This window comes from Malus domestica, chromosome 15, assembly GCF_042453785.1.
Source record: "Malus domestica chromosome 15, GDT2T_hap1".
In the NCBI taxonomy this organism is placed as follows: Eukaryota; Viridiplantae; Streptophyta; class Magnoliopsida; order Rosales; family Rosaceae; genus Malus; species Malus domestica.
This window is the reverse complement of record NC_091675.1, coordinates 32,471,366-32,543,454: the sequence shown is the minus strand read 5'-3', so window position 1 is coordinate 32,543,454 and position 72,089 is coordinate 32,471,366. Positions and strand designations below refer to the sequence as shown.

At 36.6% G+C, this 72,089-nt stretch overlaps 2 protein-coding genes and 2 long non-coding RNA genes across 5 annotated transcripts; 1 reads left to right on the top strand and 3 right to left on the bottom strand.

The window, feature by feature from the left end:
- Nucleotides 1-41,311: 41,311 nt before the first annotated feature.
- LOC139192369 (uncharacterized) lies at nt 41,312-44,724 on the bottom strand. Its single transcript, XR_011576505.1, has 3 exons — nt 44,275-44,724; nt 42,404-42,470; nt 41,312-41,542 (listed from the first exon to the last, which is right to left on the bottom strand). It is a non-coding gene; the product is annotated as an uncharacterized lncRNA (long non-coding RNA).
- Nucleotides 44,725-45,809: 1,085 nt separating this feature from the next.
- LOC103419630 (uncharacterized) lies at nt 45,810-48,183 on the bottom strand. The gene is made up of 2 exons (XM_070812895.1): nt 46,501-48,183; nt 45,810-45,893 (listed from the first exon to the last, which is right to left on the bottom strand). The coding sequence occupies exons 1-2, from the start codon at nt 48,181-48,183 to the stop codon at nt 45,810-45,812; spliced, it is 1,767 nt and encodes a 588-aa protein (XP_070668996.1).
- Nucleotides 48,184-60,398: 12,215 nt separating this feature from the next.
- Nucleotides 60,399-64,070, top strand: LOC139191731 (uncharacterized). Its single transcript, XR_011575770.1, has 2 exons — nt 60,399-60,547; nt 60,648-64,070. It is a non-coding gene; the product is annotated as an uncharacterized lncRNA (long non-coding RNA).
- LOC103401624 (homeobox-leucine zipper protein ATHB-6-like) lies at nt 62,909-69,316 on the bottom strand. 2 transcript variants are annotated; one of them, NM_001328722.1, is given in 3 exon segments: nt 62,909-63,024; nt 66,471-67,200; nt 67,504-67,875. In NM_001328722.1, coding segments are annotated over 2 exon segments (879 nt in total). In that variant the 5' UTR covers nt 67,828-67,875; the 3' UTR covers nt 62,909-63,024; nt 66,471-66,645.
- Nucleotides 69,317-72,089: the final 2,773 nt, after the last annotated feature.

Here is a 72,089-nt window from a genome sequence, read left to right as displayed (position 1 = left end):
TTCTACGAAACTAGTTTCAACGATCCAACCGTCAAACTTGTTTGTATATACTTCAAGATCGCATACGCCAAAAATTGCAAAAAACAAACATTCAGAGATAGAGTAACATAACAAACTTTTTTACGGTTATAAACGAAAAATCACGATTTAACTGTTATTTTAACTCCGATTTTGATAATTTTTTACAGCTACACTCCTTGACCCTATATGAATACAATGAATGAATTCGATCTTCAATTTAAAATATTTACACTAGTGGATACCACAAAATCTTATGTTATACTTAATGAAAATATTAATAAACTCTTAAGTGTTAGTGAATATATTGTTTTGATGAGATACACATTTTGCGAAACTATTTTCAACGATCCAACCGTTAAACATGTTTGTATATGCTTCGAGATCGCATATGCCAAAAATTGCAAAAAACAAACATTAAGGGATCAAGTAACCGGACAAAACGTTTCGACGGTTATAAATGAAAAATCATGATTTAACGGTTATTTTAACTCCCATTTTGATGATTTTTAACAGCTACACTCCTTGACCCTATATAAATACAGTGAATGAATTCGATCTTCAATTTAAAATATTTACACTAGTGGATACCACAAAATCTTATGTTATACTTGATGAAAGTATGAATAAAATCTTGGGAACTTTAACGAAAAGCACCCGGTACTGTTCACTTTAACGAAAAACCATATTTTTACACTAAAAAGTCAATCCTGGTACTATTCAATTTACCCTTTATTTTGTCCTTATCATTAAAACTCAAAGTTTTCAAGCCATTTTCATTAGTTTTCCTTAAAATCTTTAAGTGTTAGTGAATCTATTGTTTTGATGGGATACGCATTCTACGAAACTAGTTTCAACGATCTAACCATCAAACATGTTTGTATATACTTCGAGATTGTATATGCCAAAAATTGCAAAAAACAAACATTCAGAGATCAAGTAACGAGACAAAACGTTTTGACGGTTATAAACGAAAAATCACGATTTAACGGTTATTTTAACTCCGATTTTGATGATTTTTTACAGCTACACTCCTTGACCCTATATGAATACAATGAATGAATTCGATCTTCAATTTAAAATATTTACACTAGTGGATACCACAAAATCTTATGTTATACTTGAAGAAAGTATGAATAAAATCTTTAAATGTTAGTGAATCTATTGTTTTGATGGGATACGCATTCTACGAAACTAGTTTCAACGATCTAACCATCAAACATGTTTGTATATACTTCGAGATTGTATATGCCAAAAATTGCAAAAAACAAACATTCAGAGATCAAGTAACGAGACAAAACGTTTTGACGGTTATAAACGAAAAATCATGATTTAACGGTTATTTTAACTCCGATTTTGATGATTTTTTACAACTACACTCCTTGACCCTATATGAATACAATGAATGAATTCGATCTTCAATTTAAAATATTTACACTAATGGATACCATAAAATCTTATGTTATACTTAATGAAAATATTAATAAACTCTTAAGTGTTAGTGAATCTATTGTTTTGATGGGATACACATTCTACGAAACTAGTTACAACGATCCAACCATCAAACATGTTTGTATATACTTCGAGATCGTATACGCCAAAAATTGCAAAAAACAAACATTCAGAGATAGAGTAACATAACAAAACTTTTTGACGGTTATAAACGAAAAATCACGATTTAACGGTTATTTTAACTCCGATTTTGATAATTTTTTACAGCTACACTCCTTGACCCAATATGAATACAATTAATGAATTCGATCTTCAATTTAAAATATTTACACTAGTGGATACCACAAATTCTTATGTTATACTTGAAGAAAGTATGAATAAAATCTTTAAATGTTAGTGAATCTATTGTTTTGATGGGATACACATTCTACGAAACTAGTTTCAACGATCCAACCGTTAAACATGTTTGTATATACTTCGAGATCGTATACGCCAAAAATTGCAAAAAACAAACATTCAGAGATAGAGTAACATAACAAAACTTTTCGACGGTTATAAACGAAAAATCACGATTTAACGATTATTTTAACTCCGATTTTGATGATTTTTTACAGCTACACTCCTTGACCCTATATGAATACAATGAATGAATTCGATCTTCAATTTAAAATATTTACAATAGTGGATACCACAAAATCTTATGTTATACTTAATGAAAATATTAATAAACTCTTAAGTGTTAGTGAATATATTGTTTTGATGAGATACACATTTTGCGAAACTATTTTCAACGATCCAACCGTTAAACATGTTTGTATATGCTTCGAGATCGCATATGCCAAAAATTGCAAAAAACAAACATTCAGAGATCAAGTAACCGGACAAAACGTTTCGACGGTTATAAATGAAAAATCATGATTTAACGGTTATTTTAACTCCGATTTTGATGATTTTTAACAGCTACACTCATTGACCCTATATAAATACAGTGAATGAATTCGATCTTCAATTTAAAATATTTACACTAGTGGATACCACAAAATCTTATGTTATACTTGATGAAAGTATGAATAAAATCTTGGGAACTTTAATGAAAAGCACCCGGTACTGTTCACTTTAACGAAAAACCATATTTTTACACTAAAAAGTCAATCCTGGTACTATTCAATTTACCCTTTATTTTGTCCTTATCATTAAAACTCAAAGTTTTCAAGCCATTTTCATTAGTTTTCCTTAAAATCTTTAAGTGTTAGTGAATCTATTGTTTTGATGGGATACGCATTCTACGAAACTAGTTTCAACGATCCAACCGTCAAACATGTTTGTATATACTTTGAGATTGCATATGCCAAAAATTGCAAAAAGCAAACATTCAGAGATCAAGTAACGAGACAAAACTTTTCGACGGTTATAAATGAAAAATCACGATTTAACGGTTATTTTAACTCCGATTTTGATGATTTTTTACAGCTACACTCCTTGACCCTATATGAATACAATGAATGAATTCGATCTTCAATTTAAAATATTTACACTAGTAAATGGGGGTAAGGCTAGCCGACATTCACCTCTCCCAGACCCTGCGTAAAGCGGGAGCCTTGTGCACTGGGTACGACCTTTTAGTGGATACCACAAAATCTTATGCTAAAGTTAATGAAAGTAAGAATAAACTCTTAAGTGTTAGTGAATCTGTTGTTTTGATGAGATACGCATTCTACGAAACTAGTTTCAACGATCTAACCGTCATACTTGTTTGTATATGCTTCGAGATCGTATACGCCAAAAATTGGAAAAAACAAACATTTAAAGATTAAGTAACGGGGACAAAACTTTTCGACGGTTATAAACGAAAAATCACAATTTAACGGTTATTTTAACTCCGATTTTGATGATTTTTTACAACTACACTCCTTGACCCTATATGAATACAATGAATGAATTCGATCTTCAATTTAAAATATTTACAGTAGTGGATACCACAAAATCTTATGTTATACTTAATGAAAATATTAATAAACTCTTAAGTGTTAGTGAATATATTGTTTTGATGAGATACGCATTGTGCGAAACTAGTTTCAACGATCCAACCATCAAACTTGTTTGTATATGCTTCGAGATCGCATATGCCAAAAATTGCAAAAAACAAACACTCAGAGATCAAGTAACGGGACAAAACTTTTCGACGGTTATAAACGAAAAATCAAGATTTAACGGTTATTTTAACTCCGATTTTGATGATTTTTTACAGCTACACTCCTTGACCCTATATGAATACAATGAATAAATTCGATCTTCAATTTAAAATATTTACACTAGTGGATACCACAAAATCTTATGTTATTTTTAATGAAAGTAAGAATAAACTCTTAAGTGTTAGTGAATCTATCGTTTTGCATATCCTTGCACATTTAATATCTGTAATAGATTAGTAGTGTACGAATGTATTTTTTATGAGGCTCTTATTTTCGAGTGTAGATGTAATACTTAAACGACAAATGTGTTTTAATGTTTTGAAGTATTATTTATGTGACAATGTGTGGTATGTGCAAATTTAAGAAAAAAAAATATTTTTCTTAATGGGTCATAACGGGTCGAGTCACTTTACCCGTTGGGTAAAGTGACCCGACCTGTTAAGGACCCGTTAAGATAACAGGTATTACACGAAAACGACACGAATACGACTGACACGACCCGTTTGCCAGGCCTAGTGCGGTGGTTTCTGGCAAACAAAAATCCAATTTTAATACTAACACTATATTTCACCAAATTTTACAGGCATGTAGAGCTCAACACAAGGAACAAAGTTTATACCTATTATGAAGTCCAAAAGTGGATGGAAGACAGTCAATTCCGCATGTACGGTTAGGAACCCTAGAACTTCCCATCCTCCCACCATCGTATGTGGTAGTTCATTAAGTTGGTTTTTGGGTCGGGTTTCTAGAGGGAACTGAGAGCTTCAAAATGGTGGTGGTGGTACGGTCTAATTTCGTTAGAGACGCCCGAAATTTGCGTTGCAAAATCGCTAAACAAATGGTCTGTGGGTCGCACTAGGTTTTTGGGTTTGGGTTTCTATATTTGGAATCTTTCCAAATTTGGAAACTCTTAAGCTAAAACTGCTATTTATAGTAAGTGCAAAAGACAAAAAATGCCCCTCATTTTTTAGGCTCGTAACTTCTTCGTTTCATTCCACAAATGGTTTTCGCCCACATGCTTGTAGGATTAAGCTTTATCCATCTATTCTAAACCACTTCCAAACACTAAAGTAAAATTTAGAATGACTAAAATGCCATTAAAATTGTTTTTTCCAAAACTGTAAAATAAATAATAAATTTTGGGATGGGATACAAAAGAAATGAATATAGACACTTGCATATTTACTTGTGTGACCATGACATTGTATTTGAGCAACACAAGTAACTTAGAATCAACGTAACTCAAGTTCATAAAAAGTAAAAAATTGACATCAATTAATTTCGACCCATACTTTACTTAAGGAGGTAAATATTTATTATTACTTGTACCAAAGGCGTAATTAATTGTTATCCCGCCATGTGTCCTGACTCAGGAATTCCTAACCGTAGATGAAATTCTCTAGTCCGACAAGCGTTGTCCTTTATGGGCTACAACCAATACAAGATTTTGTTAAGAATTTTTTTCTAAAGTTTAGCCCAAAACCTATTGAATATATGGGCAAGTTTCGGAAAACCTAATAATAGAAGGGGAAACTTTGTTTATACCCAAAAATTGTCTCTGGACACCCAATAATTTTTTTTAATAAACGATATTATCTACAGTAAGAGGGTGAGGAAGTGGGCTAAACCTTACAATGAGCTAGTAATAATTTGGTTCAAATTCGCTTTTGGCAAAAATCAGACTTAAGACCTCTCATTTACAAGTGAAGAGGAATACCACTAGATCATAGTACTATGTGGCAATGCTATTTTTGAGGTTATTTAGTCAAAAGTCAATAAAATCTTTATTGATTAGCCATGTAACAATGGTCAAATTTTTTTTTTGGGCATAATCAATGAAATATTTATAATAATTATAAATCGGTTAATCAAGCATGTCACATGGGTTTAGGGTAATTAGAAAATAAGTATTCTACCATTCTCTCACTTCAATTTATTGATTTCCTTCTCTCCTCCCCTCTCTTGTTCCTATCTACTCCAATCTTCCCTGGCTTTCATTCATGTCTCTCTCTCCCCTTCTCTTTCTTCACTCTTTCTCGTCTTTCTCTCTTCCCCTCTTATCCCATATTTCTCTCTGATGAAGAGGTTACTGATGATGATGAACAACACTAGATCCCAACAGCTTAGTCGATCAACGACTACGATATTGTGATTGACACGACTCTTTTTGGAACCATGAACGACCTCTAGAGATTGTGAAGTAGATGGTGGCGGTGGGGTTCGGGAAGGAGTGATCTCACATCAATTGAACATGACTATTAATGAGGTTTAGAAGACGCCATTGACGGAGCTCGAGGATGAAATGGAGCGGTAGATCAAATCTGGGAAATCGATGCTTCATATTTTAGGCCATTTCTTTATATCTAATTTTGTAATTGAATTTGTATTTAGAATGGTGGAATGCAATGCTTGCATCTCTTGGAAACTTGAAGACAATCCATAGCAAAAATGGAACTTCAAAAGTAGACATTGTAATGCATAGTTTGAATCCAAATGTAAAAGAAGAACAAAAAACAAAGACTGCAATGCAGAGTCTAAATCCAAATATAGAAGATAAGCCAGAAACGGACATTTCAACGTAGGGTCTGAATCCAACTGTAAAAAATAGATTCAGGAGACATACATTGTAACACAGTGTTAGAATCCACAGAGCATTGCAAGGTGTGAAGCGTTGAAGATGTGTGAGTGATTAATGGCATTGACTTGATTCAAAAATGCACAAAATAAGTTAGACTTTGGAACAACGTAAAGTGTTAGGTTGTGACCTTCACAAGGTTGCTCCGGTTACCAAGTGTAGGTGAACATGTAGAGGGATAGAAATATGGAAGCAAACACAAGATATATATGGTTCACCCTAAGTTGGGTTTGTCCACGAGGGTAGAGGAGTTCTCATTAATTATGGAAGAGTTTACACAATACATAGGTTCAAGCATAATCATCATTAGTGAGTTCTAATGACGAGTTTAAGTAAAATAATGGCATCCAGAATTAGTTGTAGTAGACGATCTCCTATTAAATTTGAGGAGAGTCTTTGGCTCTCCTCTGTGGTCGATGTGAGACTCTAGCAGCTTTACCTTGACGTTAACACGTGTCGTGTTGTAATTGGTCTCTTGATTGGAGAAGAACTCGTGTGCTTCAGCATGGGTGCCTCCGCACTAACTATTAAGTAATATAAAACTATTTAAGTTTTCAACTATTTGGAAAGAAATAACACCAAGATGAGATGTGTCGCAGAATTAATATCTCATGTTATTCATTAGTCAAGACTATTTAATACAATGATTTATTTACATGAACTTGTCATTCATGAAATTTAAATGTAAAACCTCTTACTTACAAGTCAATACTTAATTAAGTACTCTTCCAAATCAGTAAATTGCATGCCCTTTCCTCTAAAAAAAAAATCTTACATAGAAAGAGTTCATCCTCATGTAACGTCTCATTTCAATAATGCAGTGTCATTTGAAAATAATTTTACACATATTATATTATTAAATTGAGACACCACGTTTATAATGAATCCAGTTCATATAAGTCATTCTCTTTCTTCTCGACAAAGAATCATAATATACATCTAGTTCTATTCGACTACTCTCCACACTTGTCGATGTGGAAAAAGAAAATGTCAGGGTGTATATAGTAGGGCTAGGCATATGCCTGGTCAGGCCCAAATTTGAAGGAACCAGACTGGAACCGGTTAAAAATGAAACGGGACGGGCTGAGTCAGGTTTTGAGATTTTTGAATTTGGAACCGGACCTTACCCGACCCGTTTGAAACGGGCCAATTCGGGTCAGGTCCACGAGTCCAATTATAATTTTTTTTTTGTCAGCACAAGTAGGACAACCTCGTTGAGGTCATCTTCCTCATCAAAGCTTTGTTTGCAGGAATGATCTGCTTTTCCATATATGAGCTCATTCGTTGACCAGCATATGCTACTAGATCTCCAACTTGCCTGCCTATTTATGTAATACCCCGTATTAAAAAAAAATGGTTATATATATATGGGTGTATGTTGGGTAATTATTTTTACGTAATGATTTTATTTGATTTATTTTTATGCAAGAACCTATTTTCGGTATGTAAAATAGTTTCAATGTAAAATCCTTTTTCCTACAAATTATTTCAAAAACTAGCTATTTCATGTTCATATGTAATAGAGATATTTTTAGTTTGAATTGGAGAAGGGAGATTAAATGAGTTTGGTTTGATTTTCCTCACAAAGGGCTGAGAGTTTGAGGTTGGACTAAATGAGTAGTTTTGTTTTGTTATTTTCTCTCAAAGATGAGGTGGAGAGTTTGTAACATTAGGAGTTAATGATTTGGTGATTACTCACCACTCTAAATGTGGAGTGGAAGTCTATATAGCATACATGCATGTGTCTAAGTGCATGAGTTTGGCTTTATTTTCTCACAAAGGCTAAGTAAAGTTTTGCCAACCATTAGAGAATAAAGAGGAGGGGTTAGTCATCACTCTAGATAGGTTAAGGTGGAAGTTGGTAATTAATAGAAGCTAGGAATTAGGGTATGGAGGTGGGAAGCCTTTGGCTTATACATGTGGCTAAGTGTTGAGGGTTTGATATTTTTACCAAGTAGGAGTGAGTTGGCAAGTTGAGTTAATGTAGAGAGATTACTCACCCCTAAACATTGGAGAGGTGTGAGTCTATATAGAGCCATAGACTAGGTATGTGTATGTATTGGCATGCATGTGGCAATATGTTGTTGTTTTAGAGTGCTTACTCACTAGCCTAGGGGAATTTCAATTAACTTCAATGCTTCAATCTATCATTCCAAATTTTCCAATAAGGTGAGAACATGTGAAATTCATATCCCGTAGACGTGGCTTTTGAGTGTTTGTTCACCTTGCATGATATTGATTAACTTCACATTTGTTGTTTTGCTATTGAACCACATATCATGGTTGATAATTGGTGAGGATTCATTGCCCAAATTGTTTGGACGTGGCCTTTGGGTGCAAGGAACACCTTGCATGATATTCATTAATTCATGATTAATCTAACACTTGTTGTTTTTCCATTGGAACACATTTCATTGCTATTGATTAGGACAACAATTGTTGCTTTGTGATTGGAACACATTTCATGGTAATGATTAGCACAACACTTGCTTTCTTTCCATTGGCACACTTGTGGAGATTCTTTGGAGAAGAAGATGTCATGCAATCTACATAAAGGAAGGAGAAGAGAAATAACGGGGGGACATAGAGAAAGAAGGGAGATAAAGGAGAGAAGAGAGAGGAAGAAGAAGAAAAAGAAAAAGAACAACTCCAAAGCTATTCTCCTTTTTCATATTACCCCTTATCTTTCATATACATATTGTTAAGGCTTTAAGCCATCTTTCTTTGTATTTGTAAGTCCCTTATATATATAGTGAAATACAGTGAAAGCAAACCTCAGTGGATGTAGTCGAATTGGCGAACTACTTAAATCTTGTGTTGTTTATGTGTTTACATTTTGAGATCATTGACATGAGAAGCACTTCCACCAAACCATCAAAAATCTCCATTTATTTTTCCTTGAGAATGATGTACAAAAAGTGTGAGACAAATCCCAGAAAAATAGATGAAGCCTTACCCAACAAATCTCCACCAAACTCCATCTATCAAAAGAAAGATATCCAAAAACTAGAAATTCGTCCAGCCTATTTAACAGACCAAAACACCATCATCCATAGATTATATCATAATACTTTTTCACAAGAGTTGTTTGTCTATCTCTCTACCATGACATATTAAAATTTCAGGAAATTCCAACGGTACGATCTTCCAATATGTTTAAAATACCAACTCAGTCTCTAATCCCGCAGAAAACTGGACCGCCATGTTATGAGCACCAAAACCCCATTTTTCGTAGCTCGGATCGAAACACTTCCTTCACAAAAGTTTTTCCTTATCATCTCCTCTATAACATATCCAAAAAAACACGATAATCTAATCTACGTACTGACTTATATCCCAGTTCGAACATAGTTTCAGCTATATTAAAGAAGAACAAGTAGAAGTGGTGGGCTAAAATAAAAATAAAAGATGATGTTTGGAAAGGGAAAAGCTAGAAACATGAATCCATGCGTTGTGGCCTTTGAGACATATCTTGCACTCTAAAAATTATTTTCTCTAACATGGATGTCTATTATTTTCTAATAAAAATAGGTTGCCCGACCAAGATAGACGAGACGTTGGAAAAACATATATGGAGTGGTCAGCGAGCAACACTCTATATGATGGATTATATATCATTACTTTGTTATTAATATTATGATTATATTACTCTTGTTACCAATCAATTTGTTTTATGTTGAAGCTTGCAGGCTTGTGAGATAAAGTGTGAGTATTGATATCTATGTGCACATGACATATACGTATGCATTGCAAAGCAAGAAAAAGAGTTGTTGAGTTTGTAAAGTGTTTGCGTTGTGAGGATATTCAAGGGCTGAAGTTTGCCTTGAATAATAATGAACCGTGTATATGCCAAGCGTAGGGTGCAGTGCTTGTGTAACATCCCACATCGCCCAGGTGAGTGGATCCTGTAAGCTTTATATGTATATTCCCATCTCTACCTAGCATGAGGCCTTTTGGGAGCTCACTGGTTTTGGGTTCCATCGGAACTTTGAAGTTAAGCGAGTTCGTGTGAGAGCAATCCTAGTATGGGTGACCTACTGGGAAGTTCTCGTGTGAGTTCCCAGAAACAAAATCGTGAGGGCGTGGTCGGGGCCCAAAGCGGACAATATCGTGCTACGGCGGAGTTGAGCTCGGGATGTGGTGGGGGCTAGGGCCGAGATGTGACAATTTGGTATCAGAGCCAATCCTTGACCGGAAGTGTGCCGACGAGGACGTCGGGTCCCTAAGGGGGTTGATTGTAACATCCCACATCTCCCAGGGGAGTGGATCCTATAAGCCTTATATGTATATTTCCATCTCTACCTAGCACGAGGTCTTTTGGGAGCTCATTGGTTTCGGGTTCCATCGGAACTTCGAAGTTAAGCGAGTTCGTGCGAGAGCAATCCTAGGATGGGTGACCCACTGGGAAGTTCTCGTGTGAGTTCCCAGAAACAAAACCGTGAGGGCGTGGTCGGGGTCTAAAGTGGACAATATCGTGCTACAGCGGAGTTGAGTCTGGGATGTAGTGGGTGCCTGGGCTGGGATGTGACAGCTTGAGTATACAAATTGGTTGATTATAAAATAATGACATCTTGTATATGTCAGGCATAGGGTGCATGGCTTGAATATACAATTGGGTATCGGGGGAAGTGCCTGTATAATAAAGTGGAAACTGAGAGTTTAATTACAAAAATTGGGTTATGGGATGAATGAGAGTTAACTCATAATCTAACGTACTCGGAGCCAAATGGTATAAGCATGGTATGGGACGTGCAAGTTTGGGTACCTTAGGTATGTGTTGACGGGATTAGACGGGAGTGAGTATATTCATGCATCTCATTGCATACATTTTATGTATTTTCAAGAGCTACTCATATCAATTATTATTTTAGTTGGTACTTTTGTTATGAATTAATTTTGTATACTAATATTTTATTTCCGTTGCGTATTTGATAAATTTTATGTAAGATTTGGTTATCTAATGTAAGTATAATCGTTATAATTTTATTTTATTTTCCACCATATCTTGGTTGTAGAATTTATTTCAATAACTAAGATATGGCTCACACCCTAACTCGGGGATAGTCTTTATTTACGGGTCAGGGCGAGACAGTTTAGTCTTATTCGGAATAGCTGTCACGAGTCCACAAGCCTTCTTGCAATCAGTTTTGATTTCATTTAAAAATAAATAGGGAAAATCCATTTGTTTGTACCATACTTGACCAATCCTGAAACTACTGAGCATCGGTCAACATTATACCGTCAAGGACCCAGAAGAGTTTCCCTCCAACCAGGAGGCCAATCACAATGCGACACATGTCGACATCAGAAGCCAATCATAGTGCGACACGTGTCAACATCAGAAGCCAATCACAACACGACACGTGTCAATGTCAGAATGAAACTAGAAACTCTCTTCTATAAATAGAGATCATTCTCTCACAATATTTCCTAATGTCATTTGTACTAAATCATTTACTAGTACTCACTAAAGGAGAGCTTGAACCTATGTACTTGTGTAAACCTTTCACAATTAATAAGAACTCATCTATTCCGTGGACGTAGCCAATTTGGGTGAACCACGTACATCTTGTGTTTGCTTCCCTATCTCTATTCATTTACGTATTTATCCACACTAATGACCAAAGCAATCTAGCGAAGGTCACAAACTTAACACTTTCTGTTGTACCAAGGTCCTTACTGATTTTGTGCATCAACATTTGGCGCCGTCTATGGGAACGACACTTATTCCCTCTCTCTTCAGCTTTGTTAAGATGGTTTCCACCATTCGTACACTCTCTTTTGACCAGGCATCCCTCTCTAACATAGGGAGCGAAGGAAGCCACAACACACAAAATAACACCCATCTTGCACCTAGTGCGAAGCAACGAAAGAAGGAAGGAAAAAGGGTTGCTCTTCAAGCTAAAGTCGATGAGCTAGAAGCTCAGAACAACAAGATAGCAAGGAAGAATGAGGTCCTCCATGAGCAGTATGAGAAGCTCTTTGAGACGCTCCACAAAACTAGGTGTACTCAAAGACACGAGCTCGTTGCCCCTGTGGACATCAACCATCATCTGGGTGCCCCCCAACAAGGAGGGTCACCTTCCTTCGACATGGGTATCCCTGATGAGGAGCGAGCTAATCATCAAAATATTGATCAACATGAGACTTCCATCAACCCAGCTGCTTCGACCCGAAGTAGGAGAAGTGGAGGAAGACACCTCATTGCAGAAGGGTTGGAAGGATTGAAAGCAGTTTATCGTGACTGCCGAGACTTCCTAAAACAACGTCGAGAGAATCCTCTCCACATATGCTCGAAGATCAATGACCCAAGGGTTTCTGAAAAACTCGGTCCCCTCCCACGACCCAGGCCAACTGCCAATCTAGGGAAGAAACGACAGGTCCCAGAGGAACATGAAGGTACATGGGACTTTGAGGTATTTCGACAGACTCGCCCTAGAAGTCAGTACGGCGAGTCAAAGGAAAAATCACACACCTTTGCTCAAACTTTCCTTCTTCTAAGAGGCGATGGAGACTTACGAAAGAAAATTCCAGTGGTACATGACTCCACTCAGGACCCATTTGTCCTACAGCTCATTGAGGAAATAAACAAGTTGAAGGCCGAACGTCAGGCCGAGATACCTGACTAGAACCAACCTAGGCCTAGCCCTCTCACAAGGAGGATCCTCGACACCCCTTCAAGCGAAGACAAAACAAAAGCTTAGTTTACAACTCTATACTGGAACGGAGGACTCAATTGAACACCTTAACCATTTTAAGTCGACCATGGCATATCAGATGCACACCGACGAAGAGCGATGTCTTCTCTTCCCATCCACCCTCTCTGACAGAGCTCTAAACTGGTATTGCCGTCTTCCAGCTGAGACAGCAAACTCATTTGAGGAACTGAGGAAACTGTTTGTCTCTCAACACATCTTTTAGACCGATCGCTTGCATTATGCAGATGACTTGTACACTATTTACCAGAAGCCGGACGAGTCACTACGAGAGTATGTCGGTCGTTTCAGCCATGAGTATTCTCGCTGCGCTGAGGCAGATGACAAGATCGTCATCCAGGCCTTCACGGCAGGCCTACGTGATTGTTTCTTCAAGTACATGATCAATGCCAACACATGGAAGACTTACTCTGAGGTGATGGCACATGCTTATAACCACGCCTCCGTCGAGGCAAGGAAATATCAAGGGAAACCCCCTACAGCCACCTCTTATCAGCAAGTAGGGAGTGGAAGCCAGATCCAACCAAATGAGAAGACCTTGACCTTCCAAACGGCAGCGGTGCCTCCCCCTGCCTTACTTAATACTTTGCCTAGTTAACAGACATATCAATCTCAAGGCAAAAGGAAAGATTTTCAGCCTCATCATTCTTATTTTAGTAAAAGGAGTAAGAGACACTGCTGCGATAACCAAGGGTATCGCCATGATAATCCCCGACCCCAGGCAGTCAAGCACGTGTCAGGATAGCCCCTACTCCGAGGTATAAGGCATATATACCTTTGAATGCCACATGCGTGTCTATTTACCCCAGCATAACACACCTGATACCGAAGCCAAAGCCGAGGCACCCGGATTACAAGCCCACGAAGAACACGAGCACGTTTTACTGCTACCACGAGCATAACGGCCATGACGGCGAGAAGTGTATCACCCTTCGTGATCATATTGAAGCTTTGGCACGTGAAGGAAAAATTGATCAATTCCTCATTCACCCTCCAAAGGGTAACCGTAACCAACGCCAGGTGAATGTGATATATTCCATAAGTGGTGGCACACCCATATCTAATCTTCCAACAGGGCCATGAAAAATAGTGAACGAGTTTTAAAGTCTGGCCACCACGTGTTTGATGTGGAAGACATCGGGGGAGGTAAGTATCAAAAGCCTAACTGGGATCCAATATGTTTCTACCTTGAGGAAGAAAGAGGTATCATTTACCCTCACAATGACCTACTGATCGTGGAAGCTCACATAGCCAACTTTGAAGTAGGACGAATCCTGGTAGACACGGGGGCTTCGGTCAATATCATGTTTGCTAAAGCTTTCAGGGCACTTAATGTAGCTGAACATTTGCTCGATCGCTCGATTTCCCCTTTAATAAGCTTCTCCGGTGATATCGTACAACCTTTGGGGAGCATACATTTACCTTTCACCATTGGTACATGCCCTTACACAGCTACCATTACCACTAACTTCCTAGTGGTTGATTGCCCAACGACATACAATGTCATCTTTGAACGCACAGGCATCAATGATCTTAAGGCCATGGTATCCACATATATGTTATTGATGAAATTTCCAACCCCCTATGGCAATGGTTAAATCATAGGAGATCAACTTAGTGCATGATCATGTTACAACACTTGGTCTACGCTGACTTACCCTTATACTCCAACTCAGAGCTTCAACATGCGTACTTTGACATAAAGTATGTGATACTAAGTGTTACAACCAACATGGTTCACGTATCAAAAGCATGGATCCCTTCATGCATAGTAAAACATTCATAAACATCACTCATATCAATCAACATAAACATTATACATTCCAACACTGATAGAAGCATATTTTTGCGACTTAGTTAGCTTGTTTTCTTGCATTTTCATAGTTTGTTTGTGTTTATTATAGTGTTTTAAGCTATTTTCGTGTGTTTGTAGGTCCATATGACAAAGTTGGCAAGAAAGTGCAATTTTGAGCATTTTGAGGCAGTTTTGGGCACCAAATGGATATCTTATGAATGGAGCAAGATGGATGGACGAATTTGAAGTTCAAGAGGCTAGGAATGAGCTGAAAAGAGTGAAGAAATAAATCCAAGTCAAGGAAGATAAGAAATCAGCACAAAAGAAGGAACATTATCCAAAACCTTATCCAACCTTATCTTATCTTATCCTTGCCTAACCTAACCTTATCTTATCCTATCTTTTCCAAATCAATTTGTGCCTTGATTCCAGCTATTTCTAAGGGATAATTATGTATTTAAACTATATATTTCAAATTCTAGAACCCTTATCCTTTTAAAACCCCTAAATTGGTACTAAAACATCTTTTCTAGAAGCATCTAAAAATCTGGCGATTTTCCCCTTTTCTAGAAGCTCTAGAACCTGAAATCTCAATCCTTTTCCCTCTTGATTTAGGCCAAATGTATCCCTTTCCTTGTAGGAATTAGTGCCGCACCTTATTGACCTAATCCCCTTTGGTTTTCTGATTGATTTAACCCATTCCACTTAGGTTTTGGTTTCACAATCCTCATCCCATTTTAATTTCAGAAACCTATCTAAATCCTTAGGGATTTTGACATGAATTCCAGCGTATAAATACCAACCTTTGCCGTACAAATCATTCACCATCCTCTACCATATTTTTCTACACCATTCACCATACACACCTTATTGTGCCGTGAGTATTGCAAGGAAGGAAGGAGAAGGAGCTACCTGGAGCCGTGCTTGCCATTCAAGATGTTGGATCGTTGGAGTGTTTCTAGGTGTATTTTATCTTTGTTTTCAATGTTCAATTTAAGTTATCTTTGTTTATTTGCGAACATGAGGAACTAATTTCTTTATAGTTAGAGGTGAATTCGAAGCCATGATTATATGTTTTATATGAATTTATTTCATCCAGTTATTGTTTCATGAATTGTGGATGTGGTTTACTTATCGGTTTTATTAAGAACTTGTTCTTGTGTGTTAATTAAGGATGCATATTTAGTTTGCATGCATGAATTTGATGCTAGAGTATAAGGGAATTTCACCTAATCGTTATGAACTTATATTCATGAGTAGTAAAAGTCGTTAGTCACGATTGTGTTAAGTAAATCCTAGGTAAGAGTAACATGCTTTTCATAGTTATGAATGCCTTGTCAATGCTTATGGTTTCCATTGAACTTAATAATCTTTGTTAAGTGTTTCTATCATGCGTATTCCATAGTTAGGGAACTTGATAAAGAATAACTTGGTTGTGATGCGTTATCCATTCAATTCAATGAATCTAGGGAAATCTGAGAATTAATTAGTTCCATACAATTAATTTAGGGCATTGTCATTCATGGTTTGTCGAAAGAATAATTGGAAATCGATTCGTATGCATATGTTCATGTGTGGAGAAGGATCCCTCTAACTAGCCTTTCACCATTCTTTTTCATCCAAATTCGTTTTTCTTAAGTTTGTTTTCAAAGTTTCTGTATTAAATTTCAATTTCGTCAAAACAAAATCCCCATTCATTAAGTCTTGTTTTTAGAGTCAAAATCTATTTTCTTTTAGTTGTTTGAGTCTTTTGAGTTCTATTTTTGTCCAAATCACTTGTTAGGTCTAGAATTGAGTCTTTTTGGATTGTTTCTTGTTGTTTTGAGTGTTTTGAGTTAGTTTTGAGTCTATAGAGTCTAGTTTAGTGTTTTTGAGTCTTATTTTTGTTGATTAGCATCCCTAGTTAATCCCCGGTCTAGAACGATCCATACTTGTTTAATACTACAATTGTCATCAATAGGGTTTAATTTGTGTGTCAAGTTAATTTTCACATCAAACACATTCATACATAAACATCATACATTCCAACACATCCGTACATAAGCCAACTGTGCTTCGAAAGGGTTCAACATACTTTGTGTCTTCAACACTTGTTACAATATGTCTCGACACTTTGCCCTTATTCTCACCAACCAAGTGATGAAATCAACCCCTACTCTCTTTCATGCCACCAACCAGGTGATGAAATGTACAACCCGTACTCTAATATCATTTGGCAACTTGCCACTCATGCCGTCAACCAAGTGAAGAAGGAACTCATTTTCGTGCCACCAACCAGGTGATGAAATGTACAACCCGTACTCTCCTTCATGCCACCAACCAGGTGATGAAATGTACAACCTGTATTCTAATATCATTTGGCAACTTGCCACTCATGCCACCAACCAGGTGAAGAAGGAACTCATCTTCATGCCACAAACCAGGTGATGAAATGTACAACCCGTACTCTACTTCATGCCATCAACCAGGTGATGAAATGTACAACCAATACTCTAATATCATTTGGCAACTTGCCACTCATGCCACCAAGCAAGTGAAGAAGGAACTCATCTTCATGTCACCAACCAGGTGATGAAATGTACAACCCGTACTCTCCTTCATGCCACCAACCAGGTGATGAAATGTAAACCTGTACTCTAGTATCATTTGGCAACTTGCCATTCATGCCACCAACCAGATGAAGAAGGAACTCATCCTCGTGCCACCAACCAGGTGATGAAATGTGATGAAAGGTGATGAAGGAACTTACCTTCGTACCACCAGCCAAGTGATGAAAGCAACTCACCATTCATTCCACATACCAGAAGACGAGTGGTACAACTTTTACATGTGAACTCTTAGCATTCACAAATAATCAAAAACCCTCAAGCTTGACAACTCAACTAGGGGAACACTTATGCCCAACAAGAGTTATAGTCACTAACAGAGTCTTATTGCAAGCCAACAATAACTTCAGTGCATGGCATACGAAGATCAAGCTATTTAGCCCTCTTGCATATGCTTCAGACATTTCCCCTCTGTAACAATGCAAACATTACAACTCGTAGAAAGCTTCACATTCTTGATCAAGACAGTGTGAAGCAAAACCAATTTATGGTGCCAACAAGAGCTTCATCAAAGGAGTTCAACCACAATTCTCAAAAGCTTCACACACTCTTGATCAAGACAGTGTAAGGCAAAACCAATTTATAGTGCCAACAAAAGCTTCATCAATGGAGGGCAACCACAATTCTGAAAAGCTTCACACACTCTTGATCAAGACAGTGTGAAGCAAAACCAATTTATGGTGCCAACAAAAGCTTCATCAAATGAGTTCAACCACAATTCTCAAAAGCTTCACACACTCTTGATCAAGACAGTGTGAAGCAAAACCAATTTATGGTGTCAACAAGAGCTTCATCAATAGAGGGCAACCACAATTCTCAAAAGCTTCACACACTCTTGATCAAGACAGTGTGAAGCAAAACCAATTTATGGTGCCAACAAAAGCTTCATCAAAGGAGTTCAACCACAATTCTCAAAAGCTTCACACTCTTGATCAAGACAGTGTGAAGCAAAACCAATTTATGGTGCCAACAAGAGCTTCATCAATGAAGGGCAACCATAATTCTCAAAAGCTTCACACACTCTTGATCAAGATAGTGTGAAGCAAAACCAATTTATGGTGCCAAGAAAAGCTTCATCAATGGAGGGCAACTAGAATTCTCAAACCTTCGAGGCAAATTCAAGACTGTTCGAAGCAAATTCAATTTATATGATTCATCCAAACCTTCGACTACTACAAGGTGTGGCTTGCATCACAATCTCTTGCTCAACAGTGTGGAAGCAAAATTTGTATATGTTATCTCTCCTACATTTTCAAATTTGTATTTTCCCCAAAAAAAAAGAAGGGAAATTCAACAAAGCTTCATCAATGGAGGACAACTACAAATTCTCAAAAGCTTCACACTATCTTGATCAAGATAGTGTGAAGCAAAATCAATTCGTGGTACCCAACAAAGCTTCTTCCCATATCATGCTTTTTCCCTGTCTTTTCCTTTGCCCTTGTTCTTACCTGCAAGACAAGGAGAAAGAGAGCAATTAGTCAGCATTTGGAATCAAGCTTCAAGTCAGGAACTGACTGCCTAAAACCCCTTGCCTGATTACTTACCTGGCATTGCTCTCGAGTATTCATCTTCAACATCTTATGCTTCCAGAAAAGATACCACATCTGCCTGAGGAACATATAGGGCAAGTGAGAAGGATACAAGGAAGCATGTGGAGATAAGCGCAACAGAACACATGCCGATTCATCTATTACTTTGTCAACAGCAAAAGTATCTCATATTATCAAGGTCGAACGCACTCTTGACTTGATGGACTTATTTTGACCCTCAAATTCTTGAGTCGGCCTTATACTTTGAAGGAAACCAGAAAACCGTCCAACCCAGTTCAAGAATAAGCCTGTGGAAAGTTACTTCTTCAAAAGCAAAAGTATCTCATATCATCTCTTCTCCATTTGCTTCTCCTTATCCTTGTTGTTGTTTACGACACAAGGAGAAGGAGAACAATCAACCGAAAGCCGAAGTCGAACCTCCGATCCAAGTTGCTTGCTTGGAAGTCTGATTGCTTACCTTGTCTGTTACCTCTTTTGGCAAATCTCCTAGCTCGGCGACTTGAGGGACTCCTACTATAGGGCTTTGTATAGCACTTGACCAAGCATGAAACTACAAGTAAGCTTCAAGTGAAATTGATACATTACCTTGTCCATCTTCATCAGTTAAAGATACCACCCTTGGATGGAGGAAAAGTATTTCCAAAGAAGATGCCACATCTACGTATGAGACAGATAAGGCAAGTGAAAATGATACCACACTTCGATACTTAGAAGTTTCGTGATTACTCAATGGCTTGGATCTTGCAAGTCCCCAACCGAGGAGCTTTCCTCACTCGGGAACTTAGGGGAGCACTGTTTGTACCATACTTGACCAATCCCGAAACTACTGAGCACCGATCAACGTTATACCGTCAAGGACCCAGAAGAGTTTCCCTACAACTAGGAGGCCAATCACAGTGCGACACGTGTCGATATTAAAAGCCAATCATAGCGCGACATATGTCAAAATCAGAAGCCAATCACAACACGACACGTGTCAATGTTAGAATGAAACTAGAAACTCTCTTCTATAAATAGAGATCATTCTCTCACAATATTTCCTAATGTCGTTTGTACTAAATCATTCACTAGTAATGACTAAATGAGAGCTTGAACCTATGTACTTACGCTTCACAATTAATGAGAACTTCTCTACTCCGTGGACGTAGCCAATCTGGGTGAACCACGTACATCTTGTGTTTGCTTCCCTGTCTCTATCATTTACATACTTATCCACACTAGTGACCGGAGCAATCTAGTGAAGGCCACAAACTTAACATTTTCTGTTGTACCAAAGTCCTCACTGATTTTGTGCATCGACATAATATATCTAAAATTAGATATATGTAATTGTATATATGTTTATGATAGGGTCCTTGTGAATGTAAAAACAAAAATGTTTATGTTTATATGTTTGTTGTACAGATTGCAAAAAATAAAAATAAAAAAAATCTTGGGTTTTGTGAATTTCCTATTTTTATTTATATTTGTAGCAAAGGTTTGTGCTTGAAAAATAGTTTAATAGGTAAAGGTTTATGGTTATGGTTTAATGGGTGTAGGTTTATTGATTCTAGATTTTTGGTTGTTGGTTTTTTGTTTGGACACGTAACTTGAATAGTTGAAGCTATTTGTAGGACACCATAAATTGATTTTGCTTCACACTATCTTGATCAAGAGTATGTGAAGCTTTCTACATGTTGTAGTGTAGAAACTTTTGGGTTAAAGCTTTGTGGGTGAAACTTTTAGTTGAAGATTTGTAGGTGAAGCTTTTAGGTTAAAGGGTTAAGCTTTGTAGGTGAAGTTTTTAGGTTGAAGTTTTGTAGGTGAAGCTTTGTAGGCAAAGCTTTTATGTTGAAGCTTTGTAGGGGAAACTTTTGGGTTGAACGTTTGTAGGTGAAGCTTGTGGGTTGAAGCTTTGTAGGCAAAGCTTTTGGGTTAGAAGCTTTGTAGGCGAAGCATTTTGGTTAGGCAAATAGACATAGCTTGAATAGTTGAAGTTATTCCTAGAAGACCATAAATTGATTTTGCTTCACGTTATCTTGATCAAGAGTGTATGAAGCTTTTGACATTTGTAGTTGCCTCCTAAGTGTTGAAGCTTTGTTGGCCTTCTCCATATGTCGTAATTAATAACTACTTAATTTCTTAATTAAAAATTAATTTATTTTGGATTTTTTTTTGGAAGAATTTTTTTTTTTTTTTTTATAGAAAAAACCAGGAACAAGAAAATATGGGAGAGACCATATATATAGATTTTGCTTCCATACTATTGAGCAAGAGTGCATATTGTAGTAGTTGAAGGTTCGAATGAGCCATATAAATTGATTTTGCTTCGCACGGTCTTGATCAAGAGTGTGTGAAGCTTTCTATGAGTTGTAGTGTTTGTAATGCTATAGAGGGGAAATGTCTGGAGCAGATGCAAGAAGGTTGAAGAGCTTGATCTTTGTATACCATGTGCTGAAGCCTTTGTTGGCTTGTAATAAGACTTTATTGGTGACTATAACCCATAACCCTTGTTGGGCATAAGTGTTCCCCAGTTGGGTTGAGTTAAGCTTGCTTATCCTCATTTTAAGTTGTAAGGCTTGAAGGTTTTTGATTATTTGTGAATGTTAATAGTTCACATGTACAATTTGTAGCACTCCTCACCTAGTTGGTGGGAATAATGGTGAGTTGCCGAGGCAAAAATGTTTATTAATAATACCAGTTGTACTCTTCATCGCCTGGTTGGTGATACGAAGATGAGTTCTTTCATCACGTAGTTGGTGATAAGAGTGGCAAGTTGCCGAATGATATTAGAGTACGGGTTGTACTAAGGGTGGGCAAACGGGGCTTTGTACCCGTGGGTTGAGGTGGGTCCAAATATTGTAAACTCAAAACGGGGCGGGGTGGATCCCAATATGTGAGAAAATGGGCCCCCGGCATGGACACTGAACACTGAGAGCCAGAGAATCCTTAACAGCCGACTCATCAGACCATTTGGAAAGTAGTCTGTTATCTTTGGGAGTGAGAAGGTTCCTGGCCACCATCGCAGCAGTCATATCATTCTTCGTCACAGAGTCCCCAATGGTAAAAGGACCAGTAGGAGATAAGAATGATGGGCGCCATATGTTGTCTTGAGAAGGCATGGCTGCCTCTTCACCAAAGTTCAAGTCAAAACAATGGTCGGATGGGCCAGATATTCTCAGAAATGATGGAGGAGAAATGAGGTGCAATAAATCTCTGAAGTAAGGGAAAATTCATACAAGCAATAACTCTCTGAATGTACTTCTTGCACAGAATTGGTGCCCTTATAAAAGAAAGGGCAACATGACCATTGGTTCAAAAATCGAAGAGGCACTACTATCCGAATTTCGAAGAGGCACCGCTTTCCACATGCAACATCAACTCCTCGGGTACCACAGATAACTTTGTCAAAGATCTCTGACAAAGTTTAGACACATAAATTTTGAAGGTCCAGCTACCCTACTATTACCCACAAAGGTAAAAGAATAGCACCATTGCTTGATAACTAGAAAGTCTCAATGTGTGTCAACCTCCGTGCTCCGTGGCAAAGAGGACTGGCAAAAATGCCCAACCTTTACTCATATTCGAGAAAACACTCCCAACAAGATTGCTTGCTCAAAAATCGAAGAGGCACCGCACTCCGAATCTCGAAAGCCAGACTCCCAACAGGATTACGTGCTCAAAAATCGAAGAGGCACCGCCCTTCGAATCTCGAGAGCCAGACTCTCAACAGGATTACTTTCTCAAAAATCGAAGAAACACTGCTCTCCGAATCTTAAGAGTCAGACTCCTAACATGATTGATTTCTCAAAAATTGAAGAGGCACCGTTTTTCGAATCTCGAGAGCCAGACTCCCAACAAGATTACGTGCTCAAAAATCGAAGAGGCACCGCCCTCCAAATCTCGAGAATAGGATTACTTTCTCAAAAATCGAAGAGACACTGCTCTTCGAATCTCAAGAGTCAGACTCCCAACAGGATTTCTTTCTCAAAAATCGAGGAGGCACCATTATCTGAATGTCGAGAGCCAGATCCTTGACAGGATTGCTTGTTCAAAAACCGAAGAGGCACCGCTCTTCGAATTTTGAGAGCCAGATTTCCTTGGATAAAGCTTGTCTGCAATCTTCACACGCAACATCAGCTTTCCAGATACCACAGACCATTTTTTCAAAGTGCTTTGACAAAGTTAAAACACGTGAAGCTTGCAGCTCCCACTACATTACTATGACCAAGAAGGGTAAAGGAATAACACTACTACTTGTTGTTAGGGAGACTCCTATATATGTCGACCTTCATTCTCCACAGCTAGGCAGACTTGCAAATAAAAAAAAATGCTCAACTTTTCTTCACATCCGAATGGGCATTCTCAGCAGAGTCTCTCGAAATGCTCAGCTTCTTTTCTTCCCGATAATACCTTTGCAAATAAGCCACACTAGAGCAAGAGTATCTCATATCATCAGGGTTAAAAGCAAGAGTATCCCATATCATGCTTTTTCCCTGTCTTTTCCTCTGGCCTTGTTCTTACCTGCAAGACAAGGAGAAAGAGAGCAATCAGTCAGCACTTGGAATCAAGCTTCCAATCAGGAACTGACTGCCTATAACCCCTTGCCTGATTACTTACCTGACATTGCTCTCGAGTGCTCATCTTCAACATCTTATGCTTCCAGAGAAGATATCACATCTGCCTGAGGAACAGATAGGGCAAGTGAGAAGGATACAAGGAAGCATGTGGAGACAAGCGAAACACAACACGTGCCGATACATCCACTACTTTGTCAACAGCAAAAGTATCTCATATCATCATGGTCGAATGTACTCTAAATTTGATGGACTTGTTTTGACCCTCAAATTCTTGAGTCGGCCTTATACTTTGGAGGAAACCAGAAAACCCTTCAGCCCAGTTCAAGAATAAGCCTGTGGAAAGTTACTTCTTCAAAAGCAAAAGTATCTCATATCATCTCTTCTCCACTTGCTTCTCCTTATCCTTGTTGCTGTTTACGACACAACAAGAAGAAGAACAATCAACTGGAAGCCGAAGTCAAACCTCCGATCTAGGTTGCTTGCTTGGAAGTCTGATTGCTTACCTTGTCTGTTACCTCCTTCGGCAAATCTCCTAGCTCGGCAACTTTGAGGACTCCTACTATAGGGTTTGTATCGCACTTGACCAAACCCAAAACTACAAGTAAGCTTCAAGTGAAATTGATACATTACCTTGTGCATCTTCATCGGTTAAAGATACCACCCCTGGATGGAGGAAAAGTATTTCCAGAGAAGATGCCACATCTACATATGAGACAGATAATGCAAGTGAAAATGATACCACACTTCGGTGATTAAAAGTTTCGTGATTACTCAATGGCTTGGATCTTGCAAGTCTCCAACCGATGAGCTTTCCTTACTCGGGAACCTAAGGGAGCATTGTTTGTACCATACTTAACCAATCCTAAAACTACTGAGCACCGGTTAACGTTATACCGTCAAGGACCCAAAAGAGTTTCCCTCCAACCAGGAGGCCAGTCACAGCGCGACACATGTCGACATCAAAAGCGAATCATAGCGCGACATGTGTCAACATCAGAAGCCAATCACAACACGACATGTGTCAATGTTAGAATGAAACTAGAAACTCTCTTCTATAAATAGAGATCATTCTCTCACAATATTTCCTAATATCATTTGTACTAAATCATTTACTAGTACTCATTAAAGGAGAGCTTGAACCTATGTACTTGTGTAAACTCTTCACAATTAACGAGAACTCATCTACTCCGTGGACGTAGCCAATCTGGGTGAATCACGTACATCTTCTGTTTGCTTCCCTATCTCTATTCATTTACATATTTATCCACACTAATGACCGGAGTAATCTAGTGAAGGTCACAAACTTAACACTTTCTGTTATACCAAAGTCCTCATTGATTTTGTGCATCAACATCATTTCTAGTATTCAAGAAAGTGATGGGGTGATGTTGGTAGCAATGACGGTGCTGTCATCGAGGAATCAAGATGAGTGGTGTTGTCGAGGAATCGAGATGGTTGGTGCTGTCGAGGAATCGAGATGGTTGGTGTCGTCGATGATGGGGTTGATGATGATGATCAGTTAACTAGAGATCTAGATGCCGGTGATGGGGTGGTGATGGTCGCTATGGCAATGATGGTGTGACAATGATGGATCGATGGTCTAGATTTCGGTGATGTCGTACAGGGAGATAAAGAGGATTGGGAAAGATGAGTGTAGTGTGGGACTCAGGAAGGGAAGGACTAGGTCAGAGAAACAATCTCATCCGACGGTTGATAGTAGATAATTGTTAATCATTTAATCTTAGTTATTGATTACATTTTAAACGGGCCGGTCCAAGGCCCCGTTAGTCTAAATATTAGGACTCAGCCCGCCCCTTAAATAGCAAAGCCCCGTCCCGCACCACCCCGTTTATCCTCTAAAAAAGTTGAACCCGCCCCAAACCTTGGTTACCCATCCCGATCTACGGGTCCTCTACCTGTTTGCCCACCTCTAGTATTGAGTAGTGTGGGTCACTGTGGACCGACCCTATGAATAAGATACCATAATTTATTATATTTACTGGTTTTGTTCATTAAAAAAATAATAAATAAATAAATAAAGTTGTGTGTTGTAAATAATGGATGTCCACTCATTGATGCGAAATATATAAGCACACAAATTAAACCCTCTTTTTATCAATTGTAGTAAAGTATGTAAGTAGGGATCGTTATAGGCTGGGGATTAGAAGGGATTGCTAAATCACTTGGAAACTGACTTGAAAACGTAAAAACAAAGTTTAAAACACTAATTAGACTCAAAGAATGCAAAACTATACTTTAAAACACTAAAACAAACCAAAAGACTCAAAACAGCCCCTAAACACTCAAAACTACCTTAAACGCACAATCTGGGCAGTTTTGGGACTCTAACACAAACTTGGACGAATTTTGGTTTTCTAATGAACTAAAACACTTAAAAACATAATCTAAGACAAATTCTAATTAATATGACTCAAAGAAATAAGATGGGGTTGATTTTGGACGAAAATAATTAAATTAAGACAAGAACAAAGTAAACAAATTCTTAGACAAATTTAAGTGAATCAAAACAGATTGTAAAATGAATTTGAATGAAACTTATGGATGGAAGGCTAGCTAGGAGGTTCTTCTCCACACATGTCACACTTGCATACAAAACGATTTCCAGTTGCTTTTCGATAAGCTATGAATACTCAACGCCCTAAATTAACCGTGAATTGCACTAATTAACCCTCAGTTTTTCCACAAGTTATTGGATTGGATGATTGCATACGACAACCCAAAACATTCCCTACAAGTTCCCTACATGAATTACATAATAGAGATACAAGCAAGAATCATTAAGTTCTATTAAAAACATAAGCATTGACGAGGCACTCGTTACTATGATTTGCATGAAACTTATGCCAAGAATTTACTTAACGTGATTGTGACTAGCAACCTTCACTACGTGTGAATATAAGTTCATAACGATTAGGTGAAACTCCCTTATATTCTAGCATTAAATTCATGCATGAAAATTAAGCGTGCACTCTCAACCAACATACACAAATCATTTTTTATACGATCGGATAAGTAAATTGAATTCACAACTTATGAATCACAACTGGATGTAATCAAATCATATTGCAAGTATGAACATGGTTTCGAATCACCCCCTAACTAAGAGGGGTTTAGTTCCTCATACTCACAAAGCAAAGATACATAAAATTAGACATTAAAATCAAAGGAAAGAAAACACCTAAAATGCTCCAACTTGGGTAGCAAGTGCATCCAAGAATTCTCCTTTGCTTGCTTGCGGCAGATTGCTTTGTGGACGGATTTTTAGGTAGTTTTATGATGTAGAATGGTTGGGGAATGGTATGGAAAGGTTTAGGGTAAGTGTGGAGGAGTGTTTGAGGGTTGGAGGGTGGTGGAGAACTAGGCAAAGAGGGTGGAAGAAGGTGGAGTGGCTGTTATGTTTTCTAGGCACTAGAATGGTGTTTTTGGGGTGTTTTGCTACCTAGGGTGAGTATGGATGAATTTCTGTGATGAATGGTGAATATGAGAGTGTGAACCCTTTGCCAAGGGGTGTAAACATGTATATATAGGCCCCAAAAACCTTAGAGAATCAGGTTAGGCTAGGGAGAATGCACGGCAAAGAGTGTATGTGGTGTGCAATGGTCCAAGGGTGAAAATGAAGTGATGATGCAAAGTGTGAAGGGTAAAATGGAGTGGTCTTGTAGCTAGGGGGCATGAATGATTGTGTACATTGCATAGAGATGGAAAGGGAGGTGAAAATGTGTCAATAAATGGGTCAAAGGTGCAGCAACATGTGGTACACAAGGCATGGGATTCCAAATGTGAATGATGGAGCATCAATTGGTGCATGTTATGGTTGTGAAAGTTGTATAAAATTTTGTGGGTGAAGGGAACAAGAGGTATCAAGCAATTAAGTGTAATAATTAAATGAATTGAAGCATGAAATCAGAAATTATGTAGGGGACAAGAGTGATCAAGCATGGCATGGGAATCCAAAGGGAATTCTATGTTGTTTTGCATGGCAATGAAGGCAAGTTGGGGTGACAAATTTTTGGGCTGAGTTCTTCATCTTTTGGACCATAATTCTTCACATTCTTGGCCTCTTTAGTTCTCAAATTCGTCCATCCACTTTGGCCCAAATATGTGACATGCATTCCAAGCTCCATTTTGCTCCAAAATGCTCCAAAATGCATCTTCTTGCCTACTTTGTCCATAAAATCTGAAAACACACGAAAATGACTTTAAACATTAAAATAACTAAGGAAACATGACATAAATGCACAAGAACAAGCCAACTAAGTCGCATAAATATGCTCATATCACTCATCCACTCAACAAGTGGATGTCCAAGAAGCTTGCTCAACATTACTCATTTTTTCTATAAAAGCAAACCCCACACAACATCAAGGGGGTGATTCACGGGAGAGATAGGAAGAAAGAGAGGAAGAGAGATAGAAAGGAAGAGAGGAAGAGGAGAGGAGATAATAGAGAGAGTTATCTTTGTACTTCTATTATTCCAAATTATAATGAAAGCACCACTGCTGCCCCGATGACGTACTCCAGTCACACTGACTGTAGAAGAACCTCGTAAATTTTGTGTCTTGTTTATTTATTCCACTGCACACACCGTCGATTTTACAACATGTTATCAGCACGAAAAGCTCTCATGTCAGTGGAAAACACAACATCATAAATCCGGTGAAGCATTATCTACCTCTCACCTCTGTCAGCTAAAATCTCACAGAGTAGAGACGGCAAGCCAGACATGTCAAACATGGAAGATCATCTTGTCACAAAATTCCATCAACCTTTCTTTTATCACTTTTTCTTTTATCACTCTAACTATTGATGTGCTAATCCTTATCCCTACTAGACCTGCAATCTATTTTCTCTCTCATGGACAAGAGAGATGGAGAGATCTTATAGACAAACAAAGGTGCAGTAAAACAAGCAAAGGTATGTCCATTCTTCGTTTCTCCCACCGCGCCAGAAGCGCCCCACCGAATTCCGGTGCGAATTGAAATTTACAACGACCTGAAGTCGTCACGAGATAAGAAAACTCGTACCTGACAATTGGTTTCCAGAGATCCAGAAGAATCTCATCAGACTTGGAAACCCAGATCGCGTCGTTTTTTTACGGATCTCGAGGACTCACGGTAATTCTAGCCTTGAGTTTTACACTACTCGGCCTGGCGCCCATGGCCACCGTCTTTTGATGGCGTTGTAATCCTCTGAAATAAAGCTTGGCGTTTCAGACCCTATAATTCTTTCTCTGTCTGCATTAAGCTTGAAAATCCCCAGAGCTCACTGTTACCTACAAGAAGCTGAGAGATAAATAAGTAGGATGGTTTCTGCTCAGGGTAAAGAAAAGCCAGCGCCATAAAACTCAAAAGAGCTCATTTGATGCGTTGGAATTGTGCACATAAAAGAATGAAAAGGGAAATGGGGCCAAATATTTGGAAAGGTGCGTTGCACCATGTAAAAAAAAAAAGGTAAAGATTTTTTTATGGTGTTACACCATCTAAAAAGAAAGAAGAAAATATGTATATATTTATTTATATGAATGGTGTTAGCTTAAAATAATTTCACAAGTTCTATTTATTTAAAGCAATTTATTTACAGTGGGTAGAATTATTACCCTTTTCTTTAAAGCTTTGATATTTATGTGCATGGTGTTGGTTTAAAACCCATGTCACAAGTTCCATTTACTTTAAAGCAATTTATTTATCATGGACGGTTTTACCGCCTACTGCTTTAAGTTTGATTTATGTGAATGGTGCTGAATTAAAGCCCTCGTCACAAGCTTTATATACGTAAATGCAATTTATTCATTATGGCTGGAATTACCGTCTATTGCTTTAATTTATTTATTATACTTATTTTTGTTACGATAAGTACATACTGGACCTGAAGTTTCTTGATCAGATCAGAACCTGTAGTTTCTTGATCCTCATCAAATAAAATGATTGGACCCGAAGTTCCATCATACAAAAAGATCAGGCATGAAGTCCCTTGATCCTGAAGATCAGGACATGAAATTCCTTGATGAGTATCGTAAATGTGAAGTGCTGCAGTGCCTCAACTTAATTGTAATAAAAGCCATAAGAGTCTTAGTCTACAGACTATTTAATAAGGACCAGAAGTTCCTTATGTCCATACTCAAAATGGTGTAGCAGAAGCATTTATTAAGCAGATGAAATTGATTACCCGTGCTCTGCTCATGAAAACGAAATTGCCAGTTTTTACATGGAAACATGTCATTTTACATAAGTCATTATTAAGTTTGGTTGAGACCAGTTACCAAACATCGATATTTCTCCGTACAACTCGTGTTTAGACACCAGCCAAACATTATACATTTACGAGTTTTTGGTTGTATTATCTATGTGCCTATTGCACTGCCATAACGTACTGAAATGAAGCATCATCGCCAATTGGGCATTTGATGTTGAATACTATCTATCATTCAATATTTGGAATCCTTGACTAGGGATATGTTTACCGCGTGATTCGCAAACTGTCATTTTGATAAGATAATTTTCCCGCTGTTAGAGGGAGAAAATAATATCATTCCAGAAGAATGATAAGAAAAGACCATTCCAGAAGAACGAAGAGAATTTGTCTTATTTTGATTCACGAAGCAATCAACATGAGAAAATGAAATAGGAATAATTGAATGATGCAACGAAAGTGATGAAATCATATATACTTGTTGCAAATGTGCCTACAAGAATTGATGTCCCTGTTGGACAAAATAATGAGACGGTAAATGATTTATCTGTTGCACGCCTGAAGCGTGGCAGACTTTCAAACTCAAAAGGTTTAGTCATTTGAAAGAAGAAGAATATGGCACTACTAAACTATTGCATTCCCGAAGCATACCTGTTACATGCCAGAAGCATAACTGTTACATGCCAGAAGCATGACAGTCGCCGCATGGATATACGTCCCAGAAAGGACAATCCGCGGACATGGGAATGTTAATGTCTCATGCATGTAGCATGATAGACATATAGGTTCCAATGACTCAACTCCCGGAAGTGAAGATTAAAATCCAAGCTCTATAACGCTCAAGAAGATGTTATGATCCGCATTCTTTAAATTACGACTATCCTGGAAGTGATAGTGTAATGCCTTTGAAGAGGCAATGGATATCCAAAAGAAATGAAAAGCTTTTACGCATGCGCATGCACATGAGAATATGGGATCACGGATTGATGATAACCAATGGTAATTTTGGTTTTTACAAGTAGCTACTAAATTCATCAATGAGCTGTGTTAATATTGAGTCACGTTCTTTTGTTCGTCGACAAAAGGAAAATTATTGGCCAAAATGGAGAAAGGCAATTCCATTACAATTTTGTAAGAACGTGGAAAAATTGACCTATATATATTTGAATACAATACAAATAGCCAAAATATGTTGAACCAATGAGGTTACATTTAGGCATTTGTAATACAGTGAATTACACTCACATGATATGACACAAGGTTACTAATTGAAACTTGAAATTATACTCTTGTAAACGAGTTCATATGAATGGAGAATTATATACGAAAGGTTGTGAGTCACCCACATCATATCTCCATAAGTAAATCCCTCAAGTATACATGGGAGCAAATTGCTCTGTAGAAATTCCAAAGGAAAATGTGTCATAAAGTGAAGAAAATCCATGAAGGATTCAAATTGCTTAAAGTAAGCCCCCGAAGGGTAAAGTATAAAATATGTACTCAATACCAATGGATGGTATAAATTGCCTTAGTGAGTACTATCATTATGATATTGTTGCAACTTACTAAAATCTCTTGCAAGAGTCAATGACATTAAATTAGAACTTCTTAAGAGTTGATGATATTAAATTGGGACTCCTAAAGAGTAAAGAAAGATTATAAAGTGTTGAGAGAAATATTGTCTCAAGCTGCAGATCGAACAATCTACCAACACGAATCTTATCCATGATGTCGATGATATTAAAAGAACCATATGGATTGAAGATTATGAGTTGAATACTCAAATGATGTAGACACTAAGAAAGATCATTTAACTTCGTGAGGGTAAAGATAAATGGATATTTGGTCCAGAAGTACCACATCTTAGTGAAGTATAAGCTTTATTGTATTTGGCACAATACATTGAATGAAATAAAGCCTATATATTAATATCTCCAAGAAATTACAGATATGTACATACACATGAGTTAAAACAAACAAACAAGATGAAGCCTTCACAAAGGTTGCTCATGTGAAGTCTCAGTACTCGGAAGTACCCCAGAAGGGGGAGGCACTGGAGATTGATCATGTGGCACCCCAGTACTTGGCAAAACACCAGAAGGGGAAGGCATCAGTTGCTTTCGAAATCTAGCAACGAACCTCTGGTGATCACTTTAAATCTGACTTTCGGATTCCTGCAGCTGGTCGAGCTTTTTTTTCATGCTCGTCGAGTAATTATTTGCAAGCACATGTAACACTCTATTCTCGTGCTTGAGCCCTCTTATCTCTTGTTTAAGACTTGCCACCTCAGCCATCAATGATTCAACTTGGTGAGTTTGAGCAAGTAGGCGTTGGCCCATATTGGAAACAGAGCTAGCACACTGAACACTGAGAGCCAAGGAGTCTTGAACGGCCAACTCGTCAGACCGTTTTGAAAGGATTCTGTTATCCTTTGGAGTGAGAAGATTCCTAGCTACCACAATAGCGGTTATGTTATTCTTCATCACAGAGTCCCCAACTGTAAGAGGACCATTAGAAGATAAGAAGGACGTGCGCCATATATTATCCTGACGCTGCTCATCTGTATCACTCCTAAGACTCAAATCTAAGCAAATGTTAGATGGGCAAGTCATTTTCAGAAATGATGAAGAAAAAGAAAGTCAAATAAAATTTCAAATGTGCAAGAAGGGGGAAATTTCTCAGGCAGCAACTTTCTGAGCATACTCTTGAACACAATGGATGTCTCTATAAAATAAGAGGCAACAGAGCCACTTGTTCAAAGATCGAAGTGGCACGATTCTCCGAATTTCAAAAGCCAGATTTTCCTGAATAAAATTCGTTGGCATTTTTCAGACGCAATCTCAGCTTTTTGGATATCGCGTGCAACTTTGTCAAAGATCTCTGACAAAGTTTAAAACACGTAAATCTTACTGTTATATTTACACCACAGTTGCTGACAAGAGTAAAAGCACAGCACCACCACTTGCTATTGAAAAATCTCTATATATGTCGACCTTCGTTCTCCATAACAAGGCAGACCTGCAAAACTCCTAACTCTTCCTCATCTCCGAGAATGAATCTTCAACAAAGCATCTCAAAATGCTCAGTTTTCTTCCTCTCCGAAAATACCTTTTCACACAAGTCACACCAGAGCAAGATTATCTCATATCTTCAGGGACGAGAGTAAGAGTATCTCATATCATGCAATCTCCCTGTCTTTTCCTTTGTCCTTGTTCTTACCTGCAAAGACAAGGATAAAGAAAGCAATATGTCGGAACCTCCACTCCAACTCTCGGTAAACAACCGACTGCCTGGAACCTTTCCTAATTGCTTATCTAGTATTGCTCTCGAGTAGCCATCTTCAACTGTTGTTGGAGCTGGGTCTCTAGTCACCAAGAAGTGATGAACCATCCAAATGCAAGGGTTGCATTCCACTCCTGCATCAGAGGGAAAATACTGCATGAGAAGATGCCACACATGCATGGGGGAAAAACAGGAAAAATACTACTTAAGCAAGTAAGGAAAGTGAAAATGATACATTGAAGCATGTGGAGACAAGCGCAACAAACACGTCCCGATTCGTCCCCGACAAAGCCGAAGATCACTTGCCACGTGAAGCTCCTCAAGGTCCAATTTCATTCAAGATCAAGCCTCGAAGTCCTTGAAGAAATCACAAGTTCGATTCAAGATCAAGTGTCCACCACCCTTGAATCAAATTCCGTTCCAAATAAAATGAGTAAATTCAGATCTTCGATGCAAGTCTAGCAGAAAGTCTTACAACCCAGTTCAAGAAAAAGCCTGTGGAAAGTTAACAACAAGTAAAGCACCCCTTTCGACAACTTTTTTCGATAAGAGATTGAAGCAGAATGATCAACGATCAGCCTAAATGATTTGAAATCAGGGGGAGATACTCATCAGGGGGAGCATCCAAGACAGATCAAGATTTTAACAAGACAATCGAAGACTTGTGGCCATCCAAGGGGGAGTGTTGTAAATAATGGATGTCCACTCATCCATTCAACAAGTGGATGTCCAAGAAGCTTGCTCAACACTACTCATTTTTTCTATAAAAGCAAACCCCACACAACATCAAGGGGGTGATTCACGGGAGAGATAGGAAGGAAGAGAGGAAGAGGAGAGGAGATAATAGAGAGAGTTATCTTTGTACTTCTATTATTCCAAATTATAATGAAAGCATCACTGTTGCCCCGAGGACGTACTCCAGTCACACTGACTGTAGAGGAACTTCGTAAATTTTATGTCTTGTTTATTTATTCCACTGCACACACGTCGATTTTACAACACTGTGTTCTTTTGTTTATTTTTGTTATTATCATCTAATTTTCTTGTCCATAAAATCTCTTGCAATAAACTAAATTAATCGTGACTATTACTAGAATGCATACAAAAATATAGACCGCAGAAAGCTGGAGAGAACCATTGGGTGAATTCAAGGGCCAAGTCAACAACACTTTCACTCTCTCAGTCTCCCACTTTTTTTTTTTTAATCTTTATTTCTTCCTTTCCAAATTTTGTATGCTGCCGTTTTGATGTGACACGATCCTTGATGCTCCTGGGCTCGCATGGCTCCTCATTACGACCTAGACCTGATATTCGTGTCGTGTTTCTCGTGTTCGTGTCATATCCGATAGCTTAACAGGTCGTATCATGTAATAGCTGTTAAAGTAAACGGGTAATATGATCCAACCCGAAATCAACCCGTTAATATTATTAGGTAATATGACCTGACCCGTTACTCGTTAAGAAAAAAATATTTTAAATCAATAAAAATGAAAATGAAAAAAACATAATACTAAGTTAGTAGATACATACTAAATTTCAGAGTTAACCCTTTCATGAAAGTTGTAAAACTTTTCATTACGAGTGATTACATTTTTCACACTTCTACAATAATTATTATTAATTTTATTAATTTTTCACTCAAATAAAAACATTGTTCATGAGATTTGGAGAGTTTTAGAAATCTAAACAACTATCATCTAAGCGTTGAGGATGCAATTATGAATGTTTATTATGCTTTCACATCTTTCAAACTGATACATTAATAATTATGAATTTTGTTTATTTTGAACTCCCTTAAAAATACTATTCATGAGAGTTTGTATGGTTTTAAAAATTCAAACGATCATATACCCATCCTCAAAGCGTAGAGGATGCGACTACGAGCGTTTGCATATTTTTTTCATATTTTTCGCATATGTAAATTAATTATTATAATTTTTTAATGTATTTCGTATTTTTAAATTACTTGATATTTTTATTTTTAATGTGTTTTATGATTTTTAATCTCAATCTTTGCCTATAATATACTATAAAAATAAATAAATAAATAAATAAAACTTAAATTTTAAAATTTATATAGAATAATAATTAATAAACAATAAATACATATTCATTATATCTATTGTATTTTATAGTAAGTTTTTTTTAGTAGTTTAAAAAAGTAAAATCATCAAAATAACTTTTTTCTTATCATGTCGAAACATGTTACATGTGTGTTACTCCTGTGTAAACCTGTTCAGGACCCGTTATTATCGTGTGACTCGATAATGACCCAATTAGTTATCATGTTGACCCAAAACCCGTTATTTCGTGTCGTTTACTTGTCGTGTAAGAAATTGCCAAGTCTATTACTACCCATCATCCATGGGACTTTACATGCCCATAGTTTGGGTGTGTCTAGGGAAATAAAATGACTTAGAATGGTACAAATATACCGGCATTGCAACGTTTGATGTTAATGGTACAATGTCGTTGAGATTGAAGAAGTTGAGGTTCCATCATAAAATCAGTTGGTAATATGGAAAGTAGCTCAACTTACTTATAAGTTCATGCAAGGTCCCTCCTAGGCTTCTCCCATCAATGTGAGATTCACTCTCAACACGCCCCCCTCACGTGTAGCAAATTTTCAAGCCTAACACATGGACAACACAAACGAGGTGACGTGGAACACGTGTGGTTGTTAGGCTTCACACGTGGGACAACTAGCTCTAATACCAAGAAAAAAGTTGAGGTTCCACCGTAAGACCAATTGGCAATATGGGGAATAGTCCAACCTCTTATAAGTCATTGCAAGGTTTCTTCTTTCACCAATGTGAGACTCTTTTACCTTCACATTCTTACACGCTCCTTCACATGTGGCGAATTTTCAAACCAAACACACGGACAACACGAATTGGGTGACGTGGATCACTTGTGGCCATTAGGCTTCACAAGTGGACCAACCTACTCTGATACCATGAAGAAAGTTGAGATTTCACCATAAAACTCTTTGGTAATATGGAGAGTAACCCAACTTATTTATTAGCCCATGCAAGGTTCTTCATCCCATCAATGTGAGATTCATTCTTAACACAGATAAAATTATTATAGTATTATTAATTCTCGACAGAGATAAAATTATTATAATATTATTGATTTAGGACTTGACGATTACGTACTCATACAATATAGTATTAGTGTGCCGCGCACACTGACATTACATATCATGTGGCCAATGACTTGTTAGTACTAGAGTTTAATTGTCCCTTCTAAGATTGCAAGTTGAATTGGAGTTTCTGATTTCATTCATTAAAGTTTTCGTTTCAAATCCGACATTTTTAGAGAGATTGGATGAAAATTGTAAATCATATAGAGACTTTGAAAATTGTGAACTTTTATCATGTTCATTGTAGTTTTGGATACATTTTATTTCTAGTTTTTTTTTTTTTTTTTTTTTTTTTGTAATTAATCATACACTTTATTACTTGATATTAGGCTTCAACAGTTTATTGGGCTTCCAATCTTTGAAACATTTCATGCCCCCACATTATGACGTAACTTTGTTGCATGCTTTTTTGGACTTTTGATTACAAGAGATATTACTAATCTAAATTACGCTAAAGGGATAAGAGGAGAGAGAGTTTAGACCCATGACACAGTGTATTGAAAATGAAGTCTTATTTACCAAAACAATCCACCATTTGCGCGAGACCAAACAAAATTGTATGAGTACTTGTAGTATTATAAGATTGTTATCATTAATCATGATTTTGTACTATGATCAAGTAAATTCATTTTTTTATTCATTTTTTATTTTTATTTTATAAATGATTCCTTTTGAAAAGTAAAAGTTTTGCAAACACGGGCAGCCTCAAAACCACATTGGGCTAGAGAAAATCTGTCTTCTTAAGTACTGAAGTTTGAATAATTATGGTCACAATTTTAACTAATTTGAAGTATATAAAGTCACTCCTATACATACAAAATTAAAAAGGTAAAACGGTTGTTTACACCTTCTTCTTGGAGTCTAGGTATGTACATCAAAAGAACAAGTGTTTCACTCAGTGAATAATGTACATGTAAGACATGCATTTGGTCTCATTGCCTAAATTATGGATAATGTTAAAGCGATCAACTTTTTAAATGAAATGTTATAAACTGTATGACTATATAATCTAGTTATTGATTGAATTATTATTTAAGTATTGATTAATGTGCTTATTTTTTATTAATAACATTTACAAATTTAATCTAAAAAATAAAAACAAAAAAAATCATCAAGATTGAAATTCCAGGGTCTAAACCTAGGGAACGGATCCCCTTCTGAGCTTAGGAGGCTAAGCCTCCTGAGCAAATCACACGGACTGTTGGATTTTGATCCAATAACTACAATTAAGAGACATCTCTAAAAGTTGTAATAATTGTAGCATTGAATCTGTATCATTTGCTCAGAATGCTTAGCCTCATAAACTCAGTAGGGGATCCGTTCCCCTTAACCTAGCCAGTACATTACATTTGATCATTTCCACTACTTTTGGGAAATGGTCTATAGGGAACATGGCACAGGGCTCAACACCATTAAAATATTGAGAATCAACCTTGGATCAGGCGCCATAATATGCTGGTGAACTTGAATAAGGAGGCGGATTGTCTACTTTGGGTGCCCTTCTTATCCTTTCATATTTTGTGCGGTCACGGTTAAGCCACGTTAACATTTTATATTGATTTTTTTTTTATAAATATAATAAGACAAAAAGCAATAGGAATATAAAATATTGACGTGGCTTAACCGTGACCGCACAAATAGGAGGGGATGGGAATGACACCCAAACAAGAGGGCAGACAATCTGCCTCCCCTGAATAATGCTAAGCATGAATTAATTAAAAACTGCAGACGGGAAGGTAAACATCAATGTTGAAAACATTCAAAAAAGTTTACACATTAAAATGCATAAATTAGTAGCATAGTTAAGGATTAATCTCCATGATACCAACAGCGTATTTCAACAGGCAGTTATATTTTAAACAATTACAGAAAAAAAAGTTAATAGACAATTCGATACTATGTTTATCTGTTGAGAGGCATCGTAAGGTTCATTTTTATAATATAAGAATGCTTGATCTGCTGATCAACAAGAAGCAAACAAGAAATGCTGCACATGGTATTCAATAGCATGAGCGACAAATGGAGTATCGTTTTAGCAATTCTCAGCGGAAGATGTATATAATATGTGATCAAATCTGTATTGTGATCTTGTTTCTTTAATTAGTCTATATAATTATTATGTTAGGTCTTGAAATCTTGTCCGATAAAATAATAAATTAACATCTTCTGCTTATGAAATTCTATCTTAGGAATTAACTAGTTAATATAAACACTTACAAATCACTAAGACATTTGGGTTTACGGATGGCAAGATACTTGTTTAGAAAAAGTCTCAAGCTCAACTAATATAAATGAGTGAAGATATAATATATTTTTGATGAGTTTGATACATATTTATGGTTAGCCTAATTATAATGTGTAGCTTTGTTGTGCACGTGCTATCCCAAATATGTTTTATTCATTGTCACCACTTTTTCCTGTGTCTAAAACAATTCAATCTGAAACTATTTGGTTAATGCAATTCAGTTGATAGGGCATGCATGTTAAATGTAATCAAGATGTCATAAACGCCAAAAGAAACACTACAGCTTCACAATTACTAACCAATCAAAATGCAATACAAATCCATCAATCATTGAGGATTTACATCCAATAAACAAGAAAGATAACACTCTCGAGAATTAAACTTGCAAGTCGTAAAGCTCCCATTAAGGCGGCACAAGAAAAACTTCACTACACTTTGCAAATGTCGAGAGCTTTTTTCATAGTCTTTTACCACGTGCAAAACTAATAAAAACACAAAGACTACCACGTCAAATCTAAACAACCACCCACAGATATATATGAGTTTCAACAGTATGCCATATGTGCTATAAAAGCCCTTTTTGACAAAGCGAGAGATCCATCACAACCAAGAAGACTTTTCTCATCATAACGAAAGAACTACCATAATAAAGAGATGGAAATTATTAGAAGGTGAACAATGGTTACTGAGTCCCATACACACTCCTAATATTAAGCGTAAATTCTCCAAAATTATAATTTCAAGTTACCCCTGCAAAACCAAAGTATCCATTGCTCTACTATCTTGGGATGAGGAACGGAATGTATTTTGCTACCTTTTAATTTGAGTGGTGCTATCCATGCACATTTTTTTTTACCTTTGACACACTTCTTTCATTTTTTTTGACTGTCGGATTGAATAAATTAAAAATAATCAAAAGAGACATAAGTTAACAAGAGTATATGAAAGATAAAAGTTGTGTATGAAATTATGAATAGCACCAGACCTGGCATTCGTGTCATGTTTTCTGTGTTCATGACATACTCGATATCTTAACAGGTCATGTCGAGTAACACCCCTTAAAGTAAACGGGTAATATGACCTGACCCGAAATCCACCTATTAATATTATTAGGTAATATGACCTGACCCGTTACTCATTAAAAAAAAAATATTTTATGTCAATAAATAATGAAAATGAACAACATAATTTGACCTCAAAAAATGGAAAACATAATACTAAATTAGTATATGTATACCACATTGTCACATAAATATTACTTCAAAACATAAAAAATAAAAACTAGAAACATTTGCCTTTCACATTTTTTTCAGACTTGTACATTAATGATTATGAATTTTATTTATTTTGAACTCTCTTAAAAATACTATTCATGACGGTTTGTATAGTTTTAAAAATTCACACGACAATGTACCCATCCTCAAAGTGTAGAGAATGAGATCACGAGCATTTGCATATATTTTTCACAATTGTAAATTAATTATTATAATTTTTAATGGATTTGGTATTCTTAAATTACTTGATATTTTTATTTTTAATATGTTTTATAATATTTTAATCTCACTCTTTAACTACAGTATACTATAAAAATAAATAAATAAATAAAATTTAAAATTTTTAAATTTATAAATAATAATATAACAATAATACATATTTAATATACAATTTATACATATAAAAGTATTTTTAGTACTTTAAAAAAATTAAAATCATCAAAATAACATTTTTCTTAACATGTCTAAAACAGTTACTCGCGTATCACCCTCGTGTAACCCTGTTAAGTACCCATTAATAACGAATTATTATATTGTGACTCGATAACGATCCGATTAATTATTATGTTGACCTGAAATCTATTATTTTAATGTCGTATACGTATTATGTAACGAATTGTGTAAAAGCTTGTCAGGTCTAAGCACAACCTCTAATTTTAGCTTCCTCTCATCGCACGGCTTATGAAGCCGCTTAATTAGCCGTATCCGATAGAACAAGTCTGCATTTTGCTTGGTTGATGTACGACAGCTTGGATGTGACCTAAGTGATCCTTTCCTTTGTCATCTGTAATCCCATTTTTTCAAACGTAGCTTTAAATACTTTATTTTTTATTTTTTATTTTTAGTTTATAATTTGCATACAGCCACACCCTTCTTTCATTGTCGCGTCCCTACTATATATAACGATATACGAACCAACCCAAATTAAAAATTAAAATTTCAAAAGAGGTTCAAGAGAGAGGCCCCATGAGCCCCCAACATCTCAATTTATTTATTTATTTTTAATAAACGATATTATTTATATTAAAAAAATGTTGGTTTAGCTTTACAATGAGTTAGTAATAATGTGATTCAAACTCGCATCGAATATAAGACATTTCACTTACAAGTAAAAAAGAATATCACTAAATTGTAGTACTAAATGACAACATCTCAGTTTATTTTAAGAAAAAATTACTATCCGGTCCCTAGTTACTAATGTTAATTGACTGAGACCTTATTAGTTTTCAAATTTTGATTGAAGTCCCTAGCATTAATGTGATAGTGAATTTACATGTTTATTACATAAATTTTTAAAATAAAAACTAGTAATTGATTTAGGGTTTTAATACTCACACCTCTATTAAACTCCTAATTAATTTTCAACTCAAACATTTCCAAAATAAATAAAAAATTAAATTAGAATAAGTTTGTACCCATAAGTTTTTTATAAAAGGATTTTCAATTTTTTAATCTTCAATGTACCCATTCTTAAATATACCAATTTGTTACATGTAAAATGTACCATTTTTTTAATATAAAATGTACAATTTTTTTTATTATATAAAATGACACACACCGACCGAGATCAAGGCATCCTGGCCGTCACGTGAGAATGACGTAGCCATGTGCACAGTGCAGAAGGGATAAAGATAAGAGTAATACGAATAAATAAAAACCGAAAGCTACTAAAGTGCACTAACAGACAGTAAGTGCTAGGAGTGAAATACAAGTGTAATTAGTCCTAATCAGAGCATAGAAAGTCTAGGTGCAGTCCAATAGGACAAGTACTAATTATACAGTACTATAAGATGTCCTACAATTATTTTAATATGTCATAACTGCCGGAATCCTCTTACGCCACCAATAGCAGTTACCTAAAACCTGAAGGGGCGCAAAACAGAAAGTGTGAGTGGGCAAAAAAAAATGTTTTACAAAACCATTTTAGTTCTCAAAGTTCTAACCCCTTGCCGTAAAACATGTATAATTTTCCTAGAAATAGAATATAAACATATGCATAAATATATATATATGTTAATATATCAATTCAAATCATGCTTCACATATTCATAATCATAAGTATGTCATGCCAAGATATAACAGAGTAAGTAATTCAGGTGAGAATAAATTCATGGAAATATAACATATTAGCTGGAACCCCTATGGAAGTCTATACGGCTGAATTCATAACTCAATAGTCAAATCTAGCCGAAGTCACTACAATGACTTATACGGCATTCTACTGCACACAAGTCAGAACCAAATGAAAAAGTCTATACGACAATATTGGGTGTAATATAATTATGCTCAATACTACTCGCTCATAATAGTTGGGCGATAAATCGCTAGTCACATACGAGTCGAAACCATAGCAAAGGTTTGTACGACAGGACTATGCACCTAAATTGGATCCAATATGAGCATATGGTGCGGGAGTTGACATTGTAATAACAGGTCTGTGCCATATCTTTGGCTAAATCATAATCACCTTAGATGCAGTTTTATGAGCTCAACGTTATTCAATCACATGCCATTAATCATTAATTCTCATCACAAAACATAACTCACCTGGTACTTACCTGAGCGTCTACATCACCACAATTATACATAAGCATCATATACTAATATTCATATACGAAATATAAATTTAGATGCATGGCATTCAAGGCATACTTTCATTTAAACACATTTTCTGGGAAAATATCAAGTATATAAATATATACTGAAAAACAAAAACCCACTCACTGATATGTCGAAGGGTCGTAGCCCCAGAGTCGTCCTTGATTGCGCTCGTCCTCGGGATAAGTCTCACCTATATGCGAATTAACTGAATAAACGTTAATTTAAAGCACCTAACCAAAACTAACTAATAACTTATCATACAATGCTCAAATGGGGTGTTTGAATATACCAACGTGATCTACACAACTCCCGAACATCCCCATATTTTTAGAATAATTTTCCAACCACCCACATGCCGCCACGTACCGCCATGCGCCGGCCAGACGCGCCGCCCACGCACGGGCACGTGCCAGGCACACTGACGGTAACAGTGACGCCGTTAGGAATATTCCGTTAAAAGTAACGAAAACCGTTAAAACTAACCAACGCCATTAGGAATATTCCGTCAAAGTTGACAGAATATTCCGTCACCCCTAACCTCAGGACTCCAGCGACCGTCGCCGGCACCGGAAACTGGGAAAATTTTTAAACCTTGATATCTCACTCGTTTTTCAACCACATTGCACAAATTATATATCAAAATGAAGCTTAGGACATGTAGAACAAACCTATACCAGTTTTAGGGCCTAAATCTCACGGGATCTCGCCGAAGAATTTCAAGAAAAACCGGCCAAGCTTGAAACTAAAGATCCCGACGTCCAAATCACTTGGTTTTTCTTCTCCGAGCTTCATAGGGATGTTTTAAAGCTTCTTACAACCTTCAAATCACTTGAAACCTTCCCATTTATGTGTGCATGAACAGTGCACCAAATCGGAGGTTAGAGTTCTCGGGGTTTTTGAGGTTTTCAAGTCCTAAAAATGACATATATGAACTCAGGGACTTGCAAGGAGTTCGAATCTTACCTTCTTGACGTCGATCCGTGCTTGAAATTGAAGCTTGGAGTTTGTCCGTATGTTTGTACGGGTTTTTTGCAAAAATCCGAGAGGAAGGAAAGAGAGGGAAGGCACGGGAGAGAGAGGGAGAGTTTTGGGTGTGTGTGTGTTCCACGTGGGTCACCAACCAACCAAAGAAAACATATCTAAGTCCCAAAGCACATTACACACACTACAATTTCAACGTCCAAGGATAAAACCATCATTTTACATCGTCGATAGTAATAATTCAAGACGGGCTGTGACATAAAATGTACCCAATTTTTTAATATAAAATCCATTCAAATTTTTTTAATCCATTTTTAAATTTATATGGGTACATTCTTTTTTGTTGTTTTGAGAATGTATCCATGTCAAGTTTAACCAAAGAAATGTATTAATGTTAATAAGCCTAATATCTTCTTCTTTTTTTGTGTTTTGAAGAATGTACCCATGTGTAACGCTTCGACCTGAAAATTTTGTTTTGAAAACTAATTCGGTGATAGGAAAAAATGAAACTCTTGTTTATTTTCTACCATTTATCACAATTTTTTTAATTTAATTCTTAGTTATTCACAAAATCTATAACCCAATTTTTTTTACCAAAAACATAAGGTTAATTTTTAAATTAGTCACCCAATTCCTTTTCTTAAGAAAATTTTTAACAAAAGATTAATCTCGGTTATTTTTAAGACTGCATCTAACTCCCGTTAGACTGCCTACGTACCCTTGAACGGGATCAAACCTTTCGTAGTTCACAATTCATTTTAAATTTATTTCCAAAGACATTCAAGTAACTGAAATAACCAACATTGGGTTTAATAATCGAAACATATCAATTTGATACCAAATTCATATTTAGAATATTAAAAATTTTCACAAAATGGCAGCATCGGTCCACTGGCCACGCGCCGCTGTGGGTGGCGGTTTCCGTCTAATGGAAACCTAATTTTCCGACGAACTCTAAAAATTACCAAATTTTACAGGCAAGTAGAGTTCAATGAGAGGAACAACTTTCATACCTGGGCCAAAGTCTAATTCGTTCAGGAAGTGCTCAGAATTGCCTCGAACCCGCCGAAACCCTAGAATTTGGGGTCCTGCGATTCGTCCATTTCACAACTCCGCTGCCCCCAAACTTGTTTGGCTTCAATCCAGGCCTCAAGGGGAGTTAGACAAGGGTGGTGGTTGTCGGCGATACCTGCAGAAACGTCGAAATTTTGCCGTGCACCCATGGTTCCCGTCGGGGTGTTCTTCCCCAAAACCACCACCAAATTCCTTCTAATTTTTTGTGGAAATGGAAGAGGGAAGGCTAAGGAGTGGTTTTCAGGTGGCGATTTGCCTCAATTTTCCGTGAAAGGTGTCGAATTTGCATGCCACCGTCGGGTCGGGTCGACGATTATCACAGGTTGGGGTGATTCCTTTCCCCTCGTCTCTCTCCCTTCCCCTCATTTATTTTCTCCCCCATTAGTCACTTATCTTTCCTCCCCCTTCTTGATTTGTTCCCTGCTTTCTTTTTCTCTCCCGCATCTTGCATTTTCTTTCTTTCTCACGTTGCCATCTGGCAGCTTCCAAACTTCTCTTTTCTTTTCTTTTTTTTTTTAAATTTAATTTTTTAACCTCTAATTTCTTCGTTCCAACTCTGATTCACAAACGGCTTTCGCCTGCGCGCTCGTATGATCGTCCTCTATCCAAATATACCAAGAAATATGATCAAATACGTGAGGATAAAATATGTCCTCGTATAATTACGTTAAACCAAAATCTAGAGGCATTTTTTGTCATTTCCACTTATCGATAAATTTTTTGACGTAAATTATAATAATTTTCGGTAACAAAATTATAAAATTTCTCAATTAAATTTTCATAACCATAAATCGATTTATTTTCGATTTTCTCTGCATATTCATAATTATGAATATTCTATTTCATATATTTAAATTATCAGGATATTACACCATGTTTTGGTACAATAATTTTTTTTGTTAATTTTGATGAATGTACCTATATATATGTACACACACAATATAAAAGAGAGTATAATTTATATTTTATTATTTAATCCCATAAATTATGAATTTTATTTAAAATCTCATTAATATAAACAAATACAAATTTCAATTTTTAATTTAAAAAATATAGTAACTTGCACTATTACATTAATGTTAGAAATTTCGATCAAAAACTAAAAACATACAAGGTTTCAATAAAAGAATATTGATAGTTAAGGATCGTATCCAAAGTATCTCATATATTAATCAGAAGCCCTTAAGAAATAGGAAACTTTAACGAAAAGCACCCGGTACTGTTCACTTTAACGAAAAACCACATTTTTATACTTAAAAGTCAATCATGTTACTATTCACTTTACCCTTTATTTTGTCCTTATCATTAAAACTCAAAGTTTTCAAGATTTTTTCATTAATTTTCTTTAAGAAATATCTTTCGTCCATTTCATTCTGGAAGGTCCTATCCAAAAGCAGGGAAAAGATGGTGATTTCATCTAAAGATACAAAAGTTTTGGCATATAAATTTTTTCAAATTTTCTCCAACGAGCCCACTAATGCGGGGGCTCCACCAATGACAGGCAAATAGTGTTTTGCTTTATCTTAATTTTGCAGTACCAATATCCATGATAAAATATCTATATATGACAAAACAAAAAATGTGTGAAGAAAGTAACACAATTGTTCTATATTCTTAAATGTTTATAGAATTTGACTATATGATTATTTTTCACGAATTTCAGGATTCCGTGCAAGTACGTATTAGTAGAGTTTAAGTTAGTGTAAATGATTCTATCGGTTGTAAAAAAAAGAAGTTAATAGATGCTTGTTAATTGATAGTATTTTAGATTCAAATACCCTCTGTTCAGTGGCGGATCCAGGAATCTTACCCCAAGGGGTCGCAGTGTAAAAGTTCAAATAAAAATTTAGGATGGAAAAACATATTGAAAATGAAATCATAGTACTTTCATTCATAATTCATAATGGAAACAATATTACAAACTATAATTGTCCACGACGAGGTTTCATATTTTGAAAACGAAGCATTATAGCTTCATTTTCAATACAAGCAAAAATATCTCTCTCAATATAAACAAGCAAGCTATCACTCAACCATTGATCTCCCATTTTGTTCCTAAGTGGACCCTTAACAATATTCATGACAGAAAATGCTCTCTCCACTGAAGCAGTTGCAACTGGTAAAACTAAAGACAATGTAATGAGCAAATATATATAATTGAATACTTGATGCATCCTTGTCTCCACCATTGTTTTTGCAAGATCACCAATCCCTTCCAATTGAGAGAAATCACTATTGGAACACACATAATGATTATAAATCTCAAGTTGATCTTCAAGTGCCAAACGATCTTCATCCGAAAAGTCTTGAGGATAAAATTGAGCAAGACGAAGTAACTTTGGTTTATCAAAAGCTACAAATGAATCTTTCGGACTCAAACATGCCATACAAATAAGCAACTCGGTATTTACCTCATTAAAGCGATCCTCTAACTCCGTAATTTGCTCATCAATGACATAAATAAAGAGCTCCACACGATAATGATGACGATTTGTCTTTATTGGAGCATAACGCCTTGACCTCCCTGGAAGTATAAATGCCTCTTCCATGTTAGGAACATCAATATGATGTTTTTCACAAAAAGAAGATACTTCATCAACCAATGCATCGAACCCATTATTCCTCATCCAATATAGCTTTTCCTTGCATGATTTCACTAAAGCCATTGCATTCACAATTTCTTGATCTTTCCTTTGCAATGCTTGTGACAAATCATTTGTGAGTCCCAATATGACTTTCATCAAGAAAAGGTGAAACACAAACTCAAAAGTAAGTATCACTCTCATTAACGTATTTGCTTCACCCGCACTTTCATTGGGATTATCATCAATAACCATTTGAAGCACATGAACCACGGATGAAAACATAGAAATGATGCTAATCAAGGTACCATAGTGTGAGTTCCATCGTGTGTCACCGGCACGTTTGAGACTTGTTTCTTGATTTAAGCCTCGCCCCGTTATAAGACAATCATTTTCAAAAGCTATCACAAGCTCTTCTTGAAGTTGCCCTCTAAGTGAATCACGCCGCTTACAAGATGCTCCAACATGATTAACCACATTATTAGCCGTTGCAAAAAAAGAGGCAATGTCTATATTATTCTTTGCTACGGCAACAAGAGCTAGTTGAAGTTGATGAGCAAAGCAATGAACATAATATGCACAAGGTTGTTCTCTCAATATTTTTGTTTTAAGGCCATTCAACTCACCTCTCATATTGCTAGCACCATCATAACCTTGTCCTCGTAGCTTGGAAATGCTCAAACCGTAGCGAGAAAACAATGTGTCAATAGCATCCTTTAGTGAACTTGAAGTAGTGTCGGTAACATGTTGGATACCCACAAATCTTTCAATTACATGCCCGTTGTCATCCACATAACGCAACACCATAGCCATTTGCTCGTTCACAGACACATCACGTGCTTCATCCACCAATATTGAAAAGAATTTATCTTTTAGATCATCCATGATAGCATCAAGTGTTTCAAGGGCACATGAATTCACAATTTCTTTTTGAATGGAAGGAGCTAGTAATTTGAGATTCCCCGGAGCATTTTCCATCACAACTTCTCTAACTTTATCATTATTATCTGCAAGGAATTGCAATAACTCCAAGTAATTTCCCCTATTGCTTGAAGTGGCACTTTCATCATAGCCACGAAAAGGAAGACCTTGTCGCAATAAAAACTTAGTGCACTTGATTGAAGCAATCAAGCATGTGCGGTAAGCCTTACGAGTTTGGTCAGAGTGTTTGCTCACTGCCGTTTCAATATGTGTAGCTTGATTCATCAAATTTGTAGCAGCTTCTCTAGCCTTATTATGAACACTCCCAACCGGTCCAACATGCATCTTAAATCTTTCTCTCCCTTTCTTCCAATTCTTAAATTCATCTCCAGTGAAAGCTTCACTACCCACTTGTTCAAAATTGGTTTTAAAGAGATAGCAATAGAGACAAAATGCCGCATCTTTAGATACACTATACTCCAACCAATCAAACTCATCAAACCATTAGGGAATGAAGCGTCGATTAATTCCCGACATATTAGTTATTGGGAAATTATGACCTCTAGGTTGACAAGGTCCTTTTTGTAGATATAATCTTCGGACCTCATCTCTCATATTAGCGTCATAATCTATTATTCGAGTTCTTAATCCAGGATCCGCTTGAAGATTACCCAAAACATCATCTAACTGACTTTGTCTTGAACTTGGAGTTCTTGAACTACCAACAGTATTTGAACTATCAACATTATTCGAACTACCCGAACCCGATGATGACTTTCTCTTAAAAAACCGTTCCATAATAATGCTTGCTACATATACAAAATATTCAAAATAAATACTCACAATATAAACAAACCATAAACATAATCAAAATAAATATGAATTGGATTTTCAATTAAATTAAATATCTCATCTTGCATTCTAATTTCTACATATACAAAATAATGAAAATAAAAACTCACAATATAAACAAACCATCAATATAATCAAAATAAATATTAATTGAATTTCAATTAAATTAAATATATTCTACATATACAAAATATTCAAAATAAATACTCACACAATATAAACAAACCATAAACATAATCAAAATAAATATGAATTGGATTTCAATTAAATTAAATATCTCATCTTGCATTCTACATCTACAAAATAATGAAAATAAAAAATCACAATATAAACAAACCATCAATAAAACCAAACCAATAAAAACTCACAATATAAACAAATCATCAATATAAACAAACCATCAATAAAAACTCACAAAATAAATATGAATTGAATTTCAATTAATTAAATATATTCTACATATACAAAATATTCAAAATAAATACTCACATCACAATATAAAAACCAAGGGAGGAGATGGAGTTGGAGCCGCCAGCAGAGGAGCAGCAAGGGAGGAGATGGAGTTCACGTTGAGGGTTTGGGGGCAGCAGCAACAAGGGAGGAGAGGAGTTGAGGATTTGGAGGTATTGAGTTAGGGTTGAAGGATGAAAAATTGGGGCTTTTAATTGTATAGGGGTCGGGTAGGAAAGGCTGGGATGGGGGGGACACGGTGGGAATTAATTTTTTTGTTTTTTTTTTCGGCCTGGCCCAAAACGACGTCGTTTTGACCAGGTCATTTAAAAAAATTTCCTGGGCCAAAACGACGCCGTTTTGCCCGTATGTTTTGAAAAAAAAGAAGCGCGCAGCTTCTTCTTCCTCTTCCTGCAGTGCTGAGCTTCGTTCAGGATTTTTGTCGAACACTTGGCGTGCGACTCCGACCCCGACGACCCTGACGACCCCAGCTCCAAGAGGTCGCGTATGGGAGCTTCAAGGTTGTTTCCATGGTTTCCAAGGGGTCGTGCGACCCCGACGACCCCACTGTGGATCCGCCCCTGCCTCTGTTACATGTAAGCCTCTTTGTACCCGAAGGCTTCAAACAGAATTCAACTCATGTTGAGAGATTACAATTTCGTACTTGTAAGGATTCGAAAAGGATAAATTAAATATGGTTATCCAACCAACATTATATCCCTCTCCTTGAAAACCTAAAACTTTGAATAACCTTAGTCTCCGCCTCTTGCTTTGGCTTGAGATCGGCGGCAGTCCCACTGTGCCTTCCCTCTAGTCCTCCTCTCCCCAGAGTCTTCTACTCTCTCTCCCAAAGACCGCACCACACCACCTCTCCCCCTACCCCCCCTCCATTCCTCAGTACATTTGTACTCTTTTTCCTCCATTCCCTTTCCTTTACCCAGTGTCTCCCACCCCTCCTCACTTCTCCCTTCTTTTATTTCCTACCCACTGTTCTAAAAATCCTCGCCTAGGCACTAGGCGGCTGATCACCACTCCGATTAATGCCTAGGCGTTTGAAAATTAAGAAATAGTGCCTAAATCTATTGAGGAGCCAGCCTAGACCACCTAGGTACCCGCCTAGCCCACCCAGACTGGCCTAGGTTGCACCTCATTTAAACAGAAAATAAATAACTTTCATTTTGAATTTTATTTTTTTCAATAAATTGTAAGAGACTTGTTGAATACTTAAATGAACACGCATTATAAGCTTGTTCCCCATGTTTTCATTATGTTCCAATACTTAATAATATATATGTCATTCTATTTTGTAGTTTATAAGGAAATTATATATATTTTAAGTATAAACAGACACTTATTTACATGAAATATAATAGATTTACTTAAATCCGCCTAGTCGGCCTAGGCACTAAGCCCTAGCACGCCTCCCGACTAGCGCCTAGCGTCTTTTAGAACCTTATTTCTACTTGATTTTCTTTCCCATTTTCCCCTTCAATGCCTGATTTTGCTCCATCTTTCAATTGATGGTAGTGTGCCCCATCTTTCCAAAGATGGTGGTCTGCCCCATCTGTCCTCAGATGGAGATTTGGAAACTCAATTTCCCCACTTTTGGTTATCCTCCAAGTTCTCCCTATTTCTTGAAATTGTGTACCAGATTTCCATTAGCTCCAAATGAACTTCAATTCTATAACCCATACTACAGATTCAGTCCTCAAGACTCTTCTTTGGGGTCAATTTGCCCGCTTTCGATTGAGAAGTCTGACTGAGCTCCTGTGTTCGCTCCCCACCTAAGAGTGAATCGTCACTCATTCAATTGAAGGTGTGCAAAACCAAGCACTTGTGTTCAGTGTAGAGCTTTGCCCCACCTCATTGTTTAGTTCTGAATTCATGTCTTGCTTCTCTGGCTTTGGAACTTTGTTCTTGCTGGTCACTGGGCGGTGGTTATAGCAGTGAGGTTTGGCTTCTCCTTTCGATTTGCAGGTTTATTGGTGATAATTTTCAGTTTTGTTTTGGGTTTTATGATGTTGTTTTGTGGTTTAGCATGGTTATTTATTTAGGGCTTGTGAAGGTTTGTGCATGGTCCGAAATAGGGGTGAATAATTGTTATTTTGTGATGCGAATCTTGGGGTGTGGATTATCGACTATTTTTTGTTTTCGAGCAATTGCGGCGGGTGATTCATCACCTAGGCTTTTAGGGTTTTCTTTATTAGCTACATTTGGGCCTCTAAAGTTTGAGCCCTTGTGGAGAATCTGTTTTTGAGTTTAAACTGTTTCATATTTATTACCTTTATGTAGTATTTGTAATTGGCTACAGAGAAAAACTTTTACTCATGCTTTGTTTGCATAAGTGGCATCTTGTTTCTATATGCTGATCCCTGATGTAATCTGTCAATTTGGACTTTATTTTATGAAATTTCTTTACCTTCTGACCAAAAAAAAAATAAAGATAAATTAAACAATAAACTAATTTATCATGATTTCTAACAATTTAAGCTGCTACTCTAACGAATACCAACTCTTTAAACCCAATTACAGGCTCTAGGTTTTTGAATTTGTTGCTTCCCACAAATTTTTATTTTAACTGCGAACTTGACCTTTCACTTTTGAGTTTTTCATATTTTTTTTACGTTAAAGAAAATCCAACTATAAAACCCTAAATTATAAACCCTACTCCGTAAACCCCGTTTAGAAATAAAAATGGTTCGATGAAGTTAGGCACTTGTTGCAATATATCATATATGCAGAGTCGCAGACGGCAGTGAGTCCAACCTGATATATAGTCGCAGACGGCTGTGAGTCCAACCTGATATATAGTCGCAGACGGCAGTAAGTCCAACCTGCACTTTTATTCTGAATGGCACCCGCATTGCAGTCTTTTCTGACTAATTGGGAATCAAACCACGCACACAAGTGCACCAGCTGTCTGAACTTTTTGAGAATCAGTTTCTTCGGATCAAGCAATCACTGACCAAGACCAATAAAAAAGCAAAGCTCAAGCAATCACTGATGTTTTTCGTGTAGACTACTTATATATTATGCTTATAATCTCTTCGGACCTCCATATCTCTCGACCCTTATCACTGTCAGTAGCGAGCTTTAGGTACGTAGATAATTTGTGATTAAAATACTACTGGCAAACCGTTTTTCTTATAGATATATAAATAAATCCTACCAAAGTTTCATATTGTTCACTTGATGCAGAAGAAACACTAACAAACCCTTTTCTTCTACCATGGCTAGCGGCACTCCTAGGTAGATATATTACTCAAAATTATATTCCTGTTGGACCATATACTACACGTACATCGGCTACATGTTTTTCATTGACAATGAGCCTTCATATTTCTTTGAATCCCAAGTGTCAGCCCTTTCCCACATCTTGGCTATTTTAGATCCATAAAATTTAAATGGATCAAAGGATAGGTTAGTTCTCATATTGTGGATTGGTTTTGTAGTGGAACTTCAACATTTTCATAGTATAGGAAGGTTGTCACATGTGTGAAGTTCAACAGCCATAGGGTTTATTTGGATGTGCTTTTAAAATGACTAAAAGTGTTTTTAGAGAAAATGTTTTTTTGTTCCAAAAGCACTTAAAGTGCTTTCTGCAAAAACACCAATTATGTGCTTCTTCCAGGAAGCACTTTAAGTGTTTTTCCAGAATATACTTGCATTTTTACTAAGAATTAGTTCCAAAAATATTTTCAACAAAAGCGTTTTTCAGTCATTTTAAAAGTACATCCAAACGAGCTTATATACACTCCACATCACCCCATTTGTATTGTCCACGTATTAGGCTCGAAAATTCACCAAATGTGAGGGGGCGTGTTGAGGATGGTTGAGGATGAAACTCAGATTGATGGGATGAGAGACCTTGTAATAGCTTATAAGTAAGTTGGGTTACTTCTCATATTGTCAGTTTGTTTTACGGTAGAACCTCAACTTTTTTCAGCAATTTTGATATTTCTGATTGAAGGTTGTTCCAGCGAAGCTCGATCCTCCTGGTAAAAGAATGTTAACAGGTCATGCAAGAAATTATCATGCCTAATACCTAGATTTGGCAAATGATATCTTATTGTGTGCTTTATAGGTGACCCGATAACGATCTAACTTGTTACCAGCCCTATTACTGAACACTACCAATTTTTTTAACCTAAATTTTTAACAAAAACATAAAATAAAACTTAACGACTAAAATTCGAAGTATCCTATTACTCCATGAAACCATAAAATATTTTCTCCTCCAAAATCATATATTTCAATTTTCTATGAAAAAACGCTCGTTCTTCTTCCTTTTCTGTGTCAGTCACTCTCGTGGGTTTTGTCCTGAACCGCGATGTCTCATTCAACTTTCCGAATCCATCAAGCATACCGTCGCTATACGACGTTGCATGTCTATCCACGCCACCCATTTTGAAAATTAGCCGTTGAAATATTTGGCCTTCTGTCTTGTTCTTTTTGGCACTGCCCACGGGTTAACTAGTCTGGTTTACAGCTATTGTTGAATTTCCAAGTTCGTGTGATAGTGCGAATACACTTTTACTCGAGGAAAATCGGTTTTTCTTGCTTTTCTTTGGTACGATGAAAAGATTTAACTGCGAATTCCTATATATATTTTTATACTTCATAAATCCCGACTATACAACAGTTGGTAAATTTTATCCTTCCAAACTTTAGACAGTCGCATAAATTCTTGTGGATTAATTTTCTTGCTAATTAATGACTATATTAACTGGATGGAGTCATCGTCGGTCGTCAACCCATGCAAGCCCACACTCTCTCATCGACACACACACACATTAAGGATGTGTAAAAAGTAAAAAAATGTGTGTGAATAGCACACCTTTAAAGAAAAAAAGGTGTAGCGAGATTCTTAGTCTTCTAAAGTTCTATACAACTAAACATTTGGCTTAAAAAATATAAAACTACTATTGGTTATAGGGATAGAGTAAATTGTAGCAATGGTTCCTTAATTTTAACTCAATTGGAGAAATGGTCCCTAAACTAAAAATCAATTATCATTGATCCCTCAACTCATCAAAATGTGCAGCTATGGTCCCTAAACTAAAAATTCATTACTATTGATCCCTCAACTTTAATCCAACTGGAGAAATTGTCTCTCAACTTTAACCCAATTGAATCAATGGTCTCTCAACTTTAACTCAATTGTAGCAATTGTCCTTCCAACATAACTCATTTTGACAAAATTTTGATGAAGCTAACGAAAAAGACCATAGCTATATATTTTGATGAGTTGAGGGACCCAATTGTAGCAGTGGTCATTCCAACATAATTTATTTTGACAAAATTCTAACGAAGTTGATGAAAATAACCATAGCTATACATTTTGATGAGTTGAGGGACCAATGGTAATGGATTTTTTGTTGAGGGATCATTGCTCCAATTTGATTAAAGTTGAGGGACTATTGCTACAATTTACTCATAGGGATAAAATAGAATCATATACGTGGATTGATAATGGCCTATTAGCTTTAAAGATGATGATTACCCCAAAACTTATAGGGAGCTATGGTTCTAGAGCATATCGTTGGAATTAGGATGCTCAATATATATATAGAGGTGTGCTATCCACACACTCTATTTTACTTCTCACACACTCCTTGATAAATTCTATCATTTGATCTTCTTTAATTCATCCGATCCGAGGGCCGAAACTTAAAAAGGTGTGTGAGAAGTAAAATGGGATGTGTGGATATCACACCCCTATATATACCCCAATGACAGCATCAAGTCCTTGATTTTTCATCACAAAGAAAAACACCTCCCACCAGATTAGGCGAGATTATGATGCCCAATACCCCAATGACCTATCTCATTCACCAACTTCGTTATCGAAGCCCATTTTTAATTGGATTATGTAACTTTATATACACATATACTGTATATTTTTTTATTAAAGGATTAGGTTTATAATAGTTCTTTGTTAATAGTTGTGTGCCAGGCATGCATTTGAAAATAACCGTTGTATCCAGAGACCCCTCACTCGTCCCCCTTTATTAGATTTTACGAAAAATACGAAGAAAAATAAAAAACAAAACATACAAGGCAACTAAGCAATATCCGCAGAGGAAAACAATTAACGAAAACAATTTGTAGGCCAAACAAGGTAGATCTCAGCCATGTTCAAAAGCCGCAGACCCTGGGACTGACCATTTGTAATAAGCATATGTTACAGCTCCATAAGAAGTTAGCTTATCAACTTGTTTACTTGCTCAAACTTTATGTGTACAAATGGAACTCATTTGACTAATTGCGTGTAAAATTGTTGTAAATCAAGTATGTATATGTTTTCAAGCATATAAATCAATTAATATTATTCATTGACTATTTGCGCATCATTATAATTTTTTTTGGGTGAAACTATCTCGATCCATCATTAGGGAAAGTTGTGAAAGATGTGGAGGCCATGTCATGGGTGAGATATGCATATTGGGGTCCATTTGGTGGTTATCTTCCTATTATATAGTTTCATATTTAGTAGAAGCTTGGATGATATACTCCTTCTCATGCATGTCTACGTCAAATGCGTTTGGAAGCAATGAAGGGCTTCCTCTCTTTGCCACAAATTTGGAGGCGTTGTAAATATTGTGCAAGTGATAGATGGGGAAGTTTCAGAATTTCTTTTTAGCCTGTATAATGCCAATCAGCTCCCACCTGTAACAACAATTTGTTCCATCCAAAAGACTAGGCTAATATTCAATCAAAAGCATGAAAGATTCCCACCTCTTGAGTATTTCCTAAGGTCATTTCCAACCGAAATGACTAAATATAGTCTCATCTAGAATTATAGTCCTAAAAAAATTATTTTTAAATGAACAGTATTAGGATATACTTATATACCATCTTCAACCGAATAGACTAAACATAACCCCCTCAATAGTTTATTAGTTTTAAGTTTATACTTTAAATTTTTTTTAGTTAATTTAATTAAACTACCGTTGAATGTTTTCAAATCTAATCATTGAATTTGAATTAATTATTGCAAATGAGGAGCTGGGCCCAAAAAAAAGTGAACTTTAATGAAAAACTCTCAGTACTGTTTACTTTAACGAAAAACCACATTTTTACATTAAAAAGTCAATCATGGTACTATTCACTTTACCTTTTATTTTGTCATTATCATTAAAATTCGAAATTTTCAAGCCTTTTTCATTAGTTTTCCTATAAAAAAAGGTTAAAAAGGGGGGGGGCTACATTTGGCTAGCATGTGCCCCTCTGGCCAAATAATGATCTGGTAGGCTCCATAAAATTATAGCATAGTTATCGATTGAAGATAAATTTTTGGACACATCAGGCCATTTTTAGCTTTTGAACCTTTACACTATGTTTAGACGAAGGAAATAAACTTGAAATTTGGATAAAAGTCAGAATTTATAAATTGACATGCACCAATTCCCTTGTTTGGATTTATAAACATAGAAATTTAGAATTTCTACGCGAAAAAAAAAACTTGGAATTTGGGACCCCAATTCCCAAGTTTAAATTTCATGTAAATAGGTGTCATTTCCCAATTTTTATGATTGAGAGTTTAAAATTAACAAATTTCATTCTTAATTCAATTGTTCTTTTAGGTTAACCAAATAAGAAAATTCACAAATTCTAAAAAATAAAATCCCGTCATTTCAATTTCTATTATTTTAAAATTTTTTAGTAATCTTAAATTTTTTTATCCAAACATAATGTTAGCCTCTCAATTAGAAATGGCCTACTATCTTTCAAATTTGTACTGGATGGCGATTGGCCTCAACAATTTGAAACAATTAAGTTCTTATTTATAATAACAAAAACACAATGAGAAAGAACAAAAATTAGGAGGAAAAGCATAGCCAAAAGAAAAAGGACCAAAAGGAGATCTGGGTGCTTTTTGGTTTTGTATGAAGCGCTCAGACATAATATTCCCTGCGATAACAAAGTGGAGCATGTCACCCTATGTGTAAGCTGCCCGATAAAAAACCAAAAAATTAAGCTGATAAAGTTAAGAATAATATATGATGATTTTAAATTAGGAAAAATTGGAGGTGATAAGGAATGCAAGTATATATTATAGAGGCAGTGGAGGTAGAAAGACTAACGCACCGTTAGAATAAACCGACGCGAAACACCTGAAGTGGGAAAAAGAAGGAACAATAGGATTCTTCCTTTTTAATTATCAATTTATGTGCCCGGATGTTGTGCAGGCATTTATTTTTTCCTAATGTTGAACTTCATTATAATATGACCACGTCACTGCTGATAAGCTATTTAGTTCATTAATAATTTGTTTTTTGAACAAACAATACTAGCAATCGACACACATATTCTCCGTGTGCAATTAAATTTGTTTTTAATTTTACTACGATTTATCATTAATGAGCATGGATAACAACTCAAAAAAAGAGAAAGACAAATAATAAAAAAAGGAAACAAAAAAGGTAGGAGAACGTGGTGAATGTAGAGAGAGGAAAAGGAGAAAATGGGGTTTATTTATTTATTTTTTAATTTTTAAATAGGATATGCTATATTTACATGGCTGTGATGTTAGTATAAAAACAGTAAAGTTTGTGTTAGGCGTAATTACTAAAGTGTTCAAGTTTTTTTATTTTTATTCAGTTTTGGTGAGAGGCTTATAATGGTAATTTGCTGGAGTTTTGGTTGACAAACAAAGTTTTACTAATATATAATTTAGATTATCAACACTAAGGGGGGAGGGGTGGGCTTAGCCTCACAATGGGCTAGCAATAATATGGTTCAAACTCGTCTTTGGCGAGAATCGAATCTAAGACATCTCACTTATAAGTGAAGAGAAATACTACTAGACCGTAGTACTAAGTGGCAGTTCATTAATAAATTAAAGATATGTGTTTGAGAGTGCTTTTCATGAATCGATTTTTAATGCTAATATAAATAGTGCTTTTGATGCCACTTAGTAGTTAGGATTTAGTGGTATTTCTCTTTATTTGTAAGTGATATGTCTTAGATTCGATTCTTGCAAAGGCGAATTTGAACTATGTTGATGCACAAAATCAGCGAGGACTTTGGTACAACATAAAGTGTTAAGTTTGTGACCTTCGCTAGATTGCTCCGGTCACTAGTGTGGATAAGTATGTAAATGGATAGAGACAGAGAAGCAAACATAAGATGTACGTGGTTCACCCAGACTGGTTACGTCCACGGAGTCGAGGAGTTCTCATTAATTGTGAAGGGTTTACACAAGTAAATAGGTTCAAGCTCTCCTTTGGTTAACTGTGTCAATAATTTTCAAATGGCTACATCTTCAAGTGGCACTCAAAACATGTCTGGAGGCTTATTATCATTTAGAGACAAGTGACACTCAAAATATGTATGGAAATCTTATTTTAATATGATAGTTTAATTCAATTAACCAATAAAATTAAAGAACAGACTTAAAATAATAAATTATTGAGGGCCTTTGGTTGGAGATTGAATATAAATATGGCATACCATTGTTCATTAAAAAATAATTTCTTGTAAGGCTATAATCTAGACGGGGCCTAAACATAGCTTATTCGGTTGGAGATGACCTTAGTATAGATAATATCGTTTATACAAAAAAAAATATATAGTGCTTTTGCTATTTGTATTTAAGTTAAAGAAGTATTTCTATACACCTTTTTTCTCTTCTTTACGTTTTTGTTTAATTTTTACATTTGATCAAATAAATTAAAAGAAAATAAAATGAAAGTTTGAAATGAAAGTGTGCAGAAGAATAAAAAGAGTGTATAAATCATTTTCTTTAGGTTGAACCTCAAGTGCTACATATAATCACATGCATGACCGAAAAAATGGGGTCACACCAGATTGAAATTTGAACATTGAAATCAATAGAACTTTTGGCTTAAATACATAGAATATATTGAGGGTTTGATTACAATTTACAATCGATACTACCATTCTAAGTTATATTAAAAGAATGCATGAGATTGTGAACCCAAAAATTCAAGAGTTGAAGAGAAAATTGTATCTACAAGAATAATTTAGCCCTTTCAAAATTGAAGGTTTGGGGTTATAATATATTGACAATCTTACAAAATAAATGTCTTGGCAAACGAGCTGTCACCAATTGGAGCTTTCTGAGAAGAAATCCAAGAAACCGTGTCACAAACCTCTATCATATACCGTACATCTTTAATTTTTTAATTTTTTTTAATTTTAAATAAAAATCTAAAATACGTCGGAGTGAACTCAACTCCTGTAGCTAGCAATCTTTTTTATTTACGTTTGATTAAGATGGGATGAAAACGACTAGTTTGATACATTGTGGGACCGCATCACATGGCTCTACCAACCAATACCCTTATAAAAGTGAAAGGCACAAGGGACCCACAAATTGTGGGGGACCTCTAGCTTTTAGTGGTACCACAGCTAGCCTATATTTGTAACCATTCGTCCAAGTCTATGTTCTGTAGAGAGGAGGAAAAATGGGAGCAGAGTAAAGTTGGGTTGTTGGATTGGAATCTCTCCTGTTTTCCACGGCTTACGACATATTCCAATTAAGCAATAAAATAGGCATAATATACTCAACTAGGGATCGATGAGTGACACGACCAAAAATAAAAACATCCTTCGAATATATGACATGAATTTGACAAAAAAAAAAAAAACATATATCTGTCTGTACATGAATGCTTTATGGAATCAAGTTTATCATTTTAGTTGAGTTTAATTTCTTATTTAAAACTCGACCTGTGTTTGAGAACAAGTAGAGAAAGTTGAGATTCCACTTATAAAATAATTGACAATACGAAGAATAGGAGACGAAAGTAAATGTTCTATTATCAAACCAATTGACAGTATAAAGAATAGTACAACTACTTACAAACTCATGCAAGTTCCATTCTTCTATCAACGTGAAATTGATTCTCAACAATGTGCCAAATCTATATAACCACATGCGAAATCCCTCAATTCCAGGACCTGAAATTCGCTTTCAGCTCTTCTTTTTTATGTCAAGTAGTAACCAACTTTAATTAACCAATTTTGCGTTGAGTTGTGCTTTGAATGGTTAAACTTTGTTGGCTAATCGATGTAGTATACTTGAAGTTTCCTTCTTAAAAAATACATCGTGAAAGAAGATCAACTTACATGACATGAATACACTAATACTTTGATGTTCCATGCCATTAAAAATAAAATCTAAAAAACACTAAATATAACGTTATATCAATACCACGAAACTTCAAACTCGACCTATTTTATTAAAGTTATTTACACTGTAATCGTACACGTGTACACAATAAGTCCAGAGAAGTCGTACGCACAATCTCAAAAGTTAGAGCCAGAATATGAGCTGAGTGGGCGCCAAACGCCATGTGCACGTCTGGCACTCAAAATCAGAGGGAAGCGAGGATTACGCGATTTGCCAAAGCCGTACTCCACGAAAAAGATGAACGAGGTAAAAGTCATTGCTGGAACCCAAATGTACATGTAAACGTTGCAAAAAGAAAAAGACCATCTGCTTTTTACAGACAACTGATTCTTTTTCTTTTGTCAAGACGGACAACTGATTCAAATGAAGCCCTACTGGCACCGTCTCCTACGTTCTACTTATGGTGCTTCTGCATAAAAAGGTTTGTATATGTATAGATTCATATATAAGATGTTTTGAGTGTGTAATGATTTTCATTCATATTCATCTTTACTTATTTTCGTGGTGTTAAAGATGTCTATAACACGTGTCAAATTTAGTTAAAGAACGACAATATTATCATGACTATTAAACAATCAATGAACCGGGTCAATAATAATACAATAGAAGTAAGCTAAAGTTTCATCATAAAACTAATTAGCAATATGAGGAGTAATTTAAATTACTTATAAGCACAGTAAGGTATATTTTTTTTCATGATGTGGGATTCATGCACTCAACACGCCCCTTACGTGTGGCAAATTTTCAATCTTAACACATGGACAATACAAATCAAGTGATGTGGAGCATGTGTGGTCGTTCATCTTCACATGTGAGATAATATGCTCTGATACCATGAAGAAAGTTGATGTTCTACCATAAAACTAGTTAAAAACATGGAAATAGCCTAACTTACTTATAATCACATGTAAGATTATTTATTTTTTTATGTGGGATTCATACACTCAAGAGCAACACGTCTTTTTGTTATTGAATCTCTATTACTTACTAAAGAACAACCAGTAGCGTGTCTATTTTTAAAATTTTGTTAAACATGTGATTTACATTAATGACTCATGTCATTAGGTGAGGATTTGAACTCTTGATTAGTGAGGAGTGAGGAGTGAGGATCTAAGTATTATATTTTTAAAAACAATAATATGCATTTGAATATGGTGAAAGTCTAGTTAAAACTTGACATGTACAAATTTGATAACCAATTCTTTAAGTTGAAATGTTATACTACTTTTAACTGCTTGAGTTAAAACTACACTGAAATTTTACTATAAAATTAATTAAAAATATTATTAATAATTCAACTACTTTAAAACACATATAAATTCATACTCTTCACAAACACAGTATAAGGTTTTATTTAATTTTAAGGAACATTCATGAATTGCACCAATAGATCCTCAGCACAGTGGTAGAATTTTCATAATTTCTTTGGACATAAAAGTTGCACATTGTTGGGTGCAACCAAAAAATTGCGGCTGACAGAGGAAGGAGGAGGACACGTATATTTATCATGTGGCACATCTTTTTAAGGGTCCTCTTTATTCATATTTTTCTTTTCCTTTTTGGCATTTGATTTGGGTAATAAAGCATAATCTATTCCGGTTCTGCTTTCTTGAAATTGGAGATCAAAGGTTTTGTTATGGGTTTGCTCGCGATCTCAGTGCTCTCTTGGATTTTCATGTCGGATAAGCTTCTTGATTCACAGCAAGCCATTTCTGTTTTGATCACATGGTTTTGGTGATTAAGGCTTATAAGGTAGTTGATGTTCTTAATCTTGATGATAGCTTCTGTGAGTATGAATTTGCTTATAAGTAATTCAACAATTTCTTTTATTGTCATTTAGTTTTATAGTGAAACTTGAACTTTCTTCGGGAAATGTATCAGAGTAGGTTGTAAGTTGTCTAACATGTGAATCCCAAGGAGTTACATATGCTTTATGTCACTCAATTTCTGTTCTCCACGTATTAAACTTAAACTTTCTTTGCACGTGAGATGACGTGTTGAGCATATGAATCTCACAATCTCACATTAGATAAAGAAGAGACTTTCCATGTGCTTATAAGTAGTTAATATACTATCCATATTGTCAATTGGGTTTTGTGATAGAACCACAAATTTCTTTAAAAGGGGACTAGCTGTGGCTTCGCCACAGTAGTTCACTTTTCAAAGGCTGGGAATACTCATAAAGACATTTTAGCCTCTCCTAACCATCAATGTATGATTTATCAGGTCCAAAAATCAAACTCAGGACGTACAATACATACATACATGTTTGAGTGAACCTTCTTCTTCAACCCTTGGACCACGTATGTGTTGTACGTCTGGGCTTGTTTCCTCGTAACTTAAGGATACTGTTGGTGCATTTTTAATAGAATAAATTAATTATAATTGTCACTATGTATTGTAGTGGGAAATAAGATATCATAGCTTTTCATTTTATATAGTTTTTGTAACTCATTCTTGTTAATTTGCGTTTATTGTTCTTTTAACTAAGGATTGATAATAAATATATATTCAACAGCATTTTCCCCATCATCTTTATTATTCATAAGCTTGACAATTTATTGCACAATCCGTTAACTAGACATGAAACAACACAATAATAAAGGATTTTAGGTCAACCCATTAACGGATTGCGTCATTATTGAGTTACTTGTTAATAACCTATTAAGAAAATAAGCCTGACAAGAAAATGACACAAACATGACAAATATGACCGTTTTCCAAGCCTAACTCTTTATAGGCTTGATAATTTATTGCATGACTCATTAAACCGACACAAAACGACATGAAAATAAAAGGCTTTGAGTCAATCTGTTAATAGATCTGGTAGTTATTGTTTCATCCTATAAGACCCTGTTAAGATAACAGGTTTGACACAACATAACAGGTATGACACGAAAATGACATTATACGACAAACACGACAGTTATTCTCTCCAATCCTTCATCATTCCGTTTTTTCTTACTCGCCAAAGTGGGGTGTTTGTGTGGTGGAGCTTCGTATTTTTTTTTTTTTGGGTGTGCAGATAGGTTTGAGTGACACCACATTTCTGCTGAGATGTTGTATTTTGGATGGACAATTCCAGATATACAGCTGCACCAGTTCATGAAATTTGTCAAATTTCATTGGCTTGAATCTTTAAAAGAGCGAGATACATGTGCCTCAGCCTAATTGTCTACATACTACTTAGAACAATTTTATTTCATTGTAACTTTTATTGTGATTTTTCTTGTAATTTTCCAACCAGAAAATAACAAAGCAAAAGAGCTGCAACCGTGCAGTTAAGTAAGAAATAGATGTCTATCAAGAAGACACTCTGAAACTGGAAGGATAAATAAACCCACGCGGTGGAGTGCCGAGCTACAAGTCCCACGACACAGGAGCGGCATTCTCTAAAAAGCACGGTCCTTACAAAGGCAGCTATGGATCAATCAAACTGAAGGAGATAAATCCACGTTGAGCTCTACTCTGTTACTCAGATGAGGTTCCTTCAATTGTCTGGCAAAAAGTAGCGCTCCCTTGCATGCTTTCAGCTAAACATGCACGACTCGTATTTGGTCAACCGGCATTTACAACTTGAGCGAAGCAAACTTGAATCTAAAATTGAGGCCTACATATTTGCCTATCCCTGAGGAATTTATCATCTTCGCTAGTAGTAGTAGGGTTTTATTGTGGAAATTAAAACCACCATAATATTACTAACTTTCCATGATTATTTATGCTTGTCATAATAGTGCTTTTTTAAATATATAGGAGTGATTACACCACACTTCGATAACAGTATAATTCTTCTCTACATGTAGTCATATATCACATGAGGTGACAGCTGACATCAAATTGTTCAAGTTGTATGCCAAAACAAAGTCGGTGACCCTAACACATACATCTGTAAAAGTACAACTACAGTATCGTCAATTTGGTTAATTTCTTTCTAAAATTAATAGTTGTCATCGTCAGTTGTCTAACTTGTCTGCCAATCACCCACATATACCTGTTGCTCGACCATTTTTTATTTATTTATTTTTGTTTCTCAAAATGCTCATAACGCAGTTATTCTCCAAGCCTATTGGTATTATCCAATTATTATGATATTATCAAGGGTAATTTTCAGTTTACGTGAAAATTCTTGCTTTTCAACATTTTATACATCAAGTTTTTTCATCTCAGTCTGGTAATTAAAATGATTAATTTTGAGACACATTCATATATCCGTTAAACTTTATGTTAAAGAAACCATCAACCTATGACCAGGGCCGTCTCTGAGATTTCAGGGGTCCTTTGCGAAATTTATAAAAGGGCCCATTTTTAAGAGATATATATATATTTTTTAAAATTTGACAATATATTGGTACTAGAAAATAATAACTTAAATTAAAACAACCTTTAGGACTCACTGATTTTAAGTTTACAAGTGTCATTAAATAAGTAAAAAGAGTTACAAGTAGAATATTCACTAAATAATAAAAAAACAGTTTAATCTTAAGCAATCAAATAAAAAAAAAAGCTTCAAAAACTCTAACTTTAGAGTTTCACTTGAATATATAGCATTATTATATAATTAATAAAATTGAAAAGAAAATCGTTTTGTAAGGTGTTGTTATTAGTATTTTTTTAATATATAACATTATTACATATAAATATAGGATACCAAAATTTTTTTGGAAGCCCTGTGCAATTGCACCTTTCGCTCCCCCTCAGCGTTGCATCTGCCTATGATATGGCACATACGTGGACAATGCCTAGGTGCTACGCGTGAATTTGGGTGCACGTGGATATTAAAAAATTGTAAAAAATTAAAAATTAAAAATTAAAAAAATTTAAATTTCAAAAACTTAAAGGTCAAAAAAAAAAAATCATTTTACCAGAACCCGCACCTAATAAACGCATCCCAGACTTCCTTAGAAACCGTACCAAAGCCCCGCCGCCCACACGTACGTCGCCGCTCCAACGGCGTCAAGGTAGGAAAGGGGCTTCGGGAAGGTTTGTCGCCGACGACGATGGTGGCGGAGATGGGTTTGGAGGCGGGAGGAGGGGTTTTAGGTTTTTTTTTTCTCATGAGAATTATCACCCAGTTTTAATATGCAAAAATCAAAATTGCAATCATCACCCAATTTATCTCTCTAAACCCTACTGATGGTGACCTAGACCCTCCAATCCTCAGGCCCTCACACTCTTCGGCCTCGTCAGCTTTACCGAATCCGCCAGCGGAGCCACAACAGGAACCAAATTTGCCACCAAAGCCGCCACCCGGAACCATGTCCTAAAACCTAAGCATCACTGTCCTCAAAACACAGATGAGACAGAGGAATCTGCATAATAATGGCGAATCGGGCATTGACGACCCAGTTACAGAACTTGATACGGAACTGGGAGCGCACCCTCCAATTCTAGGCGCAGGGCTGTTTACGGATGTATGAAAGGGCTTCAAAATTATCACTTTAGGTATGAGATGAATAAAACTTGACTGAAAACCAAGAACTTGAAAACTGAGAATTACCTGTTATCTGTTTGATTCATTGTGAGTTGTTGCCTTTGCATAAAAGGCGAAGCTGAGTTCTAATGAATATTTATTTTTTTGTAGTACACTCATTTGTTTTTGAAAGTGACATTTTATATCCTTCCCACACATATTTTCTCTCACAAAATGACCACCACCTACTCATTGCAACCACTAACCTTACACCACCATCACCACCGCAATCACAACCACCATCACCACCGCAATCACAACCACCATTGTTGCAACCGCCACCACAACCGTTGCCACCGTTGCTGATATCAACCCTTCCACCATTACTACATCTACACCCCCAACCACCACACCCCGATATATTTGCACAACCACCATACCCTCTCACCATTATCATTACAAAAGCACCACCATCGCATCATCGCCGCTTCTCCACCATATATTTTAATTTATACAAATGTATAGCACTTTTTTTTATGGCAGTGCCATGGTCCATGGCAAAAGAAATAAGTTGTCCACCGAACTTTTAAATTGAAAAAGCGAAGCATGGATGGAAGAGAAAAAGTAAGGCACAATGATTATTTTCTCCATTACAGGAAATTCAATCTCCTAAAGTTTTATCCCGAGGATTCATTTTTACAGCTGAAATTTTAATTACGACACAATCATATTCCCGCACGGTTTGGCAAGGAAATACCTTGGTTTCCTCTTTCTGTCTGTCTGTCTGTCTGTCTGTCTGTCTCTCTCCTCTCTCTCTCCCCTCTCCCTTGCCTTCATCCTGCAGTTGCTCTCCAACTTCCACTTTTGCACAACGGAGATCACAGTACATTAATTTATACACAACTCCACTTTCATGGATTGTATTGTTGATGCTTTAGCTCCACTGATCAGGACAGTACCACTGAAGTGAAGGTGCTTGCTCATCGGAGAAGAAGCTACAGGCCTCCTCACTGCTAAAGAAATTGTGCTCCTCTACCTTCACCAAAGGCTGGTAGCTCTTCTGGAACGGAAAGCAATTCATCGACGATGACGACGGCGAGGAGGACGAGGAGCAGTTGAATTTGAGTGAAGTGGAGGCCGGAGCCTTGATCAGCTGATGGTTTTGGAGGATGCCAGATGAAGACATAGTCAAGTTTGGACTGTTATCTTCGTTCAAGATCGCACTCGAGTCACTGTCCGAAGAGCCATCTTTGAAATCTGGGAACAATGAGACGGCTTCTAGTACTCCACTTGTGTTGTTGAAGCTCTCAAAGTTGAGCTCGTTACACTCTGTTTCTGGAACAGAGGATCCCGGAGGCGGTGGCGGTGACTGGCTCCGCTCCTGAACCACTTTGTAACTCTGATCTTTTCCCAAGAGTTGCTCTTCTTTCACGGTGGGATTCTTGCTCGCTGCGTTATCTTCTTGCAACTTTGCCTTCAATTGCTTTATCTGCAAGACAACAAATAAAAAGTTGATCCAAGATTTAGATCGTAGCCACAACTGGATTATCATCGCGACACGTCATGTTATGGTGTCAAACTGTAGATCTAAGCCGCATGCTAAATTGAAAACACACATAATTTGAGGTTGGACACAAAACTTGACATATCAAACCGTTGACAATCGAACATTTACTTGTATAAGATGAACTTTAATTACGAAAGCTTATTAACCATGGTTAACATATTAAGTCTCAAACTGTTTGACAAAAGAACATTCACAGCGATAGAGTTGTGGATCATATATATATACCTCCTTGAGAAGGGCTTCATTGTCATGTTGAAGGGTATCGTAGTTCCGCTTGACAGTGTCGTAATTGGCTTTGAGAACGCTATAATCGCGCTCCAATTGTTTGGTTTTCCAACGAGCACGGCGGTTCTGGAACCACACGGCAACTTGTCTTGGTTGGAGGCCTAGTTCTTGGGCAAGCTTCACCTTTCTTTCAGGTTCAAGCTTGTTCTCCACCTCAAAGTTTTTCTCTAAGGCCTTCACTTGTTCAACGCTCAATCTCCTCTTCTTCTCGGAAACATGGCCGGCTTCTTCGACACACCCTTCCTCATCTAAGCCATCCAACATGGACTGGAATTCTCTGCTGTAAACATGGTTGTTTCTTGGACTGTGTTCCTCTGCAAACAAAAAGCCAATCAAATCCAAGTTCTTCCAAAAATTTGACAACAATCCACCGTAAAGCCAATTGACAATATAAAAAGTAGTACATATGTCCCTTCTTTTCCCGACGTGGATTTCTATATAGATATAGATATGTAGGCTTGAAATTAAAATTCCCAAACAGTAAAAAGAACAATACAAAACATGGATTGAATTCAACAACCAACATGATGAACATAAAGAAGCAACAGTGTGTCATGATCTCAAAGGTTATATTTTTTCTAGGTGCTCGATCATGAAAAAGGTAACAAACAAAAGAAACACAGACATGGTATGTCTAAATCTTGGGGAAACACCAATAGAAGAAAAATAAAGGAATATTCAAATAAATAAAATGTACATTTTATTAAAATTAAAACTAAAACTCAAAAGTTAACCTGTTGTTGGGCAGATGGAAATCATAGCACCAAAGGAATCTGAACTTCCAAGCCTCTTCATGATTAGTGACCGAGCTAAAACAAGTTTAATACCAGATCTTAACAGATCAAGAAATTAAACCAATCAAAGCTCCTTTCTTTTTTTTTTCTTTTTTTCTTTTGTTAATGTTTTTGTTGTTTTTTGTTTATGTTTCCCAGTGGATCTTTTAATTTAGAGGAAGAAAAAGTAGTTTACTTAAACGAAGCAAAGGAAGATGGAACACAAGTACTGCTATGTCTGAAACAACTAGACAAACTTGTGTACAGCTGTACAACAACCTACTTCCTCTCTCTGCTGCCTCATGATCCTTCTCATTCAATCCCACTTCTTCTCCTCCTCCCTCAGTACCCATCAAAATTATACAAAACCCAAAATCCGACACAACCCAGAAAACAAAACCCAACAAGTTATCCCAAAATTGTGCCCAATGGACAAGTAAATCAACCAACTAATACACACTCTCTCTCTCACTCTCTCTCACTAAATCATTACTTAATCAACTAAGCATAGTCTGTGACTGTTCATCTACTACAATGAGAAATAATCAGAGATTTAGAGAGAGAGAGAGAGAGAGAGAGGAGAGTGAAGGATTTCACAACCCAGCAGGGCTGTCACACTCTCTCTCTTTAAATAAACCAACTTGGGTTAGATATTGGGTTAGAATCTGACTGGGGTTAGGTACAATACAGACTAACACACTGCACAAAGTTGCAAATGAAATGAACGTAAATTCGATCCAAATGCAATTTCTTCTTCACCGGCTATAGCCCGTAGCCTTTCCGGTTTATGGCAGATATAACATCTAATATGAATTTTATATCGAGTTTGTACGGCTCAGCGTCTAACGGCTCGGCTTTAATTTAGCTGGAGCCAGATTCGGGTGGCGTCAGCGTATCATATGCAGTCACTACGTCGTGGTCGGTGCGATTAATCGTCGATAAATATGGTCCAATCCACTGCCCTTCCGGCTTCTGTTTTTTCTTTTCTGTGTTCTCTCTCTCGTCAATAAGTAGTTGTAATCATAATAGTATGGGCCGGAATAATGTTAGGTTAAGGGATGTGCTATCTACACATCTTATTTTACTTCTTACACACCTCTTAATAATTTCGATTCATTGATCTTCTTCAATTTATCTGATCCGATGGCCGAAAATTAAAAAGGTGTATGAGAAGTAAAATAGGGTGTGTGAATATCACACCCCTAGGTTAATCAAATTTTTTAAACAAAATAATGTGGTTGTTGATGATTAAATTATTACTTAAATGTTAATTAATATTTTTATTTTCTATTAATCATCTATAATTTGATTTGCAAATTTAATTTAAATTTTTAATCGTTTTATATTATCTCTAAAATGAGTAATTTAATGTAGGCAATGTAACAAAAAATTGCCAATTTTTAGATACACACATAGCAATCAACTAGCTTCCCGAGACATCAATGTTTTCAATTTTTTTTTTCTTTACAAATTATTTAAATAATAATAAATAAACAACTTTGGTGAATGAATTTTACAAAAGAATAGATTAATTTCGGTGTCCGTGTGAGGAAAAAAAAAAAGAATGAGTAATTATACTTCCATAAATTTTTTTTTCAAATTTGTTTAGACTAAACATATGTTACTTTATAAAATTTGATTATGATGTTTCGTGTAACATCCCACATCGTTTAGGGAGCTCTACCTAGCACAAGGTATTTTGGGAGCTCACTAACTTCGAGTTCCATTGGAACTTCGAAGTTAAGCGAGTTCGTAGCGAGAGCAATTCCATGATGGGTGACCCACTGGGAAGTTCTCGTGTGAGTTCCCAAAAACAAAACCGTAATGGTATGTTCAAAGCCCAAAGCGGACAATATCGTGCTATGGTGGAGTCGAGCCCAGGATGTGATAAGGGCCCGGGCCAGAATGTGATACTTCGGTCAATTGCCAACTCAGCAATTTTTTTATATTTAATATATATTCACTTAAGTTAGCTAACAACCAATTTCTTACAATCTAAGAATTTTAAATTCATGGCTTTATGAAAAATATTAATTTAACTAAGGGGTGTGATATTGTTTGGGCCCAAAATAACAGTTTGGGCCGAGTGTAGGGTCATTCTCGGCCCGGGAGGCCTTGCGGCAAGAATACCACGGATCGTTCAATACGTGGGCCTCCAAACCTAGGTCGGCTAGGTCATAACGCAAGAGGTCGAATCCTAGTGCAATAAGGAGTCTCGGCAGGACCCGGAAGCGAATCCGGCTCAGGTAAAGGACTAGGTTCACAGTCCTAGTGAAGGTAGGACTGGTCGAGTTGATGCTGATTAGGGAAAGGAAACCTAGTCCGAGTAGGTTTTTAACTCGACCTTGGGGGGAGCCATTGCTATAAATAGAAGAGGTTGCACATCATCCTGAGGCCCCTGCAAATCAATACAAAATTGCCCTGCGCAAATTCTCACAACTTATGATTTTCCTTTTTTCCTTTTTCGCTGACACATCTTCCGTTGGCATCAACAGCACTGTGGAAGCAACCGGTGATATCTTAAGTCGGCATAGATAGCTCTGTCACCGTACAATCAATCGGTCTCGCAGTATCTTCCGTTGGCATCAACAGCACTGCGGCGAGAACGGTTGATTACCTATCCAAGTCTCGGTCGAGAAGGGTTTTTAATCCTTATTGGTCGAGGTCATCTCATCAGCCTTCTCGGCGAAGTGAGGTGTTACACGTTATTACGTTCGGCACATTGAAAGCCGAATTTGATATTGAACTTCGTAAGAATAGTAACCTTGTCTTCAGGTTCGAGAGCCCAAGAGGCTGAGACGTGTTCCTTTCTCGGCCGCAATCGCAAGACGCAGAAGTCAGTAGCGCGACCCAACGCAACATCAACAAATTTACTCCTCGGCCGAGCTCGGCCGACGAGTTGGCAAGCCCCGCATTCACCGAAGGACGTAGTTAGCTCATTAATTACTCGGCCTGCGCACCACGTAGGCTTTGTAGTTTCTAGGGTCAACATTTTGGCACGTCCGGTGGGACCCAGTGCTAAACTACGAAGTTCATGCCAATTGAAACATGATCGGTAAAAAAGAAAACAGCTATGGGAAAGTCGACAGCCGATTTGCCGAGTCAGAGCATAGGACAGAGTGTGCCACAAGCGCAGAATCCCCTTAGCGCTGGTACGCCTGAGTCCACGAGCGCGACTCGCCGAGAGAGAGAAGTTAATCTCGGCGGTCAACTCCGTGGTTCAGAGATCCCTAACAGAAACACATGCGTTCTCAATGAAGGGATAGTAGAGGAGTGTGACGAGGATGGTGGTGAAGGATCTGACCCACCAACGAGGTCGTTTCTCCGAAAGCGACTAGACGAGCAATCTCGGTCAGTCGAGCAGACGTTCAGTCGAGGCATTGACAAGCTGCATGACGCGATACTCAGTTCCAATGATCGACAAACCAGGTTGCTCGAAATGCTGGTTAGTAAAGTTGGTGGCAGCAGGCCTTTCGAGCTTCTCCAACATTGTCCACCAGGAAACAACCCGGTACCGATTGTACCGGCCGAGCCTATTCCTGCTCCGCTCAAACCAATTAACTTGGAAAAAGAAGGAGGGTCGAATAGTAGGTCAGACAGAACCGACCAGAGGATCGAAGCAACACCTGTTGATATGACCGAAGTTCAGCGGATGATCGACTCGGCCATGAAGAAAGGGCCGAAGTTTCCCAAGTTTATTCATCCGTACCCAGCTTACGTGGAAACGTTTGGATACCCGAAGGGTTTCAAGAT

Bases quoted from the DNA above. Each gene is read 5' to 3' on its own strand.
- LOC103401624 (XM_008340338.4), bottom strand. From the start codon at position 68,358: ATGAAGAGGCTTGGAAGTTCAGATTCCTTTGGTGCTATGATTTCCATC. The intron at 67,878-68,297 runs GTTAACTTTTGA...TTTTGTTTGCAG, and splicing joins TTCCATCTGCCCAACAACAG to AGGAACACAGTCCAAGAAAC. The intron at 67,201-67,503 runs GTATATATATAT...GTTGTCTTGCAG, and splicing joins ATGAAGCCCTTCTCAAGGAG to ATAAAGCAATTGAAGGCAAA.
- LOC103419630 (XM_070812895.1), bottom strand. From the start codon at position 48,183: ATGCATGTTGGACCGGTTGGGAGTGTTCATAATAAGGCTAGAGAAGCT. The intron at 45,894-46,500 runs GTATTCAATTAT...TGTCATATATAG, and splicing joins TGGAGACAAGGATGCATCAA to ATATTTTATCATGGATATTG.